At 35.4% G+C, this 72089-nt stretch overlaps 1 protein-coding gene and 1 long non-coding RNA gene across 5 annotated transcripts; one reads left to right on the top strand and one right to left on the bottom strand.

Annotated features, from left to right (window-relative positions):
* Window positions 1–20062: 20062 nt before the first annotated feature.
* LOC137831139 (trifunctional UDP-glucose 4,6-dehydratase/UDP-4-keto-6-deoxy-D-glucose 3,5-epimerase/UDP-4-keto-L-rhamnose-reductase RHM1-like) lies at window positions 20063–23297 on the bottom strand. Of its 2 annotated transcripts, none has more exons than XM_068638690.1 (3): window positions 23176–23297; window positions 20854–22385; window positions 20063–20628 (listed from the first exon to the last, which is right to left on the bottom strand). In XM_068638690.1, exons 2-3 carry the CDS (start codon window positions 22381–22383, stop codon window positions 20158–20160), a joined length of 2001 nt encoding a protein of 666 aa, XP_068494791.1. In that variant the 5' UTR covers window positions 22384–22385; window positions 23176–23297; the 3' UTR covers window positions 20063–20157. The 2 variants fall into 2 exon arrangements, with proteins under 2 accessions (XP_068494791.1, XP_068494792.1); XM_068638691.1 differs by having other exon boundaries at window positions 20854–22393; window positions 23176–23249.
* A 21830-nt stretch (window positions 23298–45127) lies between these two features.
* LOC137831138 (uncharacterized) lies at window positions 45128–47521 on the top strand. Of its 3 annotated transcripts, XR_011084352.1 has the most exons (6): window positions 45128–45457; window positions 45562–45626; window positions 45821–45852; window positions 46021–46115; window positions 46244–47001; window positions 47074–47521. It is a non-coding gene; the product is annotated as an uncharacterized lncRNA (long non-coding RNA). The 3 variants fall into 3 exon arrangements; XR_011084351.1 differs by lacking the exon at window positions 45821–45852 and having other exon boundaries at window positions 45129–45457; window positions 46262–47001; XR_011084350.1 differs by lacking the exon at window positions 45821–45852 and having other exon boundaries at window positions 45130–45457.
* Window positions 47522–72089: the final 24568 nt, after the last annotated feature.

The following is a 72089-nucleotide window of genomic DNA, read 5'->3' as shown; positions in this document are numbered from 1 at the left end:
AATTCTTTTGGAAAAGATATGTCACTTTAGGTAATATCTTTCCTTTTATTTGCATTTCTCCGAATTGTTATACGCTTATGAGTGGTGTGTTTGTAGGTATCTTGAAGTTCTTGTTGAAGCGTGTTTCAAGAAATGTTGTGTAATTCTTATTTTAGTTACGTAGGTGCTCTTGTAATTGAATAATACAAGAATTTAATGAAAAATTAAATTAAGCTTGTTTGAAATAAACTGGATGTAGATTCTTGTGGAATCAAACGAGTATAAAAAAATCAATATATTTCTATCATTTTTATCTTGATTTTCTTTGATTCATTTTAACTATTGTCATTACTTATATTTATCTTCAATATCAAAATTTTCAAAAAAAATAAAATATTTTAATCACAAAAGGTCAAATTTTTAAACCAATTCACCTTTTTTTTTATTGTGATTTTAGCCGTACTTTCTTTTAAAACACAAACACGCACACACAGTATAACAAGTAGAAAATTTTCTGACTAAACATAAAAGTCACTATTTCATCAACACTTGAGTGATCAACATGATTTGCAAGATTTTAGAGCTCATGCAACACCATTATGCTTCTCACTTGAATGATCACACATTCACTTTAGCAATGACACACGTGCATGAGGGACATCACTTTCAGATAAGGAGTTGTCTTGACCCTCTCTCGCTCAAGCTACAACATTTTTCTTAAGTTAAAAATCACATCACTTCACTTGAGCAATGGTGAATAGTAAATGTAATGAGTGGTAAGTCATCATTTATATGTATAGAGAAAATAAACACGAGTTAACAAAATTTATAATTAAATTAATCTAAAACCTAATTTGTATGGTTGAAAATCTCCTAATTAAAATTTAACAACATATACACTTCCCATTATTCCATTCCATATGTCATATGTAAAGGTATACAATTTTCAATATACAATTTCAAACTACATTCTTCACACTTCTAAACAATTATTTTATATTGATTTAAAAGCTAACATTAATTTTCATTACATAGTGGTAGCATGTATGCTAGTTAAAGCTTCCAATGTCATTTTTAGAAATCTAGTAGTGCTTTAAGTAATGCACCAACTACCTACAACATCTCCTTTTTAACAAACCACCCAAAGGATAGAAGAAAAATAATTATTCATAATAGAAATTAAACTACTTACCAAGATCTCACTTTTTTTCTCCCTCTATCATACTCTTGATCTCAATATCTCCTCAGTATTACAAGTAATCAAAATTTTCCTCTAGACAGTCCAGATAAATAAATTTTAAAAAGATGAATCTTTGAATGAAATAAAAAATAAATTTATAATATAAATATAGACTTTTATTTTTATTCATTTAAAATTTATTTTTAAATAAAACTCAAGCCATACCGTTTATATAATTTAAAGGGATAAAGTAGGTTGTGACCTTAGTATGCTTTAGGGTACCAATATTTGTGGTTATTAATACAGACCAATTCTTTTATTTTGCCTAGGAGTTTGAATTAATCAGAAGTTAATGCAAATTCAATACAAATTCAATGCAGATATTTCTATATGGGAAAAAGTGGTTCTTGTTAAGCCACTTGTCCAATCCATTATCCATGAGGACCTCACATCATGCTTATTTGCCAAAATTAAATCACCCTATCGTCACGTTCAATCAATTCAATTCTAATATTTTCATATATTGTTGAATGATTTGATAGCTTTATGTTGAGGAGAAAAAAAATATAGTTTATTAAATGAAAAAGTCATTAAGTATTAATTCACTAACTAAATTTAATAAAGAAATAAATTTTTATTTTCTTTTTGATATTACCATACCACATCACATATTTAAGAGGATTTACATCCAAATCCAAATAAATTAGTTTGATGTAGTACTGGATTTCTTTAAATTTAATCTCAGATTTCTATTGTGGCTGTTAATTAATTTTTTCTTTTTATAGCAAATTTATTCAAATCCTACTGCTTATGCAACAACTTTGTTCTCCACTAAAAACCTTAGTTCCTAATTAAAATTAATAAGCCTTAAAAAATGGAGATTCTAAAAATTTCCTTTTATAAAAATAAATAAAAATTCTTTCTAAAGGTGATCTGTAACATCCCATAATTTACATATAACTATTACAATACCGGTTCTACATATTTCTATACAAGCTTACCGTTTTTCAAAATATTCCTAATATTTACAATATAAGTTTCAAAATCAACGCCTTAAAACTCTTCTGATCCTCAGACACCTGTAAGATCATCTGCTCGTGTACGTAGTACAGTCATCGCAGTTCAAACACAGCAAGAAAAGCAAGGGTAAGCTAGTGAAAATAGAATTTTATAATATACGCAATTAAATCAAAAGAGAAAACCAAGTTACATGATCAATTTCTCAAATTATACAATCTTTTTCAAATCCCAACATTAAAACAATCACATAGATCTCACATGGATCTACACATCCAAGATATTCAACAAACAACGTCTTCCGGAAGACCCGTATTAAGTAAGTCCTACCAGAGACTATCACCTGATCCAAAGATTACCAGCAAATCCAACATAAAGGATCAGGGTAAGTTCAATACAACCCAAGCCGTGCATCTCATATGTCACGGTGTGCATGAACTCCCCCATCAGCTTCTCACCACCTGATATCTTAGTCTATGTGACTTAGATCATCAGTGAAGCTCGGAGATCTCTGTTACCACATAGGCATCAATACTTAATACACAGCAAACATCAGTCCATACATTATCCCAAATGTATGAATTCAATTTCATACCATTTCGTCATACAATATCATTCAAAAAGTTATCCACAATATTCAAAAGTTTATTTGACATAAGAAAATAACACTTTAATACTAAATCATCAAAATTCAATATTTCCTCAAATTTAAATAATATATAAACAAACAACCCAATATAAATAAACACACAACATCCCTGCAAGATAAATTGAATATTGGGACCACGTCCCTTCCGCATTCAGATCTTCTATCTTAGGGTGCTATTAAAAATTAAATTTAGCTTCCCTTACCTCAATTGCTTGCTTTCCAAGCAACTTTTAGAATTTTATTCCCCACCGTTTGGATAAGCTTCAAGATTTACGGGCCTAATGCAAATTATCCAAACAGAACAAAATTTCAGTATATAATAGAATAAGTTGAGAGGATTAAACTTCTCAACTGACCCCACCAAGATTGATGACTAAATCCTAAAGAAAAATAGAGAACAAAGGATATTTAGAGTAAAAATGAACTTACTCTGTTTGAAAATCTGATCGGGTAGAAATGTTCCTTAACTCTTCTGCTACAGCGTGGTATGATCAGATTCTAAAATAGATGAAGATTGGGAGAGAAATTAAGAGAGAGGGAGAGAAGAGAATTGGAGAGAGAGAGAGAGAGAGAAAGAAAGAATGTGTGTGATGGCGGGTCTTTGGCTTCTGCTTCTTTTTTATACTGTTACATTATCTCCAACTACAAAAATTTTCGTCCTCGAAAATGAACATACCAAGAAAGAGATTGGGGTATGATGCTCGTATCTCCTCTTCAATTTCCCAAGTGGAGTCTCCAGATATGAGATCCCACAATACTTTCACCATGGAAATACTTATTCCACGAAGTTGTTTCACTTGTGAATCTAAAATTCTGATTGGCTTCACTTCAAACGACAAATTTTCTTTGACCTGGATGGAATCAGACTCTAGAATGTGGCTAGGATCAGGTACATACTTTCTTAGCTGGGATACATGGAAAATATTGTGAATGTTAGCTAAAGAAGGAGGCAGAGCAATTTCATAAGCCACAGGGCCTATTCTCCTGAGAATTTGATAAGGTCCTATGAACTTAGGAGTCAATTTCTTGGATTTGAGTGCTCTTCCTACACCAGTGAACGGTGTAACTCTCAAAAAGACATGCTCACCCGCAGAGAATTCTAAAGGTCTTCTTCTTTGATCTGCATAAGATTTTTGTCTGCTAAAAGATGTTTTCAATCTTTCCTGAATCATTTTGACTTTCTCATTGGTTTGTTGTATTAATTTTGGTCCAATTAACACACTTTCACCATCCTGAAACCAACACAAAGGTGTCCTGCACTTTCTCCCATACAATGCCTCGAAAGGAGCCATTCCTATGCTAGCTTGGTAACTGTTATTGTAAGTGAACTCTACCAAAGGTAGAATTTCATCCCAACTGCCCAAATGATCTAACACACAAGTCCTAAGCAAATCCTCTAAGGACTAGATAGTTCTCTCTGATTGTCCATCAGTTTGAGGATGGTACGCTAAACTAAGTCTGAGTTTAGTCCCCAAAGCTTCTTGAAGTGTTTGCCAGAATTTGGAGGTGAATCTAGGATCTCTATCTGAAACTATGCTGGAGGGTACACAATGCAATCTGACTATTTCATCTATGTAAATTTGGGCCAACTTTCGCATAGAGATTCTCAATTCTATAGGTAGGAAGTGTGCCGTCTTTGTCAACCTGTCCACTATGACCCAAACAGAGTCATGCTTCCTCAAAGTACGTGGTAAGTGGGTAACAAAATCCATTGAGATACTATCCCACTTCCACACTGGAATGTCTAACTGAGTTAACATGCCTCCAGGTCGTTGATGTTCAATCTTTGATTTCTGACAAGTCAAGCAAGCATCTACAAACTTAGCTACATCATTCTTCAGGCTATGCCACCAATAAGACTTCTTGAGATCTTGATACATCTTGGTCATTCCTGGATGTAAACTGAGTTTGCTTTTATGACCTTCAGATAACACTGTTTGCTTTAGTTCATTATCCTCTGGTATGCATATTCTATTTTTGAATCTCAAAATACCATCCACTCCTAAAGAGAAGTCTTTAGCTTTGTCAGTATTTAATAAGCCCATGAAGTTCTTCAATTTTGAATCTTCCAACTGCTTCTCCTTCACCTTCTCTAGAAATTCATTAGTTATAACAAGTGTATTACAACTAATGCAATTTGAAGACATGGAAACCTCCAAATTCATACTCCTGAAATCTTCAATCAATGCTAGCTCTCTAATCATAAGCGACGACATTTGTATCTTTTTACGACTCAACGCATCTGCAACAACATTTGCCTTCCCAGGATGATATATTAGCTGAAAATCATAGTCTTTTAAAAATTCAATCCATCTCCTCTGCCTCATATTTAACTCCTTCTGATCAAACAAATACTTCAAGCTTTTATGATCACTAAACACATTAAAACTAACTCCGTAAAGAAAATGTCTCCATATTTTTAAAGCAAAGACAACTGCTGCCAATTCTAGATCATGAGTTGGATAATTTCTTTCATGCACCTTTAGCTGACGAGAAGCGTAGGCAACAACTTTCTTATTCTGCATCAAAACACAACACAATCCCTGATAGGAAGCATCACAAAAAACTTCAAAAGACTGATTGGTATCAGGGATTGTTAATACAGGAGCATTAGTCAACCTTCTTTTCAACTCTTCAAAAATTCTCTCACATTATTCAGTCCATGCAAAAGGATGATCCTTTATAGTCAATTGGGTCAAAGGGGCCACTATTTTAGAAAAACCTTCTATAAATCTCCTGTAATATCCTGCTAACCCGACAAAGCTTCTAATTTCAGTAACTGTTTTAGGACGTTCCCACTGAAGTACAACCTCCACTTTAGAAGGATCTACTGATATTCCCTGTGCAGAGATGACATGTCCTAAAAATTGTATTTCTGACATCCAGAAGTCACATTTTGAAAGTTTAACATATAATTGTTTTTCTCTCAAAATGTTCAGGACAGTTCTAAGATGTTCTGCATGTTCTTCCCTTGTACGAGAATAGATCAAGATGTCATCTATGAACACTACCACAAACTTATCAAGAAAATGTCTGAATATCCGATTCATATAATCCATGAAAATAGTTGGAGCATTGGTCACACCAAATGGCATAACCAGAAATTAATAGTGACCATACCTTGATCTAAAAGCAGTCTTCTAAACATCTTCCACTTTCACTGAAATTTGGTGATAACCTGAGCGTAGATCTATTTTAGAAAAGACAACTGCTCCATGCAACCGATCCAACAGATCGTCAATTCTAGGAAGAGGATATTTATTCTTTATTGTTAACTTGTTTAATTGTCTGTAATCTATGCATAGACGTGACGAACCATCTTTCTTCTTCACTAATAGCACAGGAGCTCCCCATGGAGAAACACTAGGTCGAATGAATTGCTTCTCCAATAAGTCTTCTAGTTGTTTCTTCAATTCAGCTAACTCCGCTAGTGCCATTCGATATGGAGAAATTGACACTGGGCCTGCTCCAGGAATCAAGTCTATTGCAAACTCTATCTCTCTTTTAGGTGGAAGTCCAGGAATCTCATCAGGAAATACATCCATAAACTCCTGAACTACAAACATATCCTTTTGTACTTTATCAGTAACTATAGAACAAGCCAAAAGCATAAAACATTATGCACCTTCTTGTATCTCTCTCAAACTGATGAGCTGAGATAACCTGCATTCCTTCTAATCCAGGGAAAATTAACTTCTTTTGACCACAATCTATAAGGATATGATTAGCAGACAACCAATCCATTCCCAATATAACCTCCAAATCTTTTAGAGGTATACAAATCATGTTGATCTTGTATCTATGCCCATCTATAATTATTGGACATTCAGCACACATGGAAGAAGTTATTATAATACCTTCTGTTGGTGTAGATACCACCAACTCAAATTCTAATTCTCGGACTGGCAACTTAAGTTTCTTAGCAAAATCAAAAGATATAAAAGAATGGGTTGCCCCAGAACCAAACAATACAAATAACTGTGTTCCGAGGACAGAACAAATACCTCTAACAAGGCTATCAGATTGCGAAGCTTTAGCTCCACTAATAGCAAAAACTCTGCCAGCAGCTTTGAGTTTTTTTATTACTATTTTTTTGTACTTGCTGCACTCTGCCAAAATTTGGAGCTCCCAATTGGACACGACAGTATTTTGTTGCATGACCATACCTGTGACATCTATCACATGTCACATTTGACACTGAATGAGGGCAAAATCTAACAACATGTGGCCCACCGCATCTAAAACATTTGAAATTAGTTGGTGATTGAGAACTAGGTCTTCCGCTGCTATAAGATTGAGGTCTGAAATAAGGTTTCTTTCTATCTTCATATTTAGGCATGCTTTTAGAAGGTCCTCCCACTTGAGGCTTAGCAAGTCTGCTACTATTTTTCAAACTCTCCACTACTTTTGCTTTCTCCACTAGAGCAGGGAAATCTCTAATGGACATAGGAATCACCACTTCTTTAAGTTCTTGCTTCAACCCAAACTCAAATTTTCTACATCTCCAAGCCTCAGTCATGGTCTGGGTGTAAAATCTAGCTAGGTGTTTGAACTTAGTAGCATATTCAGTGACTGAAAGATTTCCTTGTTCTAGCTGCATGAATTCAATTTCTTTTGCATACCTGACACTATCAGGAAAATACTCCTTTAGGAATCTTACTTTGAAGTTCTCCCAAGTGGCATCTTCTCCTTTGTCTTCCATCATTTGCTTCATGCCTATCCACCAGAATTCAGCTTCTTCAGTTAGTACATAAATGGCATAGGATAACTTTCTCTCTTCAGGGCATTGAGTAGCTTCAAAGATTCTGTCTATGTCTCTCACCCACTGGTCTGCTCCATCTGGATTTACCTTGACATTAAGTCTAGCCGGATTGTGTCTCATAAAATCCTCCAGACTAAAGGTATGGGGTTGTTGATGAAGCTGAGATGCTTCAGCTGCTAATATAGTAGTTTCTAATTGATGAAGGGCGGTTTGATGCTGTTGTGCCATAGTAGCACTCTGTTGTTGCAAGGCTGTTGCCATTATCACTATTGCCCGAGCTAAGTTGGGCATATCTACTGGCGGAGGAGGAGTAAGTGGACTACGTGCCATCTACTAAAAACGTAAAGAATTGGGTTAGAAATTACTAAAATTTTCAGCTACATCTTTAAGACAAATTAACTTAAAATAAATAATCACACAAAATAGATACAAAATCAATCAAGACTTATCTCTAAAATGTACTCTAACTGTACCGTCCTGGTAGTCGGGAGTGATGACGTGGCAGCAAGCTATTATGAAGGCGTGTTGAGCGGGGCCCATGGCTGGCAGAAGGGAAGGAAGTCGGGGGGCTCGAGTGGTCGCCAGGTATTGAGTTGGCGTGCTCCGGGCTCGTATTGAGATGAGGTCGCCGGATGCGAACCCAGACGACCTCGTGGTTAGAGATCGCCGAAACAAGGACATCACCGAAGATGAAGTCAGATAGTAATTTCCTAGCTAGCCAGAGGATGAGGTCGGGAGGCAGCTTACTTGAACATACACGGTGAAGCAGGTAGAGTAGATCATGAAGGCGGCCGGCGAGACCGCAGGGAAGGTGTATAGGAAGGCACCCGATCTCGCCATGCAGAAGAGATCACGCTCCAAGGCAGCTTTGCGCTCCATGCGTAAGTAACTTAGCCAAAAGCCTGAAGAGTAAGAAGCGGCGCCCAAGTCAAGGATGCTCCAGATGGTGACACGTGTACAGCCGGATGCAAGCCACGTGTCCAGATGTGTAACTGTCAGGAAAGAGAAAGTGCCCAGGTATATAAGAGTTTCCAACGAACTTTGAGGTACGCACGCGTTTAGATTACTTCTTTACAACTGTAAGAACGAGAGTACGCTGAGAGAGAACTTGGCACGGTTCCTTAGAGTTCTTGAGTTTTTCTCTTAGTAATTGGTGGTTCAGTCGCTGACTTGGGCGTCGGAGCGTGATCAGATTCTAAAATAGATGAAGATTGGGAGAGAAATTAAGAGAGAGGGAGAGAAAGAAAGAATGTGTGTGACGGCGGGTCTTTCGCTTCTGCTTCTTTTTTATACTGTTACATGATCCTAAATAGTATAACCACAAAAATAAAGAAATTAAATTACCTAAGTTAGAGTTTCAGAGACTACATTTTTTCTTTTCTAGATTAAGAATCTTTTGGACTAATTTTGTCATAAAACCATGTAAATAAGAAAAATATGAAATTAATTGAAAAATTTATAAAAATTACACCAAATTTCTATAAAATAGTTATCCATAAATTAATTTAAATTGTGAAGGAATCAATTTTATCTTTCTATATTTTAAAAAGTACTTATGAAAAATGGGTCCATATATATCCTAAAATTCAATGAGATTTAGCTTTATGTTGCCTTAAAAACGAATGAAATGCGTCTCTATAAATTTTTATAAACTAATTTTAATTTATCAAAAAAAATATTTTTTCTCTTCAAAGTTTTTATAAAAATGTTCATTCTAAAATAATTATAATCTAATTTTAGTTCATTCTATGTGTGTGTTGGTGAAGAGTGGAACATGGCAAAAGAAGAAGGTGTGGATTATGCAGGTATCAACTCATCTCAACCATGACACATGCATTTTGTTAGTTGACACAACACATTGTTTAAGTTTTGCTTCTTGCTTAATTTGCTTCCAAAACCATAACAATATTTCATGTTTTTAATTTGTTTGTGGTCCCATAATGGGACCAGCCATGTGCAGTTTGGGACCTTTGTGGACATGTTTTCCTGTGTCAATAACTCAATATCCTAAGCCACACGCAACCAACACCGACTTGCTGTTTCTTCTTGTTCTTGTTCTGTCAAACTCAGACTTCTTTATGTTCTAAGTTATGTTCTGTAGACTAGGAAAGTTATGTTCACTCATAAACACTTTAATAGATTATTTAATAAATTTGTGATGTTTAGATTTGGTTAAGGTAAATGCTAGTTAACTACAAGTACCTCAAAAAATTAAAAGGTTTTTTTTTGGGGGGTTAAAATTTGCTATCTCATAAATTTTAATATTTTTAATCACTATCCTTAGTACTGCTTATCAAAACCTTTTAAATAAATGTTTTGTTTATTATTTTATGTTGATAGATGAATCTGCATTATGTATTTTTTTAAAGAAGTATTTTTGTTTACTGTTTTATATTTGAAATATGAAATAGCATCATGTGTTTTTTTAATCATAAGGTTAAAGTTTGATTTAAGTTTTGTTTATAAAAAATACATTTGGTAAGATAATCCTATCTTTTAAATGAATAAACCATCAGTTTTTTTTTTTTTTAAGTATAATTATCTCTTTTAAAGGATTCATTTTCTTATCTTTGAAGATAAATTTTGTTCTCATCTAGGTATTGGGATACTTTGTTTATGTTATTTAATAAGGTCGGCCTTTTGTTTATCTCGTCATGTAAAGTCGGTCTTTTGTTTATGTTATTTTATAAGGTTAGTCTTTTTTGCCACCACCACTTTTGTTTAACCAAATTAAAAATATAGTAAATTAATTAATTAATCAGTTAAAACTCTAAAATGTCACACTTTGAAATTTAAAAGACAACCATAGTCACTTCCATCTATACATGCTTAATAGCGGATAACCCGAAACCAATATTTTCTTTGATTCAGTGACAAAAATTTCGATCAAATCACGATATAAGCAAGACCATGTCCGCAATTGAACCAAAGAAGGCTTCTTGAAACCTTTGGAGCACTCTATCCCATTTTTCGGTAGTCCCAAATGCAAACAAATTTTCACGGCCGTGTACTTGCCATCTTCGACATTCTTGTCATAACATGTTTTATCAATACTTCAAGAATTGTTGAATTAGCTCATCACTAATTAATGACTGGAGGCCATTGCTAACAGACATTCCTTGCTTCTACGGGCATCAATAGAGATAAGACAAGATTGAGGTTAATTTCATAGAAGCATTTTTATTAGGTGCGAAGATGGGGATTAGGTTTTCGTTGATGTTGATGATTATGTCTAGCAATGGATGGGCGTTAGTGACAATTTTGATGGGTCTTAGGATTGTTCATTTTTTTGTTAAGGATGAGGAGAACGTGATGCAAAGAAATTTTTTACCTATGTCTCATCTTATGGAGGTAGGAAAAGTTTTACATAGCCCCACGATGGATGTCATTGTTTTGATCTAGGAGTATTGAGGCCTGAGCTCAAGTATTTAGTATGTCCCTTTTTATTTTTCAATTATTCGTTTTAATCTAATATTTGCTCATTTCTCATTACTAATTATGATTCATACAAGGCATTAGTTTTAGTCTCTATTCATTACATTTATTACTAATTATGCCTCTTTAATCTCATAATTTGTTGATAACTGTCGTTTAACCGTCCAAATTAAAAACATTCCAGTGTAATCCGTCTAACGCAATGATAGACTGTCAAACGCCAAAGAGATGATAGTATAGTTGTGGTCAGATAATCCCAAGTCGTCTCCCAACGAATCCAATAGTGAGTCCAGTGAACAAAATTCAAAAAAATATCTGCAAGCAATGAGAATTAATAATAACAGTAAAGGAAAGTGGGTTGTAATTGTAAAGCAAGAAAATATAAAAGATGATTTAAAATAGTAGAGAACACAGGTTAACTTCCAAGTTCCTCCTCCAATGAGTTCTTCACAGGTTATCTAAAGATGATCACCATTCAATTCTCACACAAGGTTAAACTAAATCAAACATGTGTCAATCTAATTCAACAGAATCTTATCATCAAAACATGTGTCTGCTAATGTATTTAGTAGCCCACTTTGTTTCATGCGTATTGATGGACTTTTCTACGACAAGTGCACCACGTTGTCAGAAGTAATAATTTGTTCCTAAGGACATATATCAAACCCACAAGGAACATTTGAATAATCAAGTAAAAGATTCACTAAATAAAAAAATAGAATAATAAAGTTGGTTAGGATTGCAATGATTAATAAGAAAACAAGTAAAAGAGTGTGTTGCTTCAATTGGAAAAATAGGGATTGAGATTCATCTTTCTCGTTCTTTTGTATTTGGATTAGCATGACAATTTCGTGTCCTTTGATTGATATTGATGCCCGTATAAGAATCATTTATATTGATTCCTCGCATATAAAATTAGTAAGAAGTCTCCTAAATATTGATTCCTCACATATTTATAAAAACTCCTTATCATTAAGATCAGACATTGATAGCAATTAACATTTCAAATCTATTCCTAGCATTCAAATATGTTAATAATTATCATTTGGGTAAAAACTTAGAATTACTTTCCAGTCAAATCTAAATTTTGAGATCCTGGTAAACCAAGTAACGACAATACCAATCATCAATCAAGAACAAAATATTATGTTTAAATATCACCTCAATACATAATAAGAGTTTGAACAGATTACTCTCAATCTCAAATGGTAGAATTAAGCACACATGATGGTTGTTACAAACAGGGAGAGCAAGAAAAGAAGATTCCAGATGTTTCTCCTTGACGGCTGCCTCCTCTAGGGTTTCTAACACTTCTTATTCTCCCAATTGGATTACAATTCACTCAATGGTGTTTTCCTCAAAATATTGTGTGTCTAGGGTTGTGCCTCAACCCTCCTATTTAACCTAATTGACTTGGGCTAAGTGACTTCTCGCTTGAGTGTTATTGGGCTCGCCTGGGCAAGAAGCTCGAAAAAAAGGCACAACGTCACTAGAGCAATCTCACTTGGACGAGATTGAGCTTGCTTGAGCGAGATCCTCTGGGGGCATCTGGCTTAGGCGAGTTTGGGCGAGCTTTGGTGAATGTTGGAGTGTTCCAACTTTCCCATTTTAGCTTTATATATTCTCCTTTTGCCCAATCATCTCCATTCTTCTCTAGAATCCTGAAATTAACACAAATTTGGGAATAAATTGTTCATATTCAAATTAAAATAAAAAAAAAATATGTAAAAAGGTATGAATTCATAAATTAGGGGTTATTTTATGTTTATTTTATCAATTAATATCCACAAGTGTCTATATTTTAATATGAAATATTACTGAAATCTGACACATATCACATATACTTCATGGGAATGCTTATCTCCTCTCTCTTCACGTGTCCAAAAAATTAATTAGAACAATGCAAACTAAATAAGAAACCAAAGTTTAGGACAATGAAGACTCTCAATCATGGCTTCAAGTACAACCTCTAACAAAACCAGTTTTTCAGGAGATTAGAAAATTAAAATAATTGCTACAGAAAACTGAAAAACAAAACTTTTATTTATCAAAACATCAAAACTCAACGGGGAATTATAAAGGAATCAACTAAAAAGGTTTAGCCTTCCATGCTAATAAAAAACAAGAATAATATAAAAAAAGGTCTAGAATGTGTTTTCTACTATGAAACACCATCCAAAAGCTCTTCTTTTCCGTCATCTGAATTCTCTTTTATAATCTTCTTTTCCTTGCACAAGATTGGATTAAAAATCTACCTTATGATATTGTTTTACAATTATTACATGTTTTTTTCCTATTTCAAATAATTAAACAAATATCTTCATTACAAAATTGTCATAGATTTTATTCTTGCTTCTCTTCTAGATATATTGTTTCCAATTTGTTTCTCTTCTCAATAAATGATTCTGAATGAAGAAGATAAGTGCAAATGAAAGAGAAAATTGAGAAAGAAGGATATGAGTGTGGATGAAATAGATGAGTACAAGGAGATAAGTGTGAGTAAATTTATATAAAAGTGAAAAAGAAAAATTATATATTTTGATTGGTTAAATTGAGCTTTTAGATTAATACTAATATAATTTACATTCTCTCTAATGCAAACATACAAATTCGTAACATATAAATAAAATTAGTGTCGGTTGAGTTAACACTAACTTACACAAATATAGAAAATATGTTATATTAGTGTCGACCTACTTGATACTAACTTGAATAATAAAATAAATAAAATTAATGTTGACTTAGTAAATACTAACTTAAATAAATATAAATATTAAAAATAAATAAGATTAGTGTCACTTATCTTGTTTATTTTTAATAATAATTTTAATTAGTGTTAACTAAGCCGACGTTAATTCGACACTATCCCAAATATTTTTACTTATTAAAAAGAGTTCAAATAATTAATCTTAACTTAGAGTTGGCTAAACTAATTCTATTGGTGCCCAACATTAAGTAGACTTTATCATCGTTGGTTAAACTAATTTTAATTCGACATTAATACAAATATTTATTTATTAAAAAAAATTAAAAAATAGTTAGTGTCGGATTTAAAGTTAGCTAAGCATGTTATCTAACATTAAGTGAATATTAAGTTAATTTGATTTTTTTTATAATAGGATGTTACACGTTATTATAATTTATTTATTTGTTTTTAACATGTGTTTAAGTAGTTATATTTCCTTTTCTAATAAAGTTTAGGTTTGGAGATATATAATTGTATTACCAACATTTTCTCTTCACATTAGAAATGTCTCTCTCATATACATATACATTTAATGTTTCTCCCCTGAATCGATTGTATCATATGATAACCTTTCAATAGTATTGCAAGAATGTGAGAAAGTTTAATTATAATCAAAATATTAAAGCTAATAACTTGATTTGCGTATGAATTTAATTACAAATATCACATCATTTTTTAAAACAAGTAATTTCTAATTAATAAATATATTTTTTTGTGATATTTATAATCAAATATATAATCAAAACCATGTCACTTTCAATTTAACAGTTACAATCAAATATTTATATTTCTCACAATTATTAAAAATCATAAGCTATAAACCATATTAAGTAAACAATAATAATGCTTAAATTGTTCACAAAAATGCTACTAATCCCATAGTTCATACCAAACTAAGAAGAAGAAACAACATAAATTAATCCCAAGCTAAAATTAAACACATGAGATAATGAGATTATAATAAACATTACTCTAAATAAAAATCACTTGAAAATCATTGAATAGAAAGCAATTTTAAAAACAAAAAAGAATTAGTTGCTATATTGACTAAATTAAGTATCATTTTAAAAACTAAAAGAATTTTGATTTCTAAATTAATTTTTATTATTCATAAATAATTTCTAAATTAGTATCTAATTAGTTACCAAGGTTTTTGCTACTAAATTTAGAATTTAAATAATTGGTAGTTAGTAGTTAATTAAATACCAATTTACAAACTATTTATAATAAAAATTAAATTAAAAACCAATAATTTTTTAAAATAATTTTTAATTCAGTTACTATATGAACTAATTATTTTTAATCTTTAAAATTGATTTTTCTTTAGTAATTTTTTATTATTAATTAATAAAATTATTATTTTTAATCTTTAAAATTAGTTTTTATTTATTGATTTTTTTAGTGTTAATTAATAAAAATCACTATTAATTAATAATGTGGAATGATTAGACCTATGGCAATGCCCCACCACCAAACATATTAGGAGAAATCTAAGTGTCGGCAAAATGGTTTTCCTTATTTGAATTCAACTTTTGCAAAATGACTTTATTAGCTTTTGTTTCTGAGATTAAACTCTAAAAGCTATTATCAACTTCTCTAAAGAGAATAAAAGAAGCTAATATCAAATCATGGAAATAAACTCCTGTATATGATTAATGAATGATACGTAATCATCGTAAACAATTTTGTCTTCGTCATTAGTGGGCTACTTCAAATAGTTAACCTAAAATCTTACATTGAAATGATGCAAACAATAATATCTATTTAACAAAAAATTTCATTTTAATTTTCATAAACTTACTTGATTAATAACCGTCACAATAATATCACTACAAGAAAATCATTAAATAAAAACTAATTTTATAAAAAAAAAATAATTAGTTGATATATTGACTAAATTAAAGATATTTTAGAGACTAAAATAATTTTTTTTTTTAAATTAGTTTCTATTATCGTTAAATAATTTCTAAATACCAAGGTTTTAACTACCAATTATTTAGATTCTAAATTTAGTAGCAAAAACATTGGTAGCTAATTAGATATCAATTTAAAAACTATTTAACAATAATAGAAACTAATTTAAAAACCAATAGATCTTTAATTTAATAATTATAACAATTAATTATTTTTTTTCTTTAAAACTGATTTCTATTGAATGATTTTTTTCTCTCTATAAATAATACGAGAATTTGACTAAATGGATTGGAAGATACTCGTAGCATGATAAAAAAAAAATAAAAATGTATGCATTAACAAGAAGGAATAACTGGTTTTAGAAAAAGGAAAAAGAAAAGATAACAGAAACCCTAATGGAAAGAAAAGAAAAGGATGTAGATATGAAGAAAGATGAAAAGATTGTTGATAGCAGCATATGTGCACATGGTAGTGAGCTTTATTTGCAGTGTGCTTGTGTTGGGTTTGGAGTACAAAGCATGTTGTTCTTGAGCTGTTCTTGGATTTTTGGGGTCACAGCATGAAAGATTGTTGGCATGCGCAAACACTTTAAATGGAGTCACCAATATATCATTGCCCAATTATAGCTTTTCTGATTGGACATATAAAGAGATTTTAAAATGAAGTGCCATGTTTTAAATAACATTATATGAGAAAAGGAAAATACATACATCAATACACTAATTTGCAAGAAAATTTAAAAATTAGAAAAATTATACGAAAGAGTTTCTATAAATTAATTTAAACATAAGTGAATTTCATTTTATGAATCTTTTTCTTTCCTAAGTTTTTATGAAGAAATTTGTTTAGGTACATCTATTTCTAAAATTTTATTTAACTCTTATCCTATTTCATATGGTATTTTTGTATGATATCAAATTTTAAAATGCGTATATTTTTAAGGAATATTTCTAATTGAAATTAGTAAAAATAAATTATATAAACTAATTTTTAATTAGTGTAAATTTAACTATTTTTCTTGTATTTATTAATAAAGAAATATCATATGAAATATCTTTCTGTAAGAACTCATGTTGTTATCTTTCTTTTAAAACAACAACTTTTATTCTAATTCTTCTTTCTTTCTCTTTTTTTTTGTTACCATCATATCATACTTATTGTCGATGAAAAATATAATATAATCTGAAAAAAAAATCTTTTGAGTAAATTAGTCAGTTCTCTCTTCTTCTTTTTTTTTTAACTTTTTTTTTTTTACATTTTGAATACATATTTTTTTAGGATACATATGAAACCCAAGTTAAATAAATGTATCTCGATTAGTCTAGATCTATGGTGATATATTTTGTTTGTAAATCAAGTTTTTTTCTGACTAAGTTAAAACCTTTTTTTTTTAACTTTTCAGAGTTTTAGAGAAATTATATGAAAAAAAAATAAAGAATCTAAATATAAGGGATTTTGATTTAATTAGTTAATCTTATTTAAATTTAAAAGGATATGTGGAAAATATAAAAATGGAATTTTCTGTTTTTATTTATTAAATATAGAATAACTAGGAGAAGAATATTTACTTTATCTTTGTCTACCCGTTCAATAATACTTGATAAATAATTCGATTTTTTACTTTATAAAATTAAGATAATTTTACAGGTTAATTATCAACGTAGTTAAAATTTTAAAAAAAATCTAGATGAATAAGTCATGTTATTTGGATACAATTTAAGTATACTGTAATTAGATTTTAAATAATATTAACTTGAGTTAAATTTCTTCATAATGAAATTGTTTCAAATTGAGATAACTGACAGATTTTACTCATTTTAGTTATTAACCTATGAAATGATCATATTTTAGTAAAAAATCAAAATAATTCGTACTAATATTATGATTAAATTTTCTTTTAAAAATTACTTAATTTTAAACCTAATCAAGAACTCACAAAACTTTAGTAATATGTTTGTATATATAGATGACTTAGTATGATTTAAGGAAGTGGTGATTATTTATTGAAGGCTTAGAAAGGTGACTTGTTCTTAGGAGTCTTTAATTAAATGATTTAGTCTCTTAACCACCACTAACCTAAAATAAGTGGTTTTATTAGGAGGTTGATCTATCTAACAGTCCACGAATTTTCAAGAACTGTGTGAACACCTCATTATCTCAATAGGTCTATTTGAAGGCCTAATAAAAAACCAATCATTTTAAAATTTTGTTGACTTTATAGAATTCAAGTTGTTTCCCTTCTAATGATGTACTTTTAAATAATTACTAAATGGACCCAATAAAATATTTTTGCATATTTTATTTATATTTTATCTCGTGTTAATAACTTTCATAAAATTTTAATTCTTTTTTCTGATTTGTCTAGTTTCTTTTATTTACAAAAAATAGGATTATTAAGAAATAATTTATAATTATGTTAAAAAAAAAAAAAAAACATTTTAGTTTATTTTTAAAAAAAATTGAATTACAACTAAATAGAATTGTTTAAAGTGAATTTTATATTTTATATGTTTTAGAATAAAATATTTATTTATTTATAATAATTCAAACAATTTAAATTGAATTTGGAGTAATTCGGTTTTGTTCAATTCTCTCAAATTATAACATACTTTATAGAAACCATACCTAATCAGTTATTGACTTATTTGGATATATTCATACATCAAGGTCCAACCCTAATTCAACCAGTGTCAACAACTTTTTATTGGCAATTGATTACTGCATCCAATAATTTTTTATCGTCACCCAATTAACTTTCAAATTTTCAAAATTATCCTTATTTTGAAATTAAAAATCTATAACTAAAAATTATATCCTGAAAAGGAAAATTTAAAATAAAATTTTGAAATAAAATTTAAAAACTAAAATCTCTTTCTGGAAAAACAATTCCAAAATAGAAAAAATGCATTTTTGGAAAACAAAATCCAAAAAACAGATTTTGAAAACGTATTCACAACAGGGATTTAGGTAACATATTCTAGAGAGGGATGATAGACGGGTCAGTCCGGTAGTTTTTTCTTTACCTACCACTGGTCGGTCAAAAATGGGTGGGTTGGACTAGTCTATCAAGGTTATAGGGTTGAAATCAGTAATCTAATCTAGTCTCTCATAGGATGAAATGGTGAGTTGATCCCTTTGTTATTTTGCAATTTTTCATTCATATCACTTTTTAAACAATAAAAATTGTAAGAAAAAATAATAAATTAAATTAAACTTTAATATTTTAATTAAAAAAGGTTTAATATTTAAAAAATAAAATAAATATCAACGATACTTTAGTTAGGAATGACAAAGAAAGACCGACCATACGGAATCGGCCGCATTCTACTAAGAAAAATGCGGGATGAGCTGCCTTTTTCAACCCGCTAGTCCGTTTTGGCCCGTCCCACATAATCAACCGTCTGTGCGGGCCAAGTGTGGGACAGGACGGATTGACCCGCAGAACTTAAAAACTAGAAATTTATTTTTGCATCCCCATATTTTCTTCATGGAGCCTTATATTTTTCATTCTAGAATTTTTACTCATATCTTATTATGCATGTGTTGTGAGAATAATTTTGTGAGACGATTTATCTAATGCATCTAAATAAATAAAAAATTAAATTTTTCAAAATTTCTATTTAAAAATATATTTTTTACTAATTTTTAAAAAAATATTTCTTATATGGGTTGGCCCGCAAACCCATAGGTCAATCCTTATGCAGGGCGGGCTAGTAAAATCAGCATGCATATTCTATGCAGGCCAACTTGATCCGCATTTTGTGAGTCTATGCAGAGCGGACCAACCCGCATTGTCATCTCTAACTTCAGTGAATCAAATGATGTATAAAGAAACTAATGTAAATAAAATTTTATATAAAACATTAACCACTACCAATTTTAATTCCAAAAACACGAGATTGATCTTTGAAAGTGTCATAAATAAAGAAGGATGGGTTCTTGCTTGTGACTCGCCAGATTGGGGGATTAGGCAAACCAGACCAATACGGGTTGACGTGGATTAAAAAGTTGACATATTCTGACTAAATGATAGTGGGTTGACCGTCTATCCGACAGAACCAACCCACTTTGTCATCCTAAAACTAGTAAAAAGATTTTGAAATCTAGAAATAGTGTATTTCAGAAATCCAAATCCAAAAAATTATTCTAGAATACCAAATCCAAAATGTATTTTAATCAACACCTCCCTCTTATTTAAAAACTAAAAAACTACTTTTTATATTTCACTTCAGCCATTATATGCAGGTTCAAAAACATCATGCGCAGGAATCAATTGCCTTTTTTATTTAGACCAACATAGTTCTGTTGTAAAATAGAACTTAGAAACAACAAAACCCAATCATCTACAAAATCTAAAACAAATACAAAATTGGAAGAAAGTAAAAAGAAATGAGAAATTCAATAGTAGGATTACGTCAAACTAGTCCATACCATAGTAGCAAGAAGAGGAAGAAAATAGATAGAGATGTATACATTTATTTATAGTTAGTTATGCCACTCAATAACCCAAGTTCTTGTTTTTTTGGCTCAAAGACATATTTGAGCAATGAGTCCCTAACAGGCAATAGTTCAGGAAATTCCTTCTGCAGTTGTGATGCATCCATTTCATTAGTTCTTGGAGAAGGGAATTGACCCTGTTGTTCAACTGTAAAATTAACCCATTTAAAACTAGGATCAATATAATCCCTGTACATCTCCAGAATCTCATTGCAGGTCACAATACCAGGGTTTGTGAAGTTCCAAATGCCCCTGCAATTCCTTTTGGCCATCTCAATTGAAATGGGTAAGAGTTCATCCAAAACAGTGATGCTGTTTGGAATGTTGGCCACTTTATCAGACCTTGTTATCTTAGTGATGAAGTTATGTGGGTTGCTGAGATCAGATGAAACTGGCAATTGGATTCTCAGGGTGCACACATTATCATATTCCTTTAGGAGCTCTTCAACCTAAAGCCATAGTGACAAAAACAAAATTAGTGATCATGCAAAAACTGTGCAACAGAAATGGCAAAAGAATAAAATAGTGTATGCTCTGATTTACATTGTCATCCACTTCACAATTACTACCTTAGTAATGATGATTTTGATTGGTTGGTAGTGTAAAGTATTTTCATATTATCAAATGCATAGAAATTAAACTTATATAGCAAAATGCAAGTTTTTTTAAGATACCTTGGCTTGCGTTCTAAAGTAGAAAGAATCAGTGGAACTTTTTGTGTCTTCCAAATTACCACCATAGGCATAATTCATCATGGGAAGACCATGCTCTTTGCAAACATTTGCCAATGTTAAGACACTAACAACATTTGCTCGTATGGCTTCTGGTTTATGAGCTTCAAACCATTTCACATTTAATGCTCCGGTCACCCCAGAAGCATTGAAAACATGAGTTGGTTTACTGGTCCTTATGTCAACCAAGATTTGTGATCCATCATCTAAGCGTGCTTTGCCATATTCAAAGGGTATCCCTTGCTTCTCACAAATGTTTCCTACAAGCCCCCCAATCCACCCTGCACCACCATATATCAAGAACTTCACAGATTGCTTTCTTGGTGGCACATTGCTTCTTATAGTTGGAACCACCATTTTGTTCTCGTTGGCATGGTTTGCATCAACAACGGAAGCATTTTTGGTCTTATCTGTGCCATCATAGTACTTCTCAACTCCTGGCATAGTGAGCATTCTTGGATGAGGAAGCAAAGCACCAGAAACATCACCCCACCAATCAGGATTCTTGAGAAACCAACCCAAGGTTTTCCTTAGCCCCTCTTCCCAAGCAGTGCTCTCAGACCACCCCAAATCCTTCAGCTTCTCATCATCCAAGAAGTACCTTTGATCATTGAAAGGCCTGTTCTCCACAAACTTGACATGTGTGTCAGGATCCAAATTGAAAAGCCTGCATATGTCCCTTGCCACATCAATCACCCTCCTCTCTTTCTTTGTCCCTACGTTATAAACATGCCCTACCTCACCCCTATGGAGAATGATCTCAAATGCCTCAGCCACATCTTCACAATAGAGATAACTCCTAACATTGGACCCATCCCCATGAATTGGAAGAATACTTCCTTTCATAGCGAGGAGCAAGAACTTTGGAATCAACTTCTCAGGAAACTGATTAGGCCCATAAACATTGTTCCCTCTTGTGGTTATAACAGGCAAGCCATATGACCTACCATATGCCATGACAAGCATTTCAGCACCAGCTTTTGTTGCAGAGTATGGATTGGTAGGTAATAACTGAGAAGCCTCATGGTTTCCCACCACTGCATCCTCATCTGTCTCCCCATAAACCTCATCAGTGCTTACATGAATGAACCTCTTCACTTGGCCACCAGAGACTTTGCAAGCCTCCAGCAACACATGTGTGCCATAGATGTTGTTCTTGGTGAACTCAAAACTGTTTCCAAAGGAGTTGTCCACATGGGTTTGTGCTGCAAAGTGCATGATGGTGTCAATAGACTCAGTGAGGAGAATGTAGTTGACCAAGTCAGCACTACCAATGTCTCCCTTGATGAACTTGAAATTTGGAGATGAACGTGAGGGCATCAGGTTCTTCAAATTTGAACAGTAATCAAGCTTGTCTAGGACAACAATTTTGTAGTCAGGGTAGTTCCTGACTATCCTGTTGCAGACATGGGATGCAATGAACCCTGCTGCTCCAGTGATCAGAATGTTCTTTGGCTTGTAGGTGTTAGCCATATCTGCATAACTTTTGTGCAAAGCAACTTCTACTCAGATGTGTCACAAGTTTTGGTAAAAAACATGTAGCAGAACACTACAGAGTTTAGTTTATGAGAAATGCTAACAACACTTTCTTTTTAACACTTTTTTATCTCATAAAATTTATTAGAATCACAAGTTTTGATGATCTTAAGTCAGAAAGAAAAAGTTATCAAAGGATAAATTTTACTCAATAACAAATACATAGAGTGTGAGAGAAAATATTAGACCCTAAATTCTAAAAAATATATTCACTTGTACTTTACTAGAAATTAGACTAGATATGATTTATAAAGTAATTATTATATAAGTAAAAGCAGTGTCATGTATAATAATCTATATTTGATGATAAAGTAAAATTCATTTAACCACCATTACCCTACTACTTGTAAATTTTAATTAAAATATAATAAAATCTGATGATTAGTTAAAAACTCAACATAGTTTTAGTGAGAGAGTTGGATCAATATAATTTTACATTTTATAAATAGTAGATATTTTAGAATTTTAAACATAGGAAAATTGATGATTAGAAGACCATGTTTGGGTAATAATAGGATAATTTGTACAAGAATGTCGGCTTGTGTTGATCTAAAGACTCAACCAGAACCAACCATTCATCAAAGACCAGACACCAGAATGAACACTGAAACAGAGAATAACTAGAATCTTACATTAAAATACGAAACAAAGGCATAATCGAACACAAAAAGATCAAAATCTTCAACAACTAATTTCAGTGAATTGAAAAGTGGGAAATGGTTAACTTACAGAAGCTCCTCAGCACACAGTAGCAAAACGATGAAAAATGGAAGTTTGGTTGAAAATGAGTGAAGAAAAAGAGTGGGATGTGAAAAAAGGTTTTACATCATGCGTGTATTTATAGTTTATAATAATAATAATAATTTAATAATATGATTCTCTTAGTTTCACCAACTCTCATGGATCACGAGTTACGTTTTTTTATTATTCATATATTCTTCGTATTTCTTTTATCAACAATCTTTTTCCATAAGCATTAATCAAGTATCTATTGTGGCACGAGGAACATAATTTTTAATAACCTCACACGTGGCAAGCTGTGACACAACGCTAAAAGCATAAAATAACATGAAACTAACATGAAGTACTGAAAAAACATAAATGATAAGCATAAACATTAATTGATAATAATTGGCATCTCTCAAAAGTTTATTATTTGAACAGAGTAAAACGAAAATAAGTTAGCATACATATTTTGCTTCTTCAAATTATATACTCTCTTAACTACTTTAATTTTAGATCGAATCGAAATAGGGCCTTAGTATATATTAATTCAACTATAAAAAAATAAAGGTGGTAGTGGCATGTTTTTGACATACTCACTTTACCATTGTTTTTATTGATGTTTAAAATTTATTAAAAGCGATAAAAGTAGAAAAAAAAATTTATTAATAGAAAAATATGACTATTTGTTTATAATCTACTAATTCCTTTCATGTTCAACTTTTATATTTGTAATTATATTTGTTTATATATAATAAATACAATTCCAAATATAATAAGAGACAGATTAACTTACTATACATTATACATAAAATAATCTCAAACCAATTATATGCACGTGACTATAAACAAACCACAAGCCACCTGTTAATTCATTTTCCTTGATCATAAATCAATATATGAATCTAAATATTAAATGAATATACAATAAAAAAAAAATCAATCAAAATTATCTTAAGTAAGTATGTTCTATAAAAAAACTAACACTTAACCGAATTTAAGACTTTGATCTACAATTAGATCATATAATTATGGATCATGATAAGTTTAAGATATCAATATCTAAGTGTATGGACGTGTATCAAATATACAATAAACCATATATTAAATCTACATGATTTCAACGTTCAATGAAGTTACAATATCTCTGTTTATCATATGTTTCTTTACTTCATAAATATTAACAAATAATACTTCACATAACATCCTATATAAGTAACTTATTCATATAAAAAGATACATACAACATATATAGTCACAATTATAACACATTAATCCATCCATATATTCCATCTTAGCATTTTATTGGAATAAACAATCAAATTTATATGAAAATATAATAAGTTAGAATATACATCATTTTAGACTAGATTTAAGTATGATTTAGGGATTAAGGAATACTCACTTGAGCAAGGACACCATGCTTAGGTGATATTTCCAAATAAAAAAAAGTTTGTTCTTGATTTCTTCCTAGTTCAAGCTAGCATAGGTAGCTAATGATAGGTCTCACTGCTTAAGCATCATAGATGCTTGAATGATGTATGTCTCTTTTAATTAAGAAAATAAACTTGAGACTTACCCAAACAATTAGAACTTCATCTCTTGATTAATGAGCTTTCAGCTAAGAGAAGATTATTGTTGCCACTTTCTTATTCATGTTTTGGCTTCTAGCTTGAACAAGAGATGCTATTGCTCAATTATCCAACTTATCATTCAAGAGATAATACTCTCTTGTGAAGGTTTAAGCCCTTTCTTGAGCAGGGCTCAAGCAACAACTAGGCATTATGCAAAAACAACTCAACATAACTACCAAAATAAAATTTGCTGAAACTAATTATCCTAAGAAGTTTAAATTACTTATTTGAACTCAATGAAAGCACAATTCACTCACTTGTGATATTATGCCTCATTTTGACTCTTCTAAAACTTACAAATCTTCAAAAATTCATATACATTTTTAAGATCCATCAATTTCAATTTCGGTGTACAACTCACCAATTCATTAACAATAACAATCACACAAGTCAATAAGTCAATTATAGTTTAATATAGTTTCTCTAACCTAACAATGTACTTGCACCTAAGTAATTGCTATAAGTAGTCGAGAGGCACCAAAAATCCTAAAGGCATAGTGAAACATAGTCAAACAATACAAAATTTCACTAACATGTTGTTCTAGTTAGGAGAATCAATTTTCTCAATTGACCAAACCAACAAAGAGCTTAGACACTAGCAAAAAGAAATTGAAATATTTTTAGAGTAAAAAGATACTTACTCCAAATTGAAATCTATGAAAATATAAATCATCTAAGACAACTCAACTACTAGATAGAAATCATCCAAGACTACTGATGTGAATGTAACTACAAGAATACATGATTCTTTGACATTCTTAGGAGCAACTTGAGCTGGTCATAAATGGCACCTTACTTTAGAATTGGATCAATGTTCTAATTCAAGAACTCACCAAGACTTAGCACCAACCAAGACTCATATGGAAGTCCATATATTGTCAAATGGAATCAAAACACAAGGAATGAAGAACAAGAATTAAAAACTGGACAGAATTGAAAAGCTAGCTACTGGACTGAATAGAAACACAGAACAAAACTGGAAAACAGAAAACTAAACGGTACAAATGAAAGGAAACAACAAGCAAAGCTAATCTACCGAATGAAATTGAAAGAACATGAAGGAAGAACACTTATAGAAGGATATTGCTGGATTTTGAGAATTGGAAGAACACTTCACGCCACTTGGTTCCTTGATCCAAGATAAGTGATGGAGTGCCGCCACTTGAAGCTCACCATAGCTCACAAGATAAGGCAAAGGAAGAAGAAGACTCAAGACTCACAATTTCTCTCCAAATTTGAGTATAGTCTCTCTCCTATAAAAATTCCAATCTCCAAAATACAAAGAGAAGCACCTTATTTATAGCCTATGAGGTGCTGAAAATGCAAGCTAAATGACACCTAAATGTAATGAAATCCGGCGCCAATCTAGACAATGAAGGAAGTGTGACTTTCCTTCCTAGTTTGGCACCTCCTAATCTCCTATCCACACTCCCCCTAAACTACCTTACTACTTACACCTCTTTATTACATCCGAACCCCTATTCTACAAAAGAAATAAGAAGAGCCATCTTATTATACTCTTGTCCCAAAGCTCTTGCCATGCTCCTAGTAATTCGTTGGGCTTGGACCCCTTGTTGGGCTTGGGCCCCTTGTTGGGCTTGGGCTTCATGGGCTTGAGCATCCTCTACTTGGTTTCCATCAACTACTCAACTACTGCATGATAGGTTCAAATTTTGAATGATATGGTAATTCAAATAAGAAACTAAGAGAGAATGATGGAATGCGAGAGAGTTTGAAGCATGCAAGAGAAGAAAGAAGAAATAAGAAAAATAAGAAATAAAAAGGAAAAAAAAGAAAAAAGAGAGTAAAGAGTCCAAGATCGGAGGCTTAACATTATCCCCAAAACAACAAAATTTGTCCTAAAAAATTCTCTCAACAGTGAATAAATGAGGATAGCCTTCAAACATCTTGTATTCTATCTCTTAGGTAGAATAACTAGATTTGAGATTCCAAAAATCCTTGAGCATGTTTATGTTTCTACCATGCAATTGTTTCACTTGATAATCCACAATGTTGACTGGTTTAACCTCAAATGACATGTTGTCCTTCACTTGTACAACATTAAGTTCCAAAATGTGTTCCATATCGAGTACAAACTTTCTAATTTGTGAGACAAATATATTATGGATGTTTACCATTGGAGGAGGTAAAACAAGCCCATAAGCTACAAGACGTATTCTCTTTAGAATCTGATTAGACCTAATGGATTTTGGTTTTTGATTTAATAACCCTTATACACCAGCGAATGGTGTAATTTTGACAAATACATGATCACCAACCAAGAATTCCAATGGTCTTCTCCTTTGATATACATGTGTTTTTTTTCTTCCTGAGGAAGTATTCAATCTCTCCTAAATTAATGTAACCTTCTCAATAGTTTGTTGATGAAACTGAGATAAAGTTGTTCATGCACTTTCTGTCATGCAAGGTTTCATATGGAGTCATCCCAATGTTTATTTGATATTTGTTATTATAAATTAACTTCACTAACTATAAAATTTCACTCTAACTTCCTAAATGATCATACAAGTCTTCAAAAAATCTTATAATGATTGCATCATTCTTCTTGACTACTAGTCAATTTGTGAATTGTAAACTAAACTGAGTTGGAGTATAATCACAAGGCTTCCTGAAGTGTTTGGTAAAATCTAGAAGTGAAGTGGGGATCTCTATTTGATTCGGTGTTGGAGGGTACCCTGTGTAAGTTCAAGATTCACTTATATAGATTTGTGTCAATTTATGCATAGAAATAATTATATTTATGGATAAGAAATGTGCAAACTTTATCATATGATGCACTATATCCTAAATTACATCATGCCTCCTCACTGTAAGTGGGTGATAAAATCCATCAAGATATTATCTTACTTTTATCAAGGTATTTCTAATTGATGAAACATGTCTCTTTGTCATTAATGTTCAAGCTTAGACTTCTAACAAGTCAAACAATGTCTATGAAACATGTATGTCTAATTGAAGAAACATGTCTCTATATACTTTGACTACATATCTCTTCTTCATGTCAAACCACCAATAAAACTTCTTAAGATCCTAATACATTTTGGTCGTATCAAGATGTAAATTTAGGATGCTCTTATAAGCTTATGATAACACCAACAGACTTAATATACGTTTCAAATTACAATCCATTAATTATTTCCTGTTTATCTTTTCTATAAATTTGTTAGTTATAAGAAACATGTTACAATTAATATGGTTAGAAGATACTAAAATCTCTAAGTTGAAATTGTAGTCCTCAATCAACACCAATTATTTAATCATCAAAGTAAACATTTGATTCTTCTTTATCCTCTTTTTTTTCAAGATGGTACAACAATTGAAAATCATAATGTTTTAAGAATGTCATCCACCTCATGTACCTCGTGTTAATTTTCTTTTGGTCAAATAATACCTTAAGATTTTATGATTAATAAACACATCAAAATTATTGTGATAAAGGTAATGTCTTCATATCTTCAATGGAAAGATGACTTATGCCAACTCTAAGTCCGGAGGTTGGTAGTTCCTTTCATGTACTTTCAACTACAAAGAGGCATAAACAACCACTTTCAAAATCAAACTAACAAACAAATGTTATTTGCAATAGAACACATACCTTTGACTAAACCATAAAATTGTGAAGCCTTAACTTTACTAATGATAAATGCTATCCAGCTACTATCGACTTCTAATTTATGTAATGTTATGCCTACTGCACACAACTAGGAGTGGGTACTCTCAATTTAGCTTGGCAATCCTTTGTAGGATGGTCATACCAATGAAATCTAGTGCATGTCACATTTGGAGTTGAAAATTGGATCTTCAACCTCTAGATGTATGAGAACCACACTTAAAACATCTTACAAATGAAAATCGGATCATCTACCTCTAGATGGTTGAGGCCTTGAATAAGCCTTATTTTGATCAATATATCTAGGTTTCTTTCCTAAAGGTCCTTAAACTTTGGGATTTAGCAAATTTTTTGTTGCTCTTAAAGCTCTCTACCACCTTTACTTTCTTCATTAAAGCATGAAAATCTCCAACCATTTCCTTGATTTCTTGCTTTAGACCATTCTAAAACTTTCTATACCTCTAAGCCTTATATATGTCTTGGGTGTAGAATTTAGCTAGATATTTGAACCTAGTAGCATACTTGGTCACTAACAAAATATCTTACTTAATATGCATAAATTCAATCTCTTTGGCATACTTGATACTTTCAAGGAAATACTCATTTATAATTTTTCCTTTAAAACTCTTCCATGTGATGACTTATCGTATATCTTTCATCATTTGTCTCATGTCCTGTAATAAGAATTTTCCTTCATTATAAGCATATAGAGGGCATAAGATAACTTAGTTTCCCTCTCAATATATCTAATTTGTTAATTAGATTTATTAGGGTTCACCTTGTCATTGGAATTTGGGGAATTATGCCTCAGGAAATCTTCTAAACTCAAAGAAGGATGTTGATGAAAAGTCTAATATGTCTTTGTTTCCATCCTAGCAGTTTCCAACTGATCTCTGCTATTATAGGATTATTGGCATCATCCCAATAGCTCTAACAATAGCACACATATGTATTGAAGGAAGATGAAGGGTAGGTAGTTTGTGTGTTATCAGTAATCATGCAAAAGAAATTATATTAACTAATTCATTTAACTAGGCTAAACATTCAACTAACATAAAAAGAATAATACTAATTCATTTCCCTTATGTTGACCCATAATACAACTAGGCTCTGACACCATAAATGTAACACTCATTCTCTAGTTGATCTTATTGTTGCAGCGTCACAGTGACACTTGAGAAATATACACCTCTTTTACTTAATAAAATAGCCTTTATTATGTTTTGAGTTTAATTTTAACGTTACAATAAAAAACAATTTAATTTTTATTTATCTTACTTCATTATCTCTTTTAAACTATTTTATTATTTTCTAAAGAATTTTAAAGAGTTTATTTCTTCTCCTTCCTTCATGTTTCCAAAATATTTTACTTCATGTTCCAAGATAGTCAAGAGAAAACTTATATCAGTTAATGAAAATCTCATTTAAGGTAAATTTTTCTCTTCTAACTAGGGGTGTTTTAGCTTGCATGTAAGATTTGATGGGACAAGATGAATTTGTATGAGTTTTAACATTTTATAATGTTTTCTTAATCAGCAAAGAATAATAAATAAATAGAAATTAAGCATTTAAGGGATGCTCCAACCTGTATAAAAAAGAGAGTGTTAGCATCATATTTTAGCTTACAAAACAAGCAAAATCAAAAGGTTTGCCATAAAAAAGGACAGTCCACACCTCCTAACTAGTCTCTGTAGCCCTAATGAACCTAAAAACCTTCTGGTAGGTTAATACTGCACCAAGTTTACAGGTTTAAATATGTATCGTGCTCAAAGTCTACACCACAGACGTATAAATCCAACAATAGGATCCTTTTTAAGAAATATCCAAGTAATTATATTCCCTCTGCTGCTTAGGCATAATCCATTATTTCTTGTACCCTTGTTGGAGTTGCAAGTATTGCAACTCATAGCTATGCCAAACCTCTACTACAACAAAGAAATATCCCACTTTTTACTGCATATCTCTTGCACATATACACACACCTTTCCAACCTTTGATTACCAATAATCACATAGCGTTATTTACAAATGTTATAACATGAGATACACACACTTATAATACCTAAAAAAAGTGACTCTAACTATGCTAAAGTTTTTCAATTGGCCTAAAGAACTACGCTATACAAACATAAATAAGAACAATCACAGATCTTCAACAATTTTCAACTACTTCTGCCTTGGTATTCCAGTAGGTTTTGTTCCACAAATATTCTACATCTTTTATAGTTTGTTATTAAACAACATTTGAAGAATAAAACATAACCATTTTTCCTTACTGATCCCTACACTCTACAAAAAAGAACAAAACTAGACAGTAACGATGTCACCCTGCTTTTTCTAGCCCTTCCCTACATTTTGGTTACATCACACATTGACAAGTTTTATAGTATAAAGTAGTTTCACACCCCTACCGCTTTAATCTATTAACTAGTCACAAGTTTTTTATACATAACTTTGGACATAACACCCAATTTGAATAAAAGAAGATAGTTGCAAACACCTTATGTGTCAGCCACACCCACGCGTTAAGTTGTGCTATACAAAATATTTCATGTACATCTACCTTCCCTTGCTTAAAAATAATCTTATTCGCATAGTTCCAAACTGTCCACACAATAGCTATCCATACTCCCTTCCATATTATATTTTGTATATCATTCAACTCACATAATTTAAAGTTTTGAAAATGTTCCATTATATCTCAATTGTGTACAGATTGGATCCCAACCCATTTATCACACATAACCTAGACATCATGAGACATCATGAGATTTATTATAGTGCAATAAAATATGATTAAGTGACTTGTCTTCCATTTGATAAAAATCACATACAAGATTAGGTAGCAGTACCCTTTTGTGTGAATAACACTTTTGTTGCTATTCTACCCCTAAGCATCTTCCAAGCCACGAATTGTGCAACTGCTTACCTTTGCTCTCAGAAATCTATGTAACTAGTGTGTTCTTGTTGTACATGGTTTTTCTAGATCCAAGAGTAAGCTGATTTCACTATGAAAACTCCTTGGTCTCCACATTTCTAATTACATGTGTCATGTTATTCTTTTTTATGTCTACCCCTATGATGTTAAATAATTCTACTTCTAACTCCATTTCCTACTCAAATATACTACGTCTCCATTTAGGTTCCACATCCATACGTAGTCAATCCAAGTACCTAACTCACCAATTGTTTTCTCCTTACCATTTGAGATCACATACAATCTAGAAAATTTGTTTTTAAGTGGTACAGTATTTGAAAGGGATTGACATTTGTTTACAGTTTAAAATAGGTGACAAAGTTTAAAATAGGTGAAAAGTTTGTCAGATGTTATAATGTGTTTATTTCTAAAGTTTGACTCCTTAAAAAGAATCTAGAGGATCCTTAAAGATCTTGGGTTAATGTCCTCTTTAAACCCTAATTATCTTTAATAGAAATGCAATGTAAAGGAAGCTAACTATTTTTAACATTCTAATTTAGGTTTACGTGATTATTTGATTTTGTGTAGAGTAAAATGATTTTTCATGTATGAAGTTCTGAATTTACTTTGATTTTTTAATGGTTTGAATTTATAAAGATTTTCCATTTTGAAAATTAGAAATTAGGATTTCAAGGCCGGGTTTCAATAATTGGAATAAAGTGTTAAGTGTTAAAGTCTTCCAAGTGAATTGATGATATGGTATAATTAGTTAGTTTAGAATATGTGAATAAAAGTGATAAAATTAAAATTGAATTAGATCACCATTTATATGTGAATTGATGATATGGTATAATTAGTTAGTTTAGAATATGTGAATAAAAGTGATAAAATTAAAATTGAATTAGATCACCATATTTAAATGGACTAGTATTTAATTGATATTGTGTTTCATTGAAATTATATTAAAACATGACTTTGAGACATATATTTAGGTTTTTAAACTTGTACTATTTATTGTATTGAAAGTGTACCGGACCGACCGGTTATTGCCACGACTCAGTCTCCCTAATCGATCTGACTGAGACCTGCACGGACGTGCAGGTCGAACAATACATTTAATCCATTAACGCTCAGACCAAGGTCAGTGAAGCTAAACTGCCATTAAGAATTAGGTAATACACACCTAAGTGTGATCCCCTCCACTAATCTGGCCCAATAAGGTAAGCCCATTAAAATAATATAAATAGCAGACATTCCGAGACAAGGTAGACATGACTAACCTTATGCAAAGCCGAAGACCGGGACACAGTAGGAGGACGAGGAAACACTCGGTTATCAGAGCAGGAAGACGAGGAAACACTCGGTTATCAGAGCACTTAGCAAAGAGGTAGCACAGGACCTTGGCACTGTTGGGACCAATATTTATAGGTGCCAAGGACCTCGAAAGACGAAGCGTCGCAACGATCTCAATCGTTAGATCTCCCAGATCACCCCGCTCATAACACTTCGTGCCCGAGAAACCCCTCATTAATGCGGGTTACGTCACACCGCCTGAGGTCATGTCATACCTCGGGAAGCCCAATAGTCACCCACCTAATAAGAATTGACCGACAATCAACACTTCAAAGACTCATCAAACACATCCATTCTCGATCCTGGGGGGCAAATCTACTGGTATGGACCGACTGGTCATTGCCACGATTCGGTCTCCCTGACTGAGACCTGCACGGATGTGCAGGCCGACCGACACACTTAATCCATTAACGCTTAGACCAAGGTCAGTGAAGCTAAACTGCCATTAAGAATTAGGTAATACGCTTCTAAGTGTGATCCACTCCACTAATCTGGCCCAAGAAGGTAAGTCCATTAAAATAATATAAATAGCGCACATTCCAAGAACAAGGTACATCATAATCACTGTACACCCCCGAGTGTCGAATACCCTTTTTACTAACTTGAGTGTCAAGTGCCTTCTGCATGTACCTCCCCCATTTGGAATTCACCCTAGACCCGAAGGAGTATCATCGAGGCGAGAAGGATCACAACGAAGCCCTAGCAACCTGCCCGAGGAAAGGAAGAAGACGAAGTTATTCAATAGTTCTCTAGGTCCTATCTCCCTAGCAGGAACAAAAAGCTATTTCGTAAGTGTAGAATCATTTGAATAATTATTTTGTTTGTATGTCTCGTTAAATCGACTAGTCGGCATTTAAGCGAGATTGAGACTACATACGAAATTTTTAATTCTAGAGTCCATAAATCAAGTGATAACTCTTTGTTCAAACAAAGGAGATGACAAAAGACATTATTTATTTAACATTGGTGAAATGATACATTAAAACTCAAACGATTACTAGGAATTTCATTGGAAAAAAAAGAAAATTCTTTAGTTCATTAATTAGTTTGAAGAAAAATGATTATTTCACACCCATTGCTCCACCTTACATCCCACTAAATATTAATATTTTAATCATTTTTAATTTTTTTTAATTTTGAAAATTATTTTAACATTTTACATTTTGTCTATATTTTTATTAAACATATTTTTTTATTTTTAAATTTTTTTATTATATATTAATATTTTATTATGGATGTAAAGTAGAGTAAGGTATCAAAATATTATTATCTAGTTTGAATTGGTGAAATGATGGAATTCATAAAAATTATCCAATAGGCTTTTGGAAAGACTTCCCCGCGGGAACCATATGAAAATTTAGAATCCGTTTCTTTGATAGAGAAAAAGAATCTTATTGAAATGAGTTTGCTAGAGAAAAAGAATCATAATAAAATGAGAAATGAGTTTGAGTATCGATTTATTAGTAAAAAATCTTTTTCAAAATTTTGAATAGTCAATTTTTTTTTTTTAAGAATTGAAGTCTCAATATAAAATTAGAAATTTTTCTAATAGGCAATCAAAATGATTTTTTATGGAAAATTCATCCGCCGGATTTTATAAATTACAAATAAAAAATTGGTCGATATTATGACAATAATAAGTAACATAGATATTATTATGAAATAACAACTCATTAGTTAAATTATGCATCCATTATTTTCTAGATTATATTATTTAAGTTATATTCGTTTATATCATATAATATATTTCCTTAATTAAAAGTGTTTTTAAATATTATCATATCTTAAATATTAAATTTTTATATTCTCAATTAATAACAAATCATTCTGCAAGTTTTTTTTATGGGCCAATCATTCTAGAAGTAACATTCAAAATATAAGAAATAATTTTTTTATCATTTATAATAATTTATTATTAAAAGATAATATTAAAAATTATACCATTAATGTATTTTAATTAATTTATATCATATTATAAACATAGATGATATATATATATATATATATATATATTAAAATTAAGAAGGAGTTAGTTGTTAATAACTTGATAGAGTTTTTTTGTAAAAGAAAATTTGATATAAGCTTTACTAAAGTTTTTAAAATGCTATCAGTGATTTTACTGTGCCTCTATGATTCATTAATATGAAAAAAAGTAAAAAAAGTTGAATGCTGCATTAATTTATTAAAAAAAAATCAATAAGAAAGAACAAAATATTATTAGCACGATAAGTATGAAACTACTTAAAAGAATAGAAATTAACCTATAAGAGATCATTTCGAATTTTATCATAGAGCTTATAAATACCATGTTATACTGTATTTAAATTAATGTTTAAATATGATAAAATTTTATCTGTCAATTTATAATTATTATACTTATTACTATGTTAGAATAATTTATGGTATTACTTTATTTATTTTAAAAATGTATTGATGAGTAGCATAACCACGAGTGCTTGATAAATAAATAAATAAAATAAGCGTGTTACACGTGGTCTTGGACATGTTATATAGTACTTCAAGTCCACGTGAGCCTCTCTAAACTTTTAAATTATCTCTTGCACACTAAAACTTCCAACTTTAATTTTTTTATTAAGAAAACTTTAAGATGATTGTTAATATTTTTTTAACAGCAAGTTTTAGTCGTGAAATTCTTCCCATAATAATTTTCTTTTCATAAACCTCTTAGCAAATAAAACAAAAATAATTATATCTATTTTATTAACTATGTACTTTTCTCTTTATTGATTGTTTTCATTCTCATTGTTTCGCACCTCAATCATTTTCTTTTCATAGTTGAAAAATTCTATTAGTAGTCTCTTTATAGTGTTGACATTGGTGGAGGTTGTGGAGGACGTTTCGCAAACTTTCAATGTCAAATATGTTTGAAGTGTGGTCACATTATTTACTTCTACTTGTACAAATTATCAACCTTGTGAATCGTGTATGCTCTATGATCATACAAAACTATCCATGTTGATGTTTTTTTTTTTCACTCATACATTTTTCTTCCTGTAATTTTTTTTAAAAGATACTGTTATGGGGTTTCGAGGTTTCCAGAAATCGGGTTATGCAACATATATGGATCGGTGGATCTGCAATTCATTATTTTTTTTTATTTATGGATCAACGTATCCGAAATACATTTTTGACTTATGGATTGGTGGATTTGAAATATATTTTTTTATTTTTGATGTTTGGTTGTTGTTTTCAATAATTTGAAATTTCATGGTAAGATGTTAATTTGTAGAAGTATGGACAATACTGGAAGATTTGTTGAACTTCACTATTAATTAATTTTAGGACTCATTGGAAATATAAACATAAACATTCTTATCCAATCGTCAAAGGGTCTTCATATATGTAGTTATGAGGTTGTAATCGAATTCATAAATCAATATGTAAACATACATTATGGCTATTGTAAATGCAGAAGAACAGATTCACTCATGATCGTGTAAGTTGTCAACATACAAATGAGCCACGTGGTCTTCATAAGTTGTCAACAATGACCCATCCACTTCAATATTCTACTTCAGGTGTTTCTTCCTTCACCTTAATATTCTACAATATAGTGGATGGGTCACTGTTAATAGCTTATTGATTTATGAATTCAATTACAACATCGTAAGTACATATGAAGACCAAGCTTTGCCGATTGGATAAAAATGTTTATGTTTATGTTTTCCAATGAGTCTTAAAATTGATTAATAATGAAGTTCAATAAATCCTTTGATATTGTCCATACTTCTATAAATTACCATAAAATTCAAGAAATTATTGAAAACCACAACCAAACATCAAAAGTTAAAAAAAAGGCACTTCAGATCCACCAATCCATAGATGTCATGGAACCCAATTTCCAAAATCCTCTAAACCCCATAACTGTGCCTTTTCAAATAAAATAACAATGCTAGTTTTGATATTTTTCAAAATGTAGGGGTGTAAGAAGAAATATCCCCAAGTAGTTCAATTCATTTTGACTCAACACTATAACTTTCAACTCTAAGATGAGAAATAATCAAAAGAATTCCAATAAAGGTATTAATGTCATCTCACTCCTAATGTTGTGCCTTGTTATTGCCTCTTCTTAAATGGTGTCAATTCTACATGAATTTTGAGTTTGGTGTTCATCTCACTAGGGAGCCAAAACATATACATTAACTAAGTCATATTGAGGGTTCATACCAAATTTTCATTTAAAATAGTCAATGTTTGTATATTAGTGGTTCTTATTCTTTCTCCTTTCTATCTTTTATTAATTTAGATTTTTTTATCAAATTAAATAACGTACTTCTCTATCCCCTCCATTAAAAATTTTATATTCAAGGGAACAATGAAATTTTACTCCAAGTTTTTTTTGGTGTTCATAGTCTCCACTCCTTTCCGAATCTAAAATATTCAAGGGTCATTTTGTAAATTAAAAACATGATAATGAATGCATACATTCATGTTCACATACAGATCTTATCATATTATGATTCTCACATTCCATACATAAATTATAATAGAGATAGGCACTTACCTTGATCCATGAGAGATCCTACGTGAGCAGTTCCTTTACATACTTTTGTCCTAATCTATCTCTTGTCAATTTCGTTCTTGTCACACACTTTCTTGATGGCTAACAGTGAGACAACTCTTATTTGTAGAGGCAGAACCCCATTGCTATTATTTTTCAATCTCCATCAGATGTCGGTTTTCATTAGGTATATCATCAGATATATATTCTCACGTTAACCAATGGGCCTTTAATTCTATTATTATTATTAAATCATATTCGGGCCCAAAGCCCAAACTCTAAGTCTTGTGAGTCACTTTATAGAAATTAATTTACATAATTTCTTACATTCTCTCACTTGACTCATATGAGTTATAATACTTTCATGAAATTACATAAATGCGCATTTAAAAGGCCTTACATAAATTGGTTCTATCATTAATCAAAATCAAGGATACAGAAATAATAAGAGTCATGGCGGTTATATGTCATTTCAATCAACACATTTTCTTTCATGTACTACTATATCATCCTTTCTCCTTAATATGACTTTATAGTGAGAAATCCATAATAGGTTCAAGCATAATGTCATTTTTCATCAATAACAACATAATCTGTTTTTCACAACATAATTTACATTCATATACATAAAGTAGAAAACATAAATTTCAGAAACATTATTTATCAATGAGCTCAGAGTGTCAAATAAGCATTAATAACAACATTCATCATTCACTAGTAGACATAATGCCCATATTTACAACATGACCAGTAAATGTTTTGGGTGGCAACCCTTTTGTTAAAGGGTCAACAATCATAAGATCAGTGCTAATATGTTCTATTGACACTCTATGTTTCTGAACTTCTTTAACGACAAAGTATTTCAATTCCATATGTTTAGCACCTTTGGAATACTTGTCGTTTTTAGAAAAGAAGACAGTTGTGGGGTTATCACAATAAATTCTCAGCAGCTTGGCAATACTGTCAACAATTCCAAGTTCTGAAATAAAATTCCGCAACCAATTAGCCTGAATTGTGGCCTCAAAGCATGCCACAAATTCAGCCTCCATGGTGGATGCAACAATGAATGACTGCTTTGCACTTTTCCATGAAATCGCTTTTCTGGCTAAAAGATACACATAAATCAAATGTAGATTTTCATGTATCCACACAGCCAGCAAAATCTAAATTTGTATATCCAATCACCTCAAGATGATCAGATCTTTAATAAGTAAGCATGTGATCCTTCGTTCCTTGTAAGTATCTTAAAACTTTCTTTACAGCTTTCCAATGATCCAATCCAGGATTACTCTGGTATCTACCAAGCATACCAACTGTAAAACTAATATCTGGTCGTGTACAAGTTTGAGCATACATTAAACTCCCAACAATAGATGCATAAGGTATATTCTCTATCTGTTTCCGTTCCAAATCATTCTTTGGACATTGTATGAGACTAATTTTGTCTCCTTTTTGTATTGGAACAGGAAATGTTGAACATTTATCTATTCTGAATCTCTCTAAAACTTTATTAATATATGTTTTCTGAGACAAACCTAACAGTCCTTGTGATCTATCACAGAATATTTCAATTCCTATCACATAGTATGCCTCACCCATTTCTTTCATCTCAAATTTATTAGAGAGAAACTTCTTAGTTTCAATTAATAGACCAAGATCATTAGTTGCAAGCAAGATATCATCAATATACAAAGTCAGGAATATAAACTTGCTCCCACTGACCTTCAGATATATACACCGATCAACGATGTTTTCCTTAAATCCAAATGACACAATAATATCATTGAACTTAAGATATCATTGTCTAGAAGCCTGCTTAAGCTTGTATATTGATTTCATAAGTTTACACACCATGTGTTCCTTTCCTTCTTCAATGAACCCCACTGGTTGGTCCATATAAACATCCTCTTCTAAATCCTCATTCAGAAAGGCAGTTTTGACATCCATCTGATGCAACTCAAGATCATAATGAGTTACTAATGCCATGATAATTCTAAAGGAATCTTTCTTAGAAATAGGTGAAAAAGTGTCCTTATAATCAATGCCATCCTTTTGAGTAAAACCTTTAGCAACAAGTCGGGTCTTGTAACGTTCGATATTGCCATGAAAGTCACGTTTAGTCTTAAAGATCCATTTACACCCGACTTTCTTGCATCCTTCTGACAATTCTATAAGGTCCCATACATCATTCTGTGCCATTGATTTAAGCTCATCTTTCATGGCATCTAACCACTTATCAAAATTATCATCATTGATGGCGTCTGAAAATGAAACTGGATCATTATCAATACTTAAGTCATTTTCTGACTCTTGTAGATAAACCACATAATCATTCGAAATAGCAGACCTTCTTTCTCTTTGAGATCTTCTTAATTCTATTTCTTGTGGTTGTTCCACTACAGGTTCATTGTTAACCTCGTGATCATTAATTTGTTGTTCTTCATCATCGTTGAGTGGTTCAACTACATTAGGAACAACAATACTTGAAGTTGGAGTACTAGTTAAAGGAACTTGTACTCTAACTTCCTTAATCTCCACATTTTGTGAAGTATCACTCCACTGCTTTCACCATTTTCAATGAACCGTGCATTTCCAGATTCAACAATTCTTGTGCTATGGGTAGGACAGTAAAACATATACCCTTTTGACTTTGTTGGATAACCAATGAAATATCCACTGATTGTTCTTGCATCCAATTTCTTTTCTTGCGGATTGTATATTCTAACTTCTACCTGACATCCTCAAACATGCAGGTGTCTCAAACTGGGTTTCCTTCCTGTCCACAATTCAAAAGGTGTCTTTTGAAATGCCGTACTAGGAACCCTATTCAACATATGCATGGCAGTTTTTAAAGCATACATCCATAATGAAACAGGTACAATTGACTTACTTAACATGCTCTTAACCATATCCATTAAGGTTCGATTACGCCTTTCTAAAACACCATTTTGTTGTGGTGTACTTGGCATTGTGTATTGAGCACAAATACCACGTCTTTCAAGGAACTTAGCAAACGGACCCGGGTGTTGTCCACTTTTATCATACTTTCCATAATATTAACCACCTCTATCTGACCTGGCAATTTTCACCTTTCTGTCTAATTGTCTTTCCACTTCATTTATATAAACTTCCAAGGCATTAACTGCTTGCGATTTTTCATGCAGTAAATAAACATAACCATAACATGAAAAATCATCAATAAAGGTGATAAAATACCTTTCTTTATTGAAAGAACTTGCATCAAAAGGTCCACATATATCAGTGTGTATAATTTCAAGAAGCTGAGTACTTCTTGTGGCTCCCTTCTTTGTGTGTTTTGTTTGTTTGCCTTTAATACAATCCACACATACATTCAGATAAGTAAAATCCAAACTTGTAAGTATTTAATTCTTTACCAATCTCTCCATTCTTTCTTTGGAAATATGTCCCAAAAGTTTGTGCCACAAGAAAGCAGAACATTCATTCACTAAACTACGTTTAGTGCCAACATTATGATGCGAGGTCATAAGAGTTTCAGCATATAAATTATCAAGATTCAATCTATATAATCCATCATAAAGAGTACCAGATCCAATCAAATAGGTAAACTGATATAAATTGAAACATCCATTCCCAAATTTAAAAGAGTATCCAGCAACATCAAGTTTAAACAATGAAACTAAATTCCTAGATATACTAGGTACATAAAAAGTATCCATCAAGTCTAAATAAAATCTAGTCTCGAGGATTAAACGATAAGTCTCAACTGCTTCCACTAGAACCTTCTCTCTATTCCCCATGAAGACAAACTTTTCATTTGGCTTTATGATTCGGGTTGAAAGAAATCCCTGCATCATATTAGAAACATGAGTTGTGCATCCAGAATCGATCCACCAAGAATATGTGGAACTTCAGTTAAGTTTGATTCAAAACATACATAATAAGCATTATGCTTACGTTTCAGACAATCCTTTTGAAAATGTCCAGCTTTCTTACATAAATGACATTTGTCATTCTTCTTTTGGAGCTTAGTAGAGGACTCATTTATCTTCAGTGGTCCTTTACCCTTTCCATGTTTCTTGAAAACTTTCTCTTTCCAACTCCCTGATTTTTCACATAATGTATGGAGTGGTTTCCTCGATTCCTCAATCTAGTTTCTTTATGAATTAACATGCTATGCAATTCATGCATATTCCACTTATCTTTCATAATGTTATAGTTCATCTGGAAATGACCATACTCAAACGGTAAAGAGTTCGAAATGAACTGCACGAGAAAATTATCATCCACTGTCATTTCAATGACATGTTCATGCATAGTACGAGAACCATCAAATTTCATGGTGATTAATGTACTCATTAATGTCTAAGCAAGAGACTTATCAGCTGTTTAGGAGCGCTCTTTCATAGACTTCATGAATTCTTTTGCATTCTCAGTTTTGTGAAGAGCGGACTTAATATTGTTTGCTATTCTCATTCGCATAAACATCAGACTAAGTCTATTTGACTTTTCCCAAGCCATATAATGAGTTTTCTCCTTATTGCTATTATCATCAGTAATAGCAGCAGATTTCTCGATTCGAATGGCCAAATCAAGATCCAATACACCTAAGTAAAATTGGACTTTTTCACTCTAGTAAAAAAAATTTAGCCCATTAAAGACTAGAACAGACGTAGCTTGCGAATGTAAGGTTACAGGAACAGATATTGCAATCACACATGCTTAACATTAATACTTCGAGTCATAAACTAAACATACAATACAAATTCAGAAAACATTCTATGTATACTAATGTTCTCCTTTGGGAGATTCATTAATACACAAAACATAATGATGCTAATAGTATTAACTTTATTTGGCAAGATATATGCATTAACTAGAAACACTTGTTATCTTTGGATATACAAGCAAAACTAATAACACATACTCACTATCAACAATCATATCCATTAATTATAAGGACAACTAATCAACCTTTGGGTGATCCAAAAAGGCCTTATAATAATGAATTTTCATTTACCCATATATAAATAATTTAGCATCCATTCTATAGGTAAATGAAATAAAATTTATCAGTAGTCTGGAAATTAAATAAAACTTAAAGATTTGATCACTTTGGTGATTAACAAATCTATCATACAAATAATTCCACAAATTATATCATTAACTGAAATAAAATTCATCCATAATTTGGAATTAAATAAAACATAAAGATTTGATCACTTTGGTGATTACCAATCTATCATACAAATAATTCCAAAATTTTAATTTAAAAAATTAATACATAAAGTGAAAAAAAATTAATTTTCCATTCCTCACTTTCAATCAATTAATTAAACGTTAATATAATTCAAATTGAATTAATTATAATAATAACATAATAAAATAAAATAAATTGATGACGTAAAGCTGGATTCTAAAAAAATGGGACCAAAATGCTACCCCACATTATTCACAATTAAAAGTGCAGCCAATGACGTAAGGTGCACATGTGATTCATTAATTGAATTAAAAAAAAATTATGACTTGCAGGGAATCATTCACATATGGTTTATTTTTTTCTCTTGCTAAAAACCCCATAACATAATCACCACCACAGCACTACCATCGTGCGAACAAGGTCCATGAACTGCGACCACCGCTCGCGCCGCGCAACCTCCTCGTCACCGTGCCCCACTGCTCGAACCACCGCTCTGCGCGCAGGTTAGAAAACGTAGTCGCGCCACTGCACCGCACATGCCACCGCACCGCTGCAGTTATGGTTGATGACGGAAAAACACAGGATGACAGCGGTGAAGGCTTGCGGTCCCACTAAATAGGTTCATAGGGTGTTTAACGCCATTAATGGCATTAGGTGCAGAAAATTTTGATCCATAAACCCTAATTTTAAAATTAGGGTTCTTCAATAGGGATTAATTATTGGGAACAAAATTAGGGTTCTTAAATTTTGGAAAAACACTAATGGAGAATCACAAAAAATGAGCAGTGAGGCTCTGATACCACATGTAAATTAAAACATGATAGTGAACGCACAATTGATCACATACAATAATGTTCACATACAGATCTTATCATATTATGATTCTCACATTCCATACATCAATTATAATAGAGATAGGCACTTACCTTGATCCATGAGAGATCCTATGTGAGTAGTTCCTTTACATACTTTTGTCCCAATCTATCTCTTGTCAATTCCGTTCGTGTCACACACTTTCTTGATGGCTAACAGTAAGACAAAACCTTATTGCTATAGATATATATTCTCACGTTAACCAATGGACCTTTAAAATTCTATTATTAATACTAAATCATATTCGGGCCCAAAGCCCAAACTCTAAGTCATGTGAGTCACTTTATAGAAATTAATTTACATAGTTTCTTACACATTTTTGTTGTTTTCCTCTACCGCCACCTTCAAATTTTGTTGATTTACCATATACTTTTAGGCTTTTCTTAATTTTAATGATGTTACTAAAAATACGTGTATGTGGTGACGATTATTTTTGTATGTAGTGTCATTTATAAATGTCGTTATTTACACGTGTGGTGGTTCCTCATACCATCACAGATCTGACAGCTACAAAGTATAATATGACGGTCAATTACTAACCTCCATAGCACCCGTCATACACTACAAAAAAAAAGGTTTTAATGGAGGTTATTTAGCAGAGGTTAATATAACCCTATGAATTGATTTAATTAATGGAGGTTTTTTTCTAAAACCTCAACAAAATAAGGGAGGTTTTTTAACCTTAGTTAATTTTCAAAGGTTTATTCTAAAACCTCAGCAAAATAATGAAGGTTTTTATAACCTTTGTTAATTTTCAAATGTTTATTTTAAAATCTCGACAAAATAACGAAGGTTTTTTTAACCTTCATTAATTTCCAAAGGTTTATTTTAAAACCTCCGTAAAATAACGGAGGTTTTTATAACCTTTGTTAATTTTCAAAGGTTTATTTTAAAATCTCGACAAAATAGCGAAGGTTTTTTTAACCTTCATTAATTTCCAAAGGTTTATTTTAAAACCTCCGTAAAATAACAGAGTCTTTTTTAACCTTAGTTAATTTTCAAAGATTTATTTTAAAACCTCTACAAAATAGCAGAAATTTTTTTTAACCTTAGTTAATTTTCAAAGGTTTATTTTAAAACCTCTACAAAATAGCAGAAGTTTTTTTTAACTTTAGTTAATTTTCAAAGGTTTATTTTAAAACCTATACAAAATAGTGTAGATTTTTTTAACTTTCGTTAAGTTTTAAAGAATTATTTTAAAACCTCATCAAAATAATGATTTTTTAAAATTTTTTTAAGTTTGACATGTTTATTGTAAAACATCAATAAAATATTTTAGATTTTCTCACATCTCAATAAATAAATGTAATTAAAGTTTTTTATAAACAAATAATTAAAAATATAATTTTAATATATTTGATAACTAAATCTTTTAAAGTTTTGAAAGTGTAAATTTAAATATGTTAACGTTTTTCAAAATTAATCTGAAATATTTATTTAATAAAAAATTATTAATTTTTTTTTATTTAATTTTTTTTTAAAAACTAAAAATATTATTAATTATATTTTTAATATGTTTATAGAGAAATATTATATTAAAATAAATTTATTTATCAATGCTTAATATAACTTTCAGAATAAAATTAATTAAGAAAAACTTTTTTAAACTCCTTTAAATATCAAAGATCTATTTAACCAGATTTATTTGAAAACAAATAGGAGAGGTTTATTGAAAACCTCCAGTAAATGACAGAGGTTTATTTGAAAACCTCTGGTAAATGGCAGAGTTTATTTTAAAACCTCTGGTAAATAGCAGAGGTTAATTTGAAAACCTGTGATAAATGGCAGAGGTTTATTTTAAAACCTTAGTAAACTATTCTAATTTTATTTCAAATTCTTTCTTTTTTTATTTTTTTTCCTTTCCTCTTCACTTCCAGTAGACCTAAACCTGCCTTTCATTTCCATCTTCTCTTTTCTTCACTCTCATTTTTGTCTAACTCGCATCTCACTCCCATCGCACACCACTAGACCTTTGCTTTTACTGCTTCAACACGAAACGTGCTTCTACTATTCCAGCACGAAACATGGTTCTGCTACTCCACCATGGAACTTGCTTCAACCTTCGCTCCACCACAGAACCGCTTGTCTACAAAGCGCAAGTATGTTCTGCGATTAGTGATGTGATGTTTGTTATTTATTTGACGATCTCGGAACTCTAATTTGAAGAACGCCGAACAAAGGTAATAATTAGTTTTTTCTTCTTCTTCTGTTTCTATGAGTTTAATGTTAATTAATTTTGTATATGTATAGCCTAATAAGAGTTTGATTATGATTTTGTTGATAGGTATCGATTCTATTCATTGGTACCTTTTCCTCACAGGCTTCTTCTTCTCGTTCTCCCTTCAATCGGTGAGTTCTTCTCTACCTTTTCTCTCTCTCCAATTTGATTTCTTTCTCTTACAGCACTGAACGATGTGTTTCGACTCAGATTCTTCAATTGCTATGTGTTTTTTATATCGTGTCAGATCTCTGTTTCTCCCTAATTTTTTTCAATTATAATTTTGCTCACTTCGCTTGGTTTTCCTGTAAATCCCTTAATGAAGACAATTGCACCGATCTAGTCAGTGCTCTCAAGGTATCCTTAACTGTTTTGCACTTCCTGAAATCGATTTTGTATAATCTTTGTAAAGTTTTAAGGATAACGATTCTTCTGTTTGCCTCGCCAGAATACAAGTTTTTTTTTTTATGTTTTCTTGAGTATTGGATTCATTCATGATTTTTGTTGGACTGAATTTGTGTGCAGAGTGAGATACAGAGTTTGGCTGGAGAGTATTATGATATTCTGGAGAGTTTATCGCCTATCGTCAAGAAGCTTTTGAATCTCTTAGAGAGATTTAGGTATATACTCTTTTTGTTAGTTCTTCAGTATTGATGCTGCTTTTTGTGGATTGCTTATATTTTTATAAGTTCAAATTTTAATTGGGAGGATTGATTTGTAGAGTTCCTGATAATTTTATATCTTCAAGTCTGTGTTTGTCTTCTAGTGTGTCAGGCTGCTGTCCTGCCCAGCGAATTACTGATATTGAAGAAAATATTGTTCAATCTTCTTGTCCTGCTTCTGCATTGTCTGATAGAGATTGCTCAATATTAGTTGAATCAGATGGGACCCAACAAAGATCAGTCAAGCGAAACATACAGCATGTGCAATGAAGATGTCTCTGAAATTTCTGAAAGTGAAAGTACTCAGAAACAATGTTGTAGTTTGCGGTCTTGTTGTGTGCCAGCTTTAGGAGTCAGCAGGAACAATTTGGGGCTGGGTTCACTCACTACAACCAAGTCCTTACGCTCTTTATCCTTCACTGCTTCTGCCCCGTCCATTAATTCTAGTCTTTTCATATGGGAAACTGACAACAGCTCAAGTGATGTTGGCTCTACAGAAAGACCAATAGATACCATATTTAAATTCCATAAAGCCATACGCAAAGACTTGGAGTATTTAGACATTGAATCTGGAAAGCTTTCTGATGGTGATGAAACAATTATTCGGCAATTTAGTGGAAGATTCTGGCTTTTGTGGGGTTTATATAGAGCTCATAGTAATGCTGAAGATGATATAGTATTTCCTGCACTCGAATCCAAAGAGGCACTTCATAATGTAAGCCACTCTTATACCCTGGATCATAAGCAGGAGGAAAAATTACTGTTTGGAAAGCATTTCACTGTGGAAGAACAAGATAAGATAGTGATTTTGTCATGACAATGCAAGCGACCACTCAATGGATAGGTATATTTTTCACAGAATTTCTTAATATTTAGTAATGGAATGTATTTCTTAATATCTGTTTAATGATTATAGAAAAGCAACAATGGAAATGATGTGTATGCGGTGCCTTACTATACAGCCTGTTGGGTCTGTATGCATATCTCCTTCATGTGATGGACTTACAATGGCAAAGTACTATTGCAACATTTGCAAATTCTTTGATGATGAAAGGTACTTTTTGGTTCTTTAGAAATCAATAGATTTAGTAGAAAACTGTTGTTTTCTTTTGTTTTTTTGTTACAGAAAGAGGCCTTAGTTATAGGCCTAAGAAAGGGGTCAGGGCCAGAACAGAATCCATGATATCAAAAGCACACCATTGTAATTATCATTCTAGCTGTCATGTGAACTATGAGCTCCTTGCCTGCTTTTTCCTTCTTACTGTCTTTATATACTTGCCTATTAATGGGCTAATAGTTGGAACTTACTTTCTGAAGTTGGCAGAATCTTGGTTAATCATTAATCCTTCTCTTGGTTGAACTTATATTATTATTTCCCAACATACTGCACAATTTCTCAACCTTACCATTTCTATTAGCATTCCAATCCTGCACAATTTTACAATTCACAGAATTCATTCCTTAAGAATTTATCTCAGCCACAATCTTCTTTTCAGTTTTATACAAAAACAATATAATATTTTTAAGTTTTAGTTATAACTATTTTTTTTCATTTATAATTAAAAGTTGTAAATGTTATAACAATTATAACTATTTATTGTACTAATTTACATATAAAAGTCATTTACTTAGTGCTTACTAAACACTAATTTATCTTTGCTTAATCTTCATCCTAAGATATTGTTGAAGATAAAACTTGGTCCCAATTATTTCTTTTATTTATTGAAAAAAAAAATACTTTAACAAACATAGATAGATAAATACAATAAATGTAAATAATTGTGGTTTAAAAAACACATGAATGCCTAAATGGTAAATGAATAAAAAAAAAAACAAATTTCATAATTTTGAAACCTATGGTATTTTTTAAGGAGATTCTAAAACATTTTATGGACATTTTGAAACCCATGGTATTTTAACGGGGTTGAAACCTATGGTATTTTACGGAGGTTTTGAAACCCATGGTATTTTACGGAGGTTTTGAAACCCATGATATTTTACGGAGGTTTTGAAACCCATGGTATTTTACGGAGGTTTTGAAACCCATGGTATTGTACGGAGGTTTTGAAACCCATGGTATTTTGAAAGGCTTTTCCTGAGTTTTAAAAAAACCCTGGGGAACACATTCCCTAGAGATGGTTTAGCGGGAGAAACTACAACCCTGGTAAATGACTTAATGGAGGTTTTAACCCTGGATAATGTAAAAATAAACCCTCGTTAAAACCATTTTTTCTTGTAGTGATATAACATCTTGTATAAAGTTGACGATTTTAAGTGTGTAATTTATGTTAGTTATAAATGTCGTAATTTTGTAATTTGTCAAGACAACTTCAGCACAAATAATAACGTTTTTAAATGCCACTTTATACGTTACAACACGATATTTGTAATCACCATTATTATATTAAATTGTGAAATATTATTCATTGGTTATAACTATTGTAATTCGAGTATTACATATTTTAATTTTTAATATTTAATTTAACATGTTTTCATAATTTAATTAAACATTGTACCGCCCTGGTGGTCGGGAGTGATGACGTGGCATCCTGCTACAGTATAGGCGTGTTGGCAAGACGCCAGGTTGGCAAAAGGGAAGGAAGTCGGGGGGCTTGTGTAGTCGCCAGTTGTTAAATTGGCGTGTTCCGATCTCCAGCTTACCAGAATCGGCGATCACCAGGTTAAAGATGAAGTCGCCAGATGTAGATTCAGGCGACCTAGTCATTGGAGATCGCCAGAGCAAGCACATCGCCAAAGATGAAGGAGAAGCAGTTTATGAAGGCGGCCGGTGAGACCACAGGGAAGGTGTATGAAGGCCCCTAACTCGCCAGTTCCAGTAGAGATCGCACTTCCAAGTTAGCTATGCACTGGGCAGTACCATGCATAAGTAACTTAGCCAAAATGAGAGTAGAAGCAGCGCCAAGTCAAGGAGACTCCAGATGATGGCACGTGTACGACTGGGTGCGAGCCACGTGTCCAGGTCTGTAACTGCCAGGAGAGAGAAAACAACCAGGTATATAAGAGTTCTCAACAAACTTTCTGAGGTACGCACGTTCAGATTATGCTCTTTACGCTTGCGAGTTATAGAGCTTACTGTGAGAAAGGATTTGCACGGTTCTTGTTCTCTTAGTATTTGGTGATACCGTCACTGACTTGGGCATTGGAGTGCGATCGGCCGCAGCGGCGCCGCTCTGTTTCTTTGCAGGTTCTTGAGGTGGATCTCGAAGAGGAACGAAGGTTCGAAGCGGTGCACCCGTCGATCCTTTGACGAGGCAGTTTCCAGCGTTCCGGTCAACAGGCAGGATCATCAGGCGCCAACCGTGGGGCCGTGTAAAACTTGCTCCCATCCACAGCGTGAGTTCTTGGAGGTTTTCGAAGTTTTCTGCGTGGTTGTGTGCTGGTGCAACCATCGCTCGCTGTTTGCTTGAGTTTCGTTCGGTGAGTTCGCGTTTTATACCGTTCGTTTGGGTTTTCGATCGGTGAGGTGAGGTTTTACTGCTGTTTGCGCGTAATTTGTTTGGTGGAGTTCGAAGTTCTTTCGCTCGTTTGGTTGTCCGTGGGGAAGCGCTGGTTTCTGGTGAAGTTGTGGTTTTCTTTGAAGGTTTACGGTGTTCTTGAGTTCTCTTGCGCAGTTTCGCACAGTTTTCTCCGACTGATCGCTGAATCGATCGTGGTTGAGGTGTCGTTCGCTGCATTCTGTGATTCGCTGAGTTTCATGAGAAAAATGAGAAGCAATCGCTCAAGTCCAGTTGCGCCCGTCGCTGCCGAAGGCGCCGCTGCCATGACCATGGCGCAGATGGCAGAGATGATGCGTTCGTTGCAGGCAACTGTGGAAGCCTCACGCGTAGAGCAGGCGAGAATGCATGAGGACCTGGTCGCCTCTCGCGCCAGGAACGAGGAGCTCAGCAAGGTGACTGAGGAGCTGCGTCAAGCTCTTCAGGAGCAGCAAGGGCGTTCTTCTGCTGAAGAGGTGGCGCCGTCGTCGCCACCTCGTGTTTTCCCTATGCCTTTTGTTCAGGCGATTACTGACACGCCTATTCCCACGAGCGTGGTTCCGGTTAAGGCTGTCTTTACCGGCGTGGAGGATCCAGAGGCTCATCTAACCACGTTCCATACGCAGATGATGCTGTCGGGAGGGTTAGACGCCGTCTACTGCAAGATGTTCGTGAGTACGCTCCAGGGAACGGCGATGGAGTGGTTTGTGAGCCTGCCTAACGGCCACATAACCAATTTTCAACAATTCTCGAAGATTTTTGTCGAGCAGTACATCGTGAATAAGGCACCGCCTAGGGTGTCTTATGATCTGTTCGATATAAGGCAGTACCAGGGAGAGTCCCTCAGAGACTACCTGAATCGCTTTGGGGCGCAGATGGTCAGATCGCCGGCCAAGGATGAAGAAATGCTGGTCTATGCCTTCAAGAAGGGCGTGCTGCCAGGACCATTCTGCGAGGCCTTGATCAGAGCTCACCCCGCGACGTTTGCTGAAGTCAGGCGACTTGCGGTGGCTCACATCGCCGATGAAAGTGAGGTCGCTGAGAAGAGAGGGAGCATGGCTCCCGCTAGGCCACGCGCCCAAACCAGAATCCAGCCGCAAAGGGTGCTGGAAACAGCGGCGGCGAACAGGAAGGACCAGAGGACTCGCCATCCTTACGATAGGAGAAACAAGGGAAGGAGCCAAGCACGCCAGCAACCAGCACGCCGGGAATACAATCGCCCGCCTAAGCACAAGTTTGTCATGGGACTGGCGGATCTGATCGCCATCCCTAACATATCTGCTAGGCTGAAAGCGCCTGAGAAGGTGGGCGACAAGGTGCTGGGGTCAAAGCCAAATGCCTGGTGTGAGTTTCACCAAGGCTTTGGCCACACTTTGGACTCGTGTTTGTCCTTGGGATATCAGCTCGACGATCTGGTTAAGAGCGGGTTCCTAAATGACTATCTGCTATACAGGAGGACGGGGGGAGCGTCGAGTTCCCAGCCAGCAGGTGGAGAAGCCCAGCAACACGAGATGCCTATCCACGGGGAGATCCACACCATTGCAGGGGGCTTCTCAGGTGGTGGATGCACCGCATCGCAGAGGAAGAAGTACGCGCGATCGGTGATGGCAGTGGATATGTTTGAAGATCACTCGCCGGAAGTGGACATTATTTTCACCAAGCAGGATCTTCGGGACGTTGTGCCTCATGACAACGATCCCATAGTCATTTCTTTGGTTACGGCGGGAAGGAAGGTCCACAGAGTTCTGGTGGACCAAGGGAGCTCGGCAGACGTGATGTTCTGGCCGACTTTCACGCAGCTGGAGTTGCCCCTTGACCAGCTAAGGCCTTATGGAGGGTGCCTATATGGGTTCGCTGGTGACCAGGTGGAGGTCAGGGGGTACATTGAGCTGAGAACCACGTTTACAAATGAGGCTGGGTCGAGGACGGAGAAAATCAAGTACCTCATTGTGAACGCTCCTTCAGCATACAACATCCTGTTGGGAAGGCCCACGCTTAACAGGATAGGCGCAATCCCGTCGACCCGGCACATGAAGGTAAAGTTGCCGTCTATGGAGGGGGTGGTGATCACGATCAAGTCTGATCAGAAAGAAGCGAAAAAGTGCTATGAGAATAGCCTGAAAAACAAGAGGTCGGTGAGTTATGTAACAACCACCCCACCTCCCGGTGTGAAGCCCAGATCGACGGTAACAGAGGAGGCCGCCGAAAGAGATGTGGAGATGGTGGACGCTGAGCTGGGGGAGAAGAATGCTGGTCTGGAGGAGGAAGAGGAGCGGAATCGCCCCGAGGAAGCGAGGGAACAGGGGATCGCCAGGGCGGTGATCGCCAGAGAATCCAGACCAAAACCCATCGAGCAGTGGCTCGAAAAGGAGATCAGAGGAAAGATCTTTAAGCTGGGAAGATCTCTGCAGGTCGAGCTCCAGGACCAAATCGCCAAGGTGATTGAGCGGCATCTGGACGCGTTTGCATGGTCCGCTTCGGACATGCCCGGGATTGATCCCGACTTCTTGTGCCATCATCTGGCGATGGACAACTTGGTGAAACCAGTGCGACAAAGGAGAAGAAAGTTCAACGAGGAGAGGAGGCAGGCGATCAGGGACGAAACACAGAAACTCCTCGCTGCAGGCCACATCAGGGAAGTCCAGTACCCTGAATGGCTGGCAAATGTCGTGCTGGTAAAGAAGAGTAACGGGAAATGGCGCTTGTGCGTTGATTTCACCGACCTGAACAAAGCTTGCCCAAAGGATTCGTATCCTTTACCAAGCATTGATGCCCTGGTCGATAGTGCTGCAGGGTGCAAGTTGCTGAGTTTCCTGGATGCCTTCTCGGGATACAATCAGATCAAGATGCATCCCATGGATGAAGAGAAGACAGCCTTCATGACGGAGAGATCGTGCTACTGCTATAAGGTGATGCCGTTTGGGCTGAAGAACGCGGGGGCCACGTACCAGAGGCTGATGGACCGAGTACTTGCACCAATGCTGGGAAGGAACGTGCAAGCTTACGTCGATGACATGGTCGTGACCTCGCCGGAAAAAAGCAAGCACGTTGCAGACTTGGAAGAATTGTTCACGACGATCGCCAAGTTCAAGTTAAAGCTCAATCCGGAAAAATGCATTTTCGGCGTGGAGGCTGGAAAGTTTTTGGGTTTCCTCTTGACTGAAAGAGGAATAGAAGCCAACCCAGACAAGTGTGCCGCCATCTTGGCGATGAGGAGTCCAGCTACGGTGAAAGAAGTCCAGCAGCTAACAGGTCGGATGGCAGCCCTATCTCGCTTCGTGTCAGCTAGCGGAGAAAAGGGGCATCCCTATTTTCAATGTCTGCGGCGCAATAATAAGTTCGTTTGGACGAAAGAGTGCGAGGAAGCTTTCGTCAAACTGAAGGAGTATCTGGCGAGCCCGCCGGTTCTGTGCAAACCGCTGGTGGGAAGCCCTCTCAGGTTGTATTTTGCTGTAACTGAGAGGGCGGTGAGTGCGGTGCTCGCCCAGGATCAAGATCAGGCTCAGAAGCCTATTTATTTTGTGAGCAAGGTGTTGCAGGGCCTAGAAACGAGATATCAGGCCCTGGAGAAGGCTGCCCTGGCCGTGGTATTTTCGGCGAGGAGGTTGCGCCACTACTTCCATAGCTTCATAATACTGGTGATGACTGACCTGCCCATCCAGAAGGTCTTGAAGAAACCTGACGTTGCGGGAAGGATGGTGAAGTGGGCCGTAGAGTTGTCAGAGTTTGATATTAAATATGAGCCCCGAGGCCCGATCAAGGGGCAAATCTTTGCAGATTTCGTGGTTGAGCTCTCATCAGAGGCGACGCGGGTTGAAGGAGACGATTTCCGTTGGGTACTTTCAGTGGATGGATCGTCGAACCAGCAGGGCAGCGGTGCTGGAGTCATATTGGAGGGACCCAACGGCGTGCTGATCGAACAATCTCTGAGGTTCGCCTTCAAAGCCAGCAACAATCAAGCAGAGTATGAGGCGCTGATCGCCGGGATTCTGCTGGCCAAGGAGATGGGAGCAAGGGTGCTGATGGCTAAGAGTGACTCGCTGCTAGTCACGGGGCAGGTAACAGGCGAGTTCCAGGCTAAAGATCCACAAATGGCGGCTTACTTGGCGTACATGCAGGAATTGAAGAGTTCCTTTGCCTCCTTTGAAGTAGTACATGTACCCAGAGAGCAGAATGCCCGAGCTGACTTGCTAGCTAAGCTCGCCAGCTCAGGCAAGGGGGGTAGGCAGAGGACGGTGATTCAAGAAACTCTGAAGACGCCAAGGGCATTTGTAGCAGATCACCTGGTCCTTCAGATAAGCAAGTCGACGAAGAAAGCAGCGAGAGGCCATAAGTCCTTGACGCAAGAAACTCTGAGATCGCCGAGAATTAGAGCATGTCGAGGAGAGAAGGTGAATATGGCGCAGGTATGTGCCATCCATGAGCCAGACACCTGGATAACCCAGTACAAGCGGTGCCTGGCAGATGGCCTCCTCCCACTGGATCCGACAGAAGCTAGGAAGGTAAAGAAAAATTCCAGCAAGTACACATTGATTGATGGCGATCTGTACAGGTTTGGGTTCACTCACCCACTCCTGGAATGCGTACACGGCGAGAAGTGCACGAGGATCATGGCAGAGCTCCACGCGGGTATATGCGGAAGCCACGTTGGGGGTCGAGCTCTGGCCGCGAGGACTCTCCGTGCAGGCTACTACTGGCCATCGATGAGAGAAGATTGCAAGAAGTATGCCCAGTGTTGCAAACAATGCCAACAGCACGCCGATTGGCACAAGGCACCTCCCGAGGAGTTGAAGTCGATCTATAGCCCTTGGCCGTTTCATACTTGGGGAATCGACATCCTGGGACCTTTCCCGCTGGCGATCAGGCAGATGAAGTACTTGGTGGTGGCGATTGAGTATTTCACCAAGTGGATTGAAGCAGAACCAGTGGCCCAGATCACCGCACACAAGATCGAAGGTTTCGTGTGGAAGAACATCGTGTGCCGGTTTGGAGTGCCTAAACGCCTGGTGTCGGATAATGGGACGCAGTTTGCAAGCCACCTATTGAAGAAGCTTTGCGAAGGAGTGGGAATTCAACAAGTGTTTGCATCCGTCGAGCACCCTCAGACAAATGGCCAGGGGGAGTCAGCTAATCGGGTGTTGTTGAGAGGTTTGAAGAGAAGGCTTGAGAAAGCCAAGGGAAGTTGGGCTGAGGAGGTGCCCCGTATAGTCTGGGCGTACCACACCACCGAGCAGTCAGGAACCCATGAGACCCCGTTCAGCTTGGTCTATGGGTGTGATGCTATGATTCCAGTGGAGATCCAGGAGAGCTCGCCGAGATTCCAGAACTTCGTAGAGGAAGACTCGAATGAAGAGAGAAGGCTGAACCTGGATCTACTGGATGAGGTCAGGGAAGAGGCGAGGTTGAAGGCTGAAGCCGTGAAGAGAAGGATTGAACGAAGATACAACTCGAAGGTGATGCCAAGGCAGTTTAGAGAAGGCGACTTGGTGATGAGGAAGGCCCACTAGTACGAGATGGAGAATAAACTGTCGCCCAAGTGGACTGGACCGTTCAGAATAACTGAGGCGCTCGGGAACGGCGCCTACCGCTTAGAGACGCTGGAAGGAGGGGCGATTCCTCGCACCTGGAACGCCACGCACCTGGAACGCCACGCACCTGAAGTTGTACTATAGTTAAGAGCTTTGTAAGTAAAGACAAACACAAAGGTCATATTACAATGTCTCTGACGAAACAGTTTGAAGGGGGCACTCTTTTTTCCCTAAGGAGGGTTTTTAATGAGGCCACCCAATAAAAGAAGAGTTTTCGAAGTATAAGGCGTTTTCAGATTGCATGTTTGCTATTTTCCAAAAGTTTTGAAGAAAGACCTTGTCACTTGTACGTGATTTAAGGCAAGTAAAGATATATCGCATGCTTTCTAAAAAGTTTTTAAGCCCTCATCGTTTTTCGGCGATTGGAGGCACCAGTTAAAGTTTTTAAGTCCTCATCGTTTTTCGGCGATTGGAGGCGCCAGTTAAAGTTTTTAAGTCCTCATCGTTTTTCGGCGATTGGAGGCACCAGTTAAAGTTTTTAAGTCCTCATCGTTTTTCGACGATTGGAGGCACCAGTTAAAGTTTTAAAGTCCTCATCGTTTTTCGGCGATTGGAGGCACCAGTTAAAGTTTTAAAGTCTTCATCGTCTTTCGGCGATCGGAGGCACCAGATGAAAGACCTCAACGCCCTCGCGCGTTCTGAGGCAAGATAAAGACCTCCTCGCCGTCGAGCGAGTGCAGGCGAGGAAGAGTAAAAAGTCCTCCGTGTTTCTGGGGGCGAGAAGATGTAACCCCTGGGGCAATGTAGAGGCGCCAGTAAAAAGTCCTCCATGTTTCTGGGGGCGAGAAGATGTAACCCCTGGGGCAATGTAGAGGCGAGCTAAAGACCTTCTCGCCGATGAGCGAGTTCAGGCGAGTTAAAGACCTTCTCGCCGACGAGCGAGTTCAGGCGAGTTAAAGACCTTCTCGCCGACGAGCGAGTTCGGGCGAGTTAAAGACCTTCTCGCCGATGAGCGAGTTCAGGCGAGTTAAAGACCTTCTCGCCTACATGCGAGCTTAGGCAAGATAAAATCCTTCTCGTCTCGAACGAGTTCAGGTATGGTGCAGAGGGTGGAAGAAGTTTGGAAGGTGGCTAAGGTAGGTTCGAAGAGAACGCCTAGTCAACCGGTCTTCTGTTCTGAAGTTCGGGAAGGTAAAGAAGGATCCCAAAAGGCGTTTCTACCCCCAGACAAAGAAACAATGGCCAAAGCATGAGGCTAGAAAGAAGCTGAGATCACCAAGAGTCTTTGGCGATCGGGAAGAGTTCAAACACAGCGGCGAGAGGGATAAAAGACCTGTTTGGTGAAGCAGGTCGAGTGGAGCGGTGTTTAAGCCAGTGACTGAGTTACAGTTCATTGCTTGAAGGATATTTTTACGATAAGGTTAATTGCCTTAAGGTTACGAATTGTTAAGTGTTTGTTGCTTAGGGCTGAAGTGATCTGAAGCAGTTAAGTCAAAGGTTGTACCTACAGTTTTCCTAAGTCATTTCTTTGAAATTAAACAAGCAAGGAAAGTTGAAGCGAGTGAAGAAGTTATAAAAGGAAAAACGTAAACCTTTGTCATTAACAGATAGCAGTGAATAACAGTTCGGAACATATATGCGAGGGGACATAAAAGTTTATTACAAGTTATAATACAAGGGAAAGCACAAAGGTAGCAGATGAAGAAGAGTTGATTAATCTTCAGCAGGAACGACTTTTCCATCCACCACCTCATTGTTCAGCGACACCATGCTGAGATCCAGGTCGGGGAATAGGCAAGCAAATTGTTCCCGCGCAGCTTCGAATCCAGCAGCCAGAATTTGAGTAGAGTTTAGCTTGAGTTCTTCAATTTGCTTCTGAAGTTCCTCAATCCGCTTCTTGAGGTCTTCAGTTTGCTCTTTCAGCTCTTTATTCTGTTGCTCCAGCTCTTCAACCTGTTTTTTGAGTTGTTCGTTGGTCTCTTGAGCCTGGAGAAGGTCTTCAGTAACCTTCTTGGATTCCGCTTGTGCTTGGGCCAATTCAGCAGCCACCTTTCCCTTCTCTTTGTTGGCCTCGGCAAGATCAGCTATGGCGTCGTCCCTCGCCTTTTCCACTTGCCCAAGGAATTTCTCTCGGTCGATTGACCTCTGCTCCAATTTTTGCACCTTAGCGGCGTCAGCTTTCATGAGAGCCTCCAGGTCAACCACCCTGACGCGAAGAGGCACAATCTTGCTCTCCAGTTCGACCTTCTCTTGAGCAAGTTGATGCACCTTGTGGCGAAGGTCAGTGGCCTCCTTGCGCGCCAGCCTGAGCTCGGTGTTCATTGCATCCTCCACTCGGGAGTGTTCGATTTCAGCGAGCGTCAGGCTGAAAGACAACTTCTCCACCTCGACCCTCATGGTGCTGTTTTCGGTTTTGAGGTTGAAGAGGTCGTCTTGGAGCCTCCTGGTTGAGCCCTCCACAGCCCTGGTTATGATCGCCGGGATATCTTCCGCTATGGTCTTCAGCTTGGCAGTTAGAGGCTCCCACATCCTTGTGACCTCCAAAGGGAGGTTTACTGCTTGGAGAGGCGCCAGGTGGGCCTGTTGTTGGTTCTCGTCGCCACCTTCCTTAGCGGGTTCTTCAGTAGGCGCTTCCTGGCGTGGCGACGGAATCGGGGACTCGGTGATCAGAATCGGAGAGGTATGAGCAACCTCATCCCCGATTGGAGCAGCTTCTGCAGCTGAGGCGTTTGAAGGGAGACCCCCTCCAGCTGACACATATGGTGTAGAGGCGCTTGGGGGGTCCTCCATGAAGTTTGGCTCTGGGGCCTCAGCTGCAGGTGGCGCAGTGGCCAGTGGGACCGCTTGGACTGGAGAGGCAGGAGCCTGTGGGGGTGGCGATGATGGAGGAGGAGCAGGCGTCGATGGAGGTGTTGAGGTTGGAAGAGGGGGTGGAGCAGGCGGTGAGGGAGGTGCCACCCTCTTCCTCTTTGAGACCAAACCGTCTTCGGTGGCCTCGTCATCTTCTTCCTCTTCCTCATGGATCACCTGAGGGGCTTTCCTTTTAGGTCTTTTGAGGACCATTTTCTTGCGTTGGGCAGGTTCCTTGGGTGATGATCGCCCTTGGACGATGGTTGTCTCCACCACCGAGTTGGGCACCGTTTGAGAACCTGTCGCCAACCCGTGGTTTCGGGCGAGCGCCTTCAGTTCAGCGAGCATGCCTTTGCCCAACATGTTGTCTGCATGGAACGAAAATGCATGGGTTAACTCAAGGAAAAAAATAAGTGCATAAGGTAGTAAATAGCAAAGCAGATGATATGTGCAGGAAAGGTAAAACCAAAGTCTTGCGCATAACGCACAAGACGCCCAGAAACAGCTAAACAGAAGCGGTGTTAAAACAACAGTTTTTAATGTTCTAACCTATTCGAATTTCTAGCTGGTCTTCATAAAATTCGAAGCAGATCAAGGTGGTGGTAAGGAAAGTAATATTGGCGTCCGCCACCCTTTTCCAGAAGAGACAGAGATCTCTGTCCAATGCTCCCATGCTGTCAGGACTTCTGGGTCTCCTGAAGCAGCTCTTGGACTCTTTCTTCCCCTTGTCCACCCAGTACAAGGGGAAGCCGTCGAGGAGGGAGGCGTCCTTGTCATTCGCGCGCACTTGGACGAACTTCCCCTTCCAGTCCTTGTAGGATTGCTGGAAGATAGCAAAGATGGACCTCCCATCAATCGCATTCAAGCTAACCCACAGGCGGTCTCCTGGGTGCTTGGCTTCGAAGAGGAATAGGAACACGTCCACCGATGCGGGCAACCCCAGGTGGTCGCACATCACTTGAAAAGCTCGAACAAACGCCCAGCTGTTGGGGTGAAGCTGGGCGGCGGCAATGTTGAGCTCGGTTAGGAGTTCCCTCTCGAATCGGGTGAAAGGGAACTTGAGCTTCACCTTCTTGAATAAGGTCGTGTAGACGAAGCAGAAGGGCCCGTCGGCGCTCACCTTGTCATCGGCGCAAACAGGCAGATCGAGGGGGCAAGGCAGCACCATCATCTTCTCGTCGTGCTCCTTGTGAAAAGATTGATGAAGCTCATCCCCCTTAGTTAGCCGCAAAACTGCTCCCGCAGTGTTCACAGAGGATGTCTCCCTCAGAAGGGTCGAGTTGGCCCAGGGATACAAGGTTTTGAAGTCTGGCAGGGGAACAGGGGCTCCTCCGGCGATAGGTGGAGTCGCCTGGGCCAGGACAGGACGGGAAGACGCAGGCCTCTCAGCCTGCGAAGATGAAGCGCCACGAACTTGTGGTGGGTCGTGTGCTTGTGAAGGGAGGTTTCGTGATGAAGGAGGAGGATTCAGGGTGATCTTTGTGCGAGTCATGGTAGCAGCTGCAAAGGAAGAAGAAAGGAAAAATGATCAGGGGTTACAGAGGCTGACTCGATCATAGAAGGAAGGTGAAAAACGAACGAATGTAGGTTCGTTGCGACGATTGACGAAGCCCTAAGTTACGCAGAAGGAGAAATGGAAAAACAACCCACAGCGTATGCACCAGGCAGTTACAGGATGATGCGAACCGGTTAAAATGCAAGGAAAACCAGCAGAAGAAGGAAAGTGGGTACCTTTTGATGATCAGGAAGACGATGAAGGTTGATGGTGATTCAGAATGCTGGAGAGCGCTGAGAGTTTTTCGCAGAAGAAAGTTGGAGCGTTCGTGAATGCGAGGGAAAGTGATGGAACAGTGTTGAGTGAAAATGGGTTTAAGGGTTTTTTCGAAATGGGTTTAGGAAGCGCAAACGGCAACTGAAGAGAGCCGTTGATGAAGCCACGTGTCGAGCGATGAGTGAGGGGTTTGGTGGAGCGTCAGAGCAGCAGAAGGTACAACCGCTTGGAATTCTGCGTCAGTGCCACGTAGATCGGTGTTGACGTGGCTCTTGCAGTCTTTTCGCTAGACAAGTCTTCACTTAAGACTGGGGGGCTTGTGTACCGCCCAGGTGGTCGGGAGTGATGATGTGGCATCCTGCTACAGTATAGGCGTGTTGGCAAGACGCCAGGTTGGCAAAAGGGAAGGAAGTCGGGGGGCTCGTGTAGTCGCCAGTTGTTAAATTGGCGTGTTCCGATCTCCAGCTTACCAGAATCGGCGATCACCAGGTTAAAGATGAAGTCGCCAGATGTAGATTCAGGCGACCTAGTCATTGGAGATCGCCAGAGCAAGCACATCGCCAAAGATGAAGGAGAAGCAGTTTATGAAGGCGGCCGGCGAGACCACAGGGAAGGTGTATGAAGGCCCCTAACTCGCCAGTTCCAGTAGAGATCGCACTCCCAAGTTAGCTATGCACTGGGCAGTACCATGCATAAGTAACTTAGCCAAAATGAGAGTAGAAGCAGCGCCAAGTCAAGGAGGCTCCAGATGATGGCACGTGTACGACTGGGTGCGAGCCACGTGTTCAGGTCTGTAACTGCCAGGAGAGAGAAAACAACCAGGTATATAAGAGTTCTCAACAAACTTTCTGAGGTACGCACGTTCAGATTATGCTCTTTACGCTTGCGAGTTATAGAGCTTACTGTGAGAAAGGATTTGCACGGTTCTTGTTCTCTTAGTATTTGGTGATACCGTCACTGACTTGGGCGTTGGAGTGCGATCGGCCGCAGCGGCGCCGCTCTGTTTCTTTGCAGGTTCTTGAGGTGGATCTCGAAGAGGAACGAAGGTTCGAAGCGGTGCACCCGTCGATCCTTTGACGAGGCAGTTTCCAGCGTTCCGGTCAACAGGCAGGATCAAACATGTTTGCATAATATAATTAAACTTGTTTTCATATAATTAAACCTATTTTTATAACTTAATTTCATAATTTAATTAATTTTTTTCATAATTACTAATAAAATAGTTAAACTATGTACACAAACTTATAATAAGAAAACATATTCATTCATTTGAAAGATCAAAGTTCACATATTTTTAAAAGTACACCAAATTAAAGTACAAGAAATGATAACTTAACATTTGCAAAATAAATATTGTTCTTAATGTTGACACAAATTACAAGACACGTGTTAATATGTCTTTCTCCCTCCACTTGATTCTACAATTTATTGTAATTTATTAATTTTAATTTTTATAAAATATATAAAGACAACAATATTATTGCAAAATAACAAAGATAGCATTTTCATAATTCATAAACCAAAATGTTATGAATATGTTTTGATATTTTTTTGATAATTTGTAAACTATATTGAAAAAATGCAACACTTTAACATAGTTATTAAAATAGTTATTATGAATAAAGAGTATGCTTGGATATGTTTCTTTGTTAAGATGTTTTAAAAAAATATATATAAGATTATTCATAATCTAAAACTTTTAATTAGTCTATAGTTATTAACTTTAATTTATAAAAAAAATAATTTTAACTTTTTTTCTTTTTTAATTTTGTGAAAAATTACCTCCATTCCTATCAAATACACAATGATTAAGATTGTAAATCTATTCATACTTTATAGAAGAACTTAGTTGATGTTTCCACTTACTTTTACCTATGGAAGGAAGACACAGACTCATGTTTTATAAAAATCAAAACAAATACATGTTCTCTTTAACCCCTTCATTCCCATCTTTTTCTTTAGAAACTATTAATCCTTTCACCAATGTCCAACCAAGTTAGTTCAAGACTAGTATCCTCTATTCAGTGTGCAAAACCAACTAAAATATTAATAGTTCACGTAACTTTTAGTCAATAATTATTTATTAAGGGAAACACTTTGTATTAAAAAGTATGTAAGAAGAAAAATATAATAAAAAGATAGACCCTATAATCTAATACATCATTGTAATATCTATAATAAATTTAGAATGAAAATACATGATACCTCAATTAACATCATTCCATAGTTGATGACATATGCATAACATGCGAACAATTAAAAGAAAATTCAAAATAATGAATAATAAAAGTAATGATCTCGCCATCTTGAGGCATGATACAATACAAGAAGAAACTATAAGAAATGAGAAAGTAAATAATATCATGAGAAAGAAACAATTGTCTAAACCAGGAAATGTTATATTTTTTAAACTTATTCGTACTCAATAACTACAGCCTCTCAGAAAATTCAATATTTCCAAGCCTTTCTAAATTATATTTCCTTTGTAAAAAAGATGCAATCACGAACTTTGAACTTAAAGGAATTTAAGTAAAACCAGCTTTGTGAACACAATGTGATAGTCAACTATGTATAGATATAGAGAATCCATTACTTTCTCTGCATTAGGTTTGACACTTTTCAGAGTGATCTCGAACACTTTTCATAGTGACTCCTGAACACTTTTGAGAGATCATCTCTGTAAGCTAACTCCTTAAGATTTTGGCCTGATGCAGAGTTATTGGATGCCAAACTGAGCACCTTGTCATGATAGTTGCAGCTGTTATGGAAATATGAAGACCAATAGGTTGATTCTGAACAACTTTCCCATGGACGATAGGGCCACCAACTTGTTTTTTAAGGTCTTTAATACAAAGAAAGAAAAAATGAAAAACACAGGATGAAAAAGCAGTGCTTATATATGCAAGATAATTTATTACAACATAAAAGAATAGCAAGAGTTTTACCTTCATTGGTTATTCTCGCACCTCCATATAATTTTTAAATACCAATGATATCTTTGATGTTTTTTTATACATAATTGATCAATCCATAATTCCTTCATTTCTTGAATTGAATGTCGACCTGTACAATCCAGAAGTTCGAACTAAATTTGATGTTGTATTTTGATTTGTCTAATTTGGTTTGAAAATTTAAAACACAAAGTACGGGATGATTACACGTGCTAAGGATGGAGTTTTTAAACCTCGCACTTTCATTGCGCCTATTTCTGGTCTACCCAAGTCCACAAAGGATGCTTTACTGCATCCATAATGGTTATTTGCAATGCACGACGAAATCAAAACTTTACAAAATAATAACACATGGTTTCTCACTTATATTCCTTTTGGTGTTAAACCCATAGGCTGTAAATGGATTTTGAAGATCAAATACAATGCGGATGGCTCATTCTAGGGGAACAAAGCTTGTCTCGTTGCCAAAGGATTCCATCAACTGCTAGGTTTTGATTATTTTGAAACTTTCAGCCCTGTTATAAAACCTGTTACTATACATCTCATTCTCACCTTAGCTTTACAATGAAATTGGCATGTATATCAAATAGATATAAATAATGCTTTTTTGTTTGGGGATCTGGAAGAATCTATTTATATGGTTCAACCACCTAGATTTGTAACTGGTATTCCAACATTATGTGTAAGCTCAACAAAGCTATCTACGCTTTGAAGCAGGCACCCAAATCCTGGTTTCACAAGCTAAGTGAAACTTTATGCTCTCTTGGTTTCAATTCAACCAAAAGTGATACTTCTCTATTTACTCATTTTAAAAATGATACCATTTTATTCATTCTAATTTATGTTGATGATATTCTCATCACATGGAACTCTCCAAATGCCATTCAATCACTCATCACAACCCTTAGTCATCATTTTGGCTTAAAGAACCTAGGTCGTCTTCAATATTTTCTGGGAGTTGAAGTTCATTGGACACTGATGGCGGTTTACATCTCTCTCAAACAAAATACATTCTTGATCTTTTATAGAAAACTAACATGGGTTCTTCGAAACCGCAACCAACACCAATGCTATCCATTTCTCGTCTCACAAAGGATGCCACCACTGCTGTTGAAGATCCTTCATTGTATCGTTCTGTGGTTGGGTCCCTCCAATACCTCCTTATCACTCGTCCAGAACTAATTTACAGTGTAAATCGCGTTTGTCAATTCATGCATAATCCTCAACACCATCACTGGAAAGCTGTCAAACGAATTTTATGTTATCTGGCTAGGACTTCTACACATGGCCTTCAACTTCTTCGTTCTTCCCAACTATCTCTCAATGCCTTTGCAGACGTTGACTGGGGCTTTGATCCAGATGACCGGAAATCCACCTCTGGTCTTGTTGTATATTTTGGATCCAACCCTATTGCTTGGTTGTCCAAGAAACAAAAGGTTAATTGTCTCCCGCAGTTCTACAAAATCAGAATATCGTAACATTGTTGTTGCTTTAGCTGAACTCAAGTGGATTCAGAACTTGTTAACTAAGCTTCATCTTCTTTCCACCACTCCCACCATTCGCTGTGATAATCTTGATGCAGTTCTTCTTGCTCCAATCCCATTATGCACTCTAAAACCAAGCATTTTGGGTTGGACCTTTACTTTGTTGGGGATGCTATTCAACAAAAACAATTACACCTGCTTCATGTTCCTACAACTTTTCAAATTGTTGATATATTCACGAACCTACCACCTTTAATACTTTTCACGTAAATTAATGGTTGAAAAACCATTAATTTAAGGGGGTTGTTAGCTATAGCAATTATAACTGCTTTCTACTGCATACCTTTGTAATACTGGGTATTATAAATACTCATCTCATTCTCTCCATACAAAATACACTGTATTATATTTCTCTTTCATTTCCCTTTCTTCTTTCTCTCTCCTCTCTCTCAAACCTTATAATCCTCGTGTTCTTAAACTTATCATTAATAATTGTAATATTCATCATCCAATAATATTCATCATCCAATAAAAATATCTCTAAATTTTGTTCTTCTTGTTTAGGAAAGTCATACAAATTTCTTTTTTTTTTCTTTGAAACTATTTAAGCAACCTTCTCAAAATTAATATTTACTAGCATGCAAGGAATCTCTCTAAAGTTCACGTGGATTTATTTTTAGAGATTCAAATATATGAAAAAAAAAAATCAATAATATCAAGTCAAACTTGAACTTCAACTAAACACCAAAAATAGAAAAGTTTCCAATTGGATTGGGAGAAAAATTCAAATCATTTACTAATTTTCTATCCAGTCATGACAATCGCTCAGAAATTAATTTGTCCTTACACACTACATGCAAGAATATTACACTCTTTTGAAGAATCACATGGGATTTAGTTCCTATACCCTCTAATAGAAAAGCAGTCAGGTGTAAATAAGTTTTCTAAAAAAAAAAATAAAATTGCATGGGTCAACCAATAAGGACAAAACACAATTAGTGGCGAAGGGGTTCTATCAAGTTCATAATCTTGATTTTCATGAAATTTTATATTTTGTTCCCAAACCTATCACTACTAAACTTATTATTACTCTTTCGCTTGCCAATAATTAAGAATTATTTTAGTGGGTTGTGAATAACGTTTTTTTATGATCTTTTAGATGGAACAAATTACATGGTGCAACTTGTAGGATTTGAAGTTGAAAATAAGCCACGTATGTGTAATCTAAACACATTGGTTTGAAATTAACATTTAATGACGATTTACTATGATAACTTTAATCCACTCATCATAGTAAATTAGACGATAACACAATTGTAATTGTCATAAGACTTACTATATCATTTATTAACATAACCAATATATTAAGTCCTTACGTGAATAGTAAATTCTTACCATGATGATTCAATTAAGAAATTATATAATAAGTGTTTCCTAGGGTTAAAAATAACTTTTATTCATAATCATCCCTTTTTTTTATTTGCGTTGGCCTCCATTTTCATCTTCAGCAAGTATGATTTTAGTCTCAATTATCATTTGTTTCTTTATTGATGGATATACTTTATGAATGGTTATGTGATTTTGTTTGCCATATATTTTGTATATGATTTGGTTGTTTCTCTATTTTAGTTTCGCCTGTTTATCTTTCTCATTGTTTTTATGACCCTTTTTGCACTGACCGGTGTATAAAGTTAAACACCATTAATAAAATTGTAATAATCTAATTAAATGGGCTCAAAATCAAAAAGTATGAAAAAGAAACATAACTGGAATAAAATGTGAAAATTCTTTTCTCAACGGTCAAATTTGTCCGTAGGGGTTATGGATAAATGTGTATGGAAGTTGGATGAAAGTTCAGACTATTTTATTAATTCGGCGTATAGTAGATTAAGGTTTGTTGAGGAGGGTACACATGATTCTATATACAAGGTTTTATGGAACCTTAAGGCTTTATCATCGTCAATGACTACTGCTTGGAGAGTCTTGGTTGATAGGTTACCAACACGTGAGAACTTGGTTAAAAGAGGGTTTATTTTGAAAACTAGTTTGTGTGTCCTGGGTGGGGATGAGGAGGAATCTGGGAGTCATGTTTTCTTTAAATGCAAGGTAGCTTGGAAGGTGTGTAGTAAGTGGATTGGGGAGACCTCAGTATATCATTGGGATGCTTGCTCCCATTTCAATCAGTTTATCTTGGATTAGACCTCTCAAAAGATTAACAATTATTGGAGATGTATGTGGATTGTTGTGATAGGGAAAATTTGGAAACAAAGGAATCTCATCATTTTTAAGAATGGAAGAGTGAATGGTTTGGAGATTTTCACCTTGGTCCAACTCAAGGTGTGGTCTTGGCTCACGAGTAGAGTAAATGGTGTTTCGTTTACTTATGTCCAATGGTGTTTGGACCCTTTGGCATGTTTGAAGTCATTTAAAAGTAAGGGTGGTGTTGGAGGTCTTTATGGGCGGATTCGGCAGGTATGATCTTTATTATGTTTTATTCCCCTGTTATTCAAGTTGGATGCTATTAATGTTGGTCTATGGCCAAATTTGGAGTTTGGTTGGTGTTGCAGGTCTTTCAGTTGGTTCTGAGGTTGGGAAGAAGAGCGGGCACTTTTGGATGGGTGTTGTGTGGGTGGTTGTATTTGATTTGTATTTATATAAGGGTTTGTTTTTTTGTGTATTGTGTGGACTAAAGACTGATTGTTAGAACTCGGTTAGTGTAGCACGGATTTTTTTTGGCATGGGCTGCCATGCATTTCTTTAGAGGTTTAGTTTGGAGATATTTTGAGCTTGATTGGTCAGGTGTTGAGCATATTGGCTTTTGTCACTTTGTTTATAAGGGTTGTGACACCTCTGAAGTGTTTGTATAAGGGTTGTGACATCCCTGAAGTGTCTCATTTTATTTTATTTATTCTTTGCTGAGAAAAAAAAATCAAAGCATACACAAATTGGAATCTTAGCTAAGACTATAAGAAAATGATAAAAAAATGGTAAGAAGAGATGTTTCTTATTCTCTTATGTGTATATTACATCACTTCATGTATAGGAAATATATAGGGAGTTTCTCTCCCCAAATTACAATCTAATTAGGTAGGATACTAATCATGAGATTCTATAATTATTAAATTAATTGCATATAATTGGGTACAATATCGTCAAATATTGCATACAATAATTGCATATAATTTGGTAATTATTATTTCCTTAATACTCTCCCTCAAGTTGGTAGGTGAAAATCAAGAACCCCCAACTTGTGTCGTAGCGTCAAAAATCGTTCCTTGCCCAATGTCTTCGTAAAAATATCTGCGAGTTGATACTGTGTCGGCACATATGAAAGACTATTATCCCAGCTTGTAATTTTTCTCGCACAATGTGGCAGTCTATCTCAATGTGTTTTGTACGTTCATGAAATACTGGGTTTGCTGCTATATGTAATGTCGCTTGATTGTCACAGAAAAGTTGAGCTAGCAAGTTACATGGCACCTTTAAATCCTGCAACAGATATCGCAACCAAACTATCTCCAAACAAGTATTGGCAATTGCGCGGTATTCTGCTTCCGCTGATGATCTTGATACGTTTGTCTGTTTTTTTACTTCCATGAGATAATAGAGGAACCAAGAAAAAATGCAATATCCAGATACTGATCTCCGCGTTGTCTGACAACCTCCCCAGTCTGAGTCGCAATAAGTTGTCAATGTCAGATTGTTTTCGGATGGCAATAGCAATCCTTGTCCTGGTGATCCTTTGATGTACTTTAGGACTCGAATTGCGGCATCCCAATGAGGTTTTCGTGGATCCTGTATATATTGACTTAGGGTCCGAACCGAAAATGCTATTTCAGGCCGAGTAACCGTGAGGTATATTAGTCGTCCCACGAGTCGCTTGTATTTGACTGAATCTTTTAATAACTCTCCATCGTCTGGTGTGAGTTTTAGGTATTGTTCCATTGGAAATTTGTCTGGACAAGCACCTGTGAGTCCCGTATCCTGCAAAATATCAAGCACATATTTTCTTTGGGACATGTAAATACCAGCTTTGGAACGGGAAAATTCAATCCCTAGAAAATATTTTAGGTCTCCAAGATCTTTAATGCGAAATTGTTGTAATAAACAATCTTTAACACGCTGAATTTCTATCAAATCATTTCCTGTCAAAAGAATATCATCCACATAAATCAAAAGGGCAGTAAATGATGAGTTATTCTGTCTTGTGAATATAAAGTAATCTGTCTTGGACTGTTGAAATCCTACAGATTTAATCACATGAGAAAATGTTGAAAACCATGTTCGAGATGCTTGTTTGAGACCATAAAGGGATTTGTTGAGTCGACATACAATGTTCTCCCCCTGTCGATGATGCCCGGGTGGCAAGTCCATGTAAATAATTTCATGCAATGTGCCATGTAAGAAGGCATTTTGCACATCTAACTGGTGAGTAAACCAATTTCTGGCTGCTGCAATGGTGAGGAGACACCTCAAAGTTGTTAATTTTGTTGTTGGTGAAAAAGTTTCAGAATAGTCGACACCTTCAATCTGAGTGTACCCCTTTGCGACAAGGCGCGCCTTATATCTGTTGACGCTACCATCTGAGTTGTACTTTATTTTATAGACCCATTTGCATCCGATGGGTTTCTGCCCAGCGGGTAACGGTGTCAAGGTCCACGTTTGATTTAGCTGCAAGGCGGAAAGCTCTTCGTCCATTGCTTTTTACCAATTTGGATCAAGGATAGCTTGAGCATAAGTGTGAGGTTCTTTGGTGGCTGTGATGTTAGCAAGATATGCACTATGTGTAGAAGAAAATCGTGAATTAGAAAGAAAATGATGCATAGGATACCTGGTTCCATTCGGTCGGTCTTGGGCAGTGGTCGAATGATTGGCTTGGGATCCCGTTACGTAGTCTTGAAGCCAGGAAGGTTGGGTTGATGTGCGACTGGATCGTTGAACAGGAAGGTCGGTTGGAGAAGGTTTGGTAATGGGTGATAAACTTCTTGGCATGGGAGAAGAAGGTTGGTCTACTAGAGGTTTAGGTGTATTATGACGAGTAGGAGAAGAAGGTTGGTTTGATGGAGGTTCAGGTGCATTGTGACGAGTAGGAGAAGAGAGTTGGTTTGATGGAGGTTCAGGTGTATTGTGACGAGTAGGAGAAGAAGGTTGGTTTGATGGAGGTTCAGGTGCATTGTGATGAGTAAGAGAAGAAGGTTGATCGAGTGAATGTTGGACAGGAGTGGGTAAGTCAATGTCAATAGTGGACAAAATACCTTGTAACGGAGGTGAGGATTGTGTCTGTGACTGTTGGCAGAATGGGAAAACACTTTCATGGAAGATGACATCCCGACTTGTAAAAAAAGTGCCTGCATCTATATCAAATAATTTGTATGCTTTTTGACTGTGAGGATAACCAATGAAGATGCATTGTCGGGCACGCAGATCAAATTTTTGCTTAGGTGAAACAACAGTTGCGTAACAGAGGCAATCAAAAGTTTTTAGGTGAGAAAGTGAAGGTGGTTGATTATATAGTAGCTCAAAAGGTGATTTATTTTTTAGTAAAGGTGATGGCAAGCGATTAATGATATATGTGGCGGTTAAAACGCATTCTCCCCAAAATTCTAATGGTAAATTAGACTGAAATAGGAGGGCTCGTGTTGTGTCTATGTTTGCGTTCTACTACTCCATTTTGTTGAGGAGTGTAAACGCAAGTGCGTTGACATTCAATACTTTTTTGAGAAAAAAAATCATACATTGAAATAAATTCCAGTCCGTTGTCAACGCGGATGGTTTTAATAGATGCCTGAAATTGATTTTGTGCAAATGTAATGAATGACTCTAAGAGATGTTGGGTTTCAGATTTGTGATTCATAAGAAATAGCCAAGTACATCTAGTATAGTCATCGACTATAGTGAGAAAAAAACGTTTTCCAAAATGAGTTGGGGTTTTATGAGGACCCCAAATGTCACAATGCAATAGATTAAATGGAGAATGAGATTTTATTGTGCTTAAAGGAAAGGGTAGCCTTGTCTGTTTAGCTTTGGGACAAATACTACAATGATTATGAATGGGAATGAGATTTTTACTGATAGGGATAGGTAGTAAGGAAGATACAAGTTGTAGACACGCCGGAGAAGGATGTCCAAGGCGCTTGTGCCATAAATCGGGATCGGTCGATATTTGAGATGCGTGGGCTTGGTTTGGAAAAGGGGACATGTAGTATAAGCCTGCGTGTTGTTTACCCGAGCCAATCATCCTCCCGTAGCCAAGTCCTGTAAAACGCAACCATGTGGAGTAAAAACGACACAACAATTTAGTGAACTGGTTATCTTACTAATGGACATGAGATTTAAATTAAAAGAAGGAACACAAAGAGCATCTTTGAGAGTGATTTTGTCATTAAATTTAATTGTGCCTGTAGATGAGATGGGCGCAGTTGAGCCTGTGGGCAAATTAACATTTGAAATAAATGATGATGAAGTGTGTGTGAAAAATTGTGAATTAGATGCAATGTGATGGGTTGCTCCGCTATCCAAAATCCATGGTTTCGTAAAAGCAGAATTAGAAGGAGTTATGGGCAAGCAGACCTGCAGAGCTAACAAACGTGTCACTTTTACTGTTATTGTTGAGCGAGTAAATAGCCCTTGCCAATTGTTGAATTTGCTCGGCATTGAAGCGTTGTATGAGGTTTCTATCGGACTCGTTACTGGTGCCTTCTTTGCCAGACATGATTTTTTTATTTAGGGGATAAAAATGGAGAGGCTGTCAGGGCACCAAGATCGGTGCTCTGATACCATATAAAAAAAATGATAAAAAATAGTAAGAAGAAGAGATGTTTCTTATTGTCTTATGTGTATATTACATCACTTCATGTATAGGAAATATATAGGGAGTTCCTCTCCTCAAATTACAATCTAATTAGGTAGGATACTAATCTGAGATTTTATAATTATTAAATTAATTGCATATAATTGGGTACAATATCGTCAAATATTGCATACAATAATTACATATAATTTGATAATTATTATTTCCTTAATAAAGACAATTTTAAATACAAGAAAGGAAAAAACGGAATTGTTTTTATTTTTACAAGATTTTTTGGCTTGTTCATAATCAAATCAAACAGATCATTACTAATTAATTATTTCCTTCATTGGAATTTGATTTTGGGATGCAAACAATTAATTTAACTTTGTATGTGTATTCAAAATAGTGATTAATTATTGACTAATTTTAGGTTTATTTTATGTTATGTTGCACTGTGGTGGCTGCTAACAATGAAGTTTTTCTTCATGTATCGTGGAACATTATTGGCCTTCTGACTACCGTGGGGATTAACATGGTTTGGCTAGTATCGACACCCTTTTTTGAAGAGATTTGAATATAATTTACTTGATTTTTGCTTTGTGAGTTTTATGTGGAATGTTCTCACTCTTTGTTGTGTTTTGTAGCAAAAGAAATTGTCTATATTGATGGTGTCGACCTTGTACCTTTGCACCTTTGATGGGTGATTGTAGGAATGAATCTGTTGTTGTTTTCTTTTATACTTCTAATTATTATTATTATTATTAGAGTTATTGATGTTAGGTATGATTCTTTTGATATTTTGGTTGTCTTCTTTGCTTATTAGTGAAGCTTATTTGGACTTAATGAATATATGTGGTTTTAATTTAGGGTATATATTTTGATTTATGTTATATGCTCTCTCTTCATTTCTCTCTTCTCTATTAGATTAGTGTTTGGTGTTAAAATTTGATGTGTTAGCAATTATAGCTTATTACGATGGGTAGCATGTTCCCGATAAAAAAAAATATGATGGGTAGCATGCATTTTCTTTATTTCTTTATTCTATACAAGGATATTAGTTT

This window comes from Phaseolus vulgaris, chromosome 6 (genome assembly GCF_000499845.2).
Source record: "Phaseolus vulgaris cultivar G19833 chromosome 6, P. vulgaris v2.0, whole genome shotgun sequence".
Taxonomy (NCBI): domain Eukaryota; kingdom Viridiplantae; phylum Streptophyta; class Magnoliopsida; order Fabales; family Fabaceae; genus Phaseolus; species Phaseolus vulgaris.
This window is presented reverse-complemented; position numbering and strand designations above follow the sequence as displayed.

Bases quoted from the DNA above. Each gene is read 5' to 3' on its own strand.
- LOC137831139 (XM_068638690.1), bottom strand. From the start codon at position 22,383: ATGGCTAACACCTACAAGCCAAAGAACATTCTGATCACTGGAGCAGCA. The intron at 20,629-20,853 runs GTATCTTAAAAA...CTATGGCTTTAG, and splicing joins ACTTTAGAACGCAAGCCAAG to GTTGAAGAGCTCCTAAAGGA.